Source organism: Gossypium hirsutum, chromosome A07, assembly GCF_007990345.1.
Source record: "Gossypium hirsutum isolate 1008001.06 chromosome A07, Gossypium_hirsutum_v2.1, whole genome shotgun sequence".
Classification (NCBI taxonomy): Eukaryota; Viridiplantae; Streptophyta; class Magnoliopsida; order Malvales; family Malvaceae; genus Gossypium; species Gossypium hirsutum.
This window is the reverse complement of record NC_053430.1, coordinates 89,519,279-89,591,367: the sequence shown is the minus strand read 5'-3', so window position 1 is coordinate 89,591,367 and position 72,089 is coordinate 89,519,279. Positions and strand designations below refer to the sequence as shown.

The 72,089-nt window shown below is 35.0% G+C and overlaps 2 protein-coding genes across 3 annotated transcripts; both read right to left on the bottom strand.

Annotated features, from left to right (window-relative positions):
- Window positions 1-40,984: 40,984 nt before the first annotated feature.
- On the bottom strand, window positions 40,985-52,285 carry LOC107956422 (uncharacterized). Its single transcript, XM_016892100.2, has 3 exons — window positions 51,981-52,285; window positions 51,116-51,245; window positions 40,985-41,305 (listed from the first exon to the last, which is right to left on the bottom strand). The coding sequence occupies exons 1-3, from the start codon at window positions 52,283-52,285 to the stop codon at window positions 40,985-40,987; spliced, it is 756 nt and encodes a 251-aa protein (XP_016747589.2).
- A 10,676-nt stretch (window positions 52,286-62,961) lies between these two features.
- LOC121231802 (probable lipid-A-disaccharide synthase, mitochondrial) lies at window positions 62,962-67,473 on the bottom strand. Of its 2 annotated transcripts, XM_041116553.1 has the most exons (9): window positions 67,051-67,417; window positions 66,618-66,717; window positions 66,253-66,358; window positions 65,925-66,148; window positions 65,614-65,692; window positions 64,825-65,063; window positions 64,136-64,362; window positions 63,709-63,943; window positions 62,962-63,231 (listed from the first exon to the last, which is right to left on the bottom strand). In XM_041116553.1, exons 1-8 carry the CDS (start codon window positions 67,287-67,289, stop codon window positions 63,757-63,759), a joined length of 1,401 nt encoding a protein of 466 aa, XP_040972487.1. In that variant the 5' UTR covers window positions 67,290-67,417; the 3' UTR covers window positions 62,962-63,231; window positions 63,709-63,756. The 2 variants fall into 2 exon arrangements, with proteins under 2 accessions (XP_040972487.1, XP_040972488.1); XM_041116554.1 differs by having other exon boundaries at window positions 62,962-63,943; window positions 67,051-67,473.
- Window positions 67,474-72,089: the final 4,616 nt, after the last annotated feature.

The window sequence follows — 72,089 nt, the reverse complement described above, 5'->3', positions numbered from 1 at the left end:
CTATATTAAATATCGCCCAGAATATGAATTACCTGTTTTGACTTTTTATCTATTTGCACCATAACTTTTTGAATTTCAGATATATACAACTCAATTAGCTTTCAACGAATAATTTGTTCTGACCGGAATAAAAATGAATCGTTTTCATTAGTCTAAGAATAATAATCCTAATCGATTCTCCCTTTCTCAACATCAAAGATAGTCCAGATATAGAATCCATCAACTCGCCTTCTTATCCATAAAAAATTATAACAAACCGTAACAACTCAGACAAAACTTGATATTCAACTTTGACATACTAGATATCTCGGTACAAACTCTAAAATTTCACTAAAACACGTAATGTCCTTAACTATTTATGAACATTGTGTTCAGCACATCCAAATCTTTATCCCATAACTGATAATAGCCAGATCAAAGATCTATCTTTGAAAACACTATAACACCTTTCAGATGATCGAATAAGGCATCAATAGAAAACAACAGATATTTATTCTTTATCGTGACTTTGTTCAACTACCAATAATATATACACAAACCAATTGACCTGTCTTCCTTTTTCACAAACAGAATAGGTACGTCTCAGAGTGATACACCCAATCGAATAAAATCTCTGTCGATTAATTCTTGCAGCTAAGATTTTAATTCCTTTAACTTGGTTGAAGTCATTCTGTACAAAATGATAAAAATTGGAGTAGTACTGGACACGAATTCTATAGCAAGTTCGGCCTCTCAATCTAATAGTAAACTTGACAATTTCTTCAAATAAACATCTGTAAACTCGCAAACTATTGGTAACTGCTCAGCTTTCATTTCAAATACTCTATAATTCAAAAATTGTGAGCTAAAACTACATTATAACCTTTTTGGATAAATTATTGTGCAGATAACGCCGAAATTATATTTAAAATAAATTAAACTTAATATATTCAATAAAAATCAGTACTCTATTCTAGCATCTAAAATCAATCCATTCCAACTACAATTCCCTACTTCATCATGAACAATCAGCTAATCCGTTCCTAAGATAACGTCAAATTCAATAAATAGGCAGTAATATCAAATCAACAAGGAAAGTTGTAACCTTAAATTCTCAATGGACATTATTTGTAAACCTATTCAACTGTGACACTTTACTTAAAGATTCATTATTTTGGTAACATAGTCAATCAACTCAACCCATAAAATCTTTCTATACCAACGTAATATATATAATTGTGTCGACTAGAATCAATTAATGCATATACTATAACATCAAAGATAGAAAAGGTACCAGTAATAACATTAGGGGATAAGGCCTCTTCACGTGCACGGATCGCTTAAGCTTTGGCGAGAGCTCAAGCTTCAAATCGAACGAGTGTATCTTAGGTCTCATATACTGACTCCAAAGGTGCCACTATTTCCTGGTTGTTTGTTTCTAGTAGAAGTAGAAACAAGCTTTACATTCTAATATTTGCTCAATTTAGCTCAACTTGTACAATCTTTCTTGAAGTGATTGGAAGATCCACAATTAAAGCAAGATCTGTCTTTCATTCTTTACACACAAGAGTGACTCTGGCAACAATAGCTACATTAAGATCTAATTACATTTCTAACACTACCTGCACTGGTTACTGAAATTATCGGTGGTCTTACATTACCCTGTTTTATTCTATCTTTGACGTAAAATGCTGATGGCATACAAAATGGCTACTCGGTTCTTTCATTTTCTTTTACGAGGAAGTAGAAAACTTTCTGAATACATTTCTTTTATTGAAGTCTCAAACTTTTTTCTCACTCTGTTTCTTGTTATTACAACTTATTTCATTTTCTAAGCTCGTTCTGATAAAATTACGAAGTCTCAAAATTTAATTGTATCCATAAGCATTTTGATGACATCATTGAATCTATCTTCGAACAAGTACATAATTCCCCTTTAATCAGTATCATCTCAGAAGCATATTCACTGAGCTGAACAATCTATCGCCTGTACTCCGCAACTAATTTGTTTCCCAGCTTCAACTCAAGAAATTCCTTTTTCTTCTTGCTTAAATATCGTTTGCTGACATAATTTGTTTTTTAGAAATCAATTTAGAATAAATACCATTTAATTCATTCTTTCAATGCCAAATTAGTTAAATTCGATTACCAATGAAAAACCTTTTTTCTTTCAACAGTGACACGACACATCTTAGTAAATCTTCGGGAAGACATAACATTTCAACTAAAACTCTCTACGTATTTTCTAACCAGTACTCAGCTCTGGCTGAATCATTACTCGTTTTACTGCTAAACTCTTTGGCTCTAATGATCTTGTGGATATTCTATTGTTTATGACTTTGGGGACGAAGGGGTGGAGATCGTAGAGCCATAAAATTGATCATTATATACACATTAAACATATTATTATTTATTAAAAAAAAGTATTGTGAACCTCTTCTCTAGACTTCTTGAATTTCAATTCATTATGACTAGCTCCTTGATCAAAGGCTTAAGCATTGCACTCAACTTCATCAGAATTAGCTCGGATGGAAGACATCTTTTATCTATTTGAAAAAAAATCCACTTAAGTCAGGAGACATCACACTATCACAGGTTATAAAAGGGAATATATTTCTAAACTCTATGCATGATACATTTAGCCCGAGAACCGACTAAACCATAGCTATGATACAACTAATTGTAACACCTTTAACACATCACCGTCACCAGATTAGGGTTACAGGGTATTACTGTAAAAATGAGAACATTTAACTTCAAACCAGAAACAATTACATAACTTAATGTAATCATAGTAAAAATACTCTTACAGGATTTAACCCGAGCTTTTAGGGCTCTAAAAATAACTTAGGAATAATAGGGGATCAATTTGAAACAAAATAGAAAATTTTGAAAAAGAAACTTGAAAACATGGAGACATGGGTCACACAGCCATTGGCCAAGTCGTGTGACATGTCCCAGACCATATGGACATTTGAACTTTGGACACACGGCCATGTCCCAACCCATGTGGGTATTCAAAATGTTGCAAGTCGTGTCTCAAACCGTGTGTGCATTCGATGTTGAGTCACACGGTTGTGTCACAAGCCGTGTCTTACACCGTGTAACGTACTGACTTGAAACACATGACCATGTGGGGTGACTCTGTTTGGCACACGGCGCATGTCCTAGACCGTGTGTAGCATAATTTCCCCCTAAAACAAGCCAAAACATTAACCTTTTCTTGTACAATAAACAATACTACTTCCAATCATTTTCACATGACCAAAACACTTTACAACATACCAAAATCAACCAACTCAGGTGCCTAACCAGTACATCTTCTACTGACACCACAATATAACACATCAACTTCACTCAATTCAACATTTCAAGTTCACTAATTAAGCATAAATAATATATACCATATAATTGTTTCAAAGCATATCATTCAACCATATTTTACCTACTTTCACATGAACATATATAAATGTCACATATCATATATTTTCACTTTCATTTGCAATTCATTAACTAAGGACATTAAGATAAATATAAGCTTGATACAAACTCAAAACAAATCAAATTATCAAATCAACATTCAAGCCCTATTAAATGATAAAACAAACCTATGTCATTTAATCTAAATATCTATCCAATGGACCCTCATTGGTACCACAAGTCAACATCCAAATCAACTCAAAATCAATGCCATAAATTCATATTTTAAACTTACATCACACATATACCATTTAATCACTTCATTCACATTTTAATGAACCAAAAACCATCTAAATCACAAGGCATTCACAAACGACTAAAACCGATACTTACATATACATTTATAAGCCAACATCAAGGCAAATAAACTTAAACCGCATTACATTGGTAAATAGCATGAAATAAACTCATATTACATGCCATTTATAACTGTTAACCAAAACTACCAATATGACAAATGGACACTATGATGGTACTCCAATGAGATTCCAAACGATTGAGCTTTCTGATGATAAAAAATACAAAGAAAAATAACTATGTAATCAACTAATGCTTAGTATGCTCGTATAAAGGAAACTTAAACTTACCGAAAAATTTAAGTTAAAAAACCGAAATAATTTCATTATGTCATAAGCCAACTTTCCTTTCCTTTACACACCACCTCACAAGGTTAGTTAATGTAACATTGCATATATAAATCCAATCAAAGCATGGCATAAAAACATATCTAACATTTCACTTTCATAATTAATTACTCATACATATACTCTAAACCATCTTTACCTTTACATGTTTCATCATAATCCATGGCTCATTTCATGTAATCACTTACCCTTTAAAGCTTTATTCACGTTGAACCAAATAGAATATCACCAGATATTCGAAAAAATACTTATATAACCATTTAATTCTCAAAGCACACCACAACATAACTAAACATATTTATAGACATATGAAACATATATTTACACCATGACGTTAATATTCATTATTAAACTATACTAATCAAAACATTCATCTCATATTCATACTTATGATATATATCTCACCTTAAACATATTACCTAAATAGCGAACGGTTGAAGGATGAGATATCGACCTTTTCATTGTTATCATTTTCAACCTTTTCATTGATATCCTTTTCGGATAACATCCTTCAACCTTTTCATATGATATCCTTTTCGGATAACATCCTTTTCAACCTTTTCATTGATACATTTTTTCGGATAACATCCTTTTCAACCTTTTCATCGATTCAGAAATGCCTAATAAAATGCCATGGTGTCTTTCAACCATGGTCTTTTCCTTTTTGAGTATAATACCATGATGTATTTCAATCACAATTCTTTCCTTTTTTCAAATCAAATAATCATCAATATATAAAAACATATATAAAGATATCAGTTAATCTTATAAATTCAAATGTAATATTTTAAAATGAAATATGAACTTACCTCGACAAAAACCGTTGTAAAAATGAAGCCGATAACTAACCCAATACTTGAGCTTTTCCACGATTTAAAACCAATTGGCCCGTTTCTTGATCTAAATAATAATTTCATTCAATTAATACAATTTCAGCACCTAAATAAGTAGTTTTATGCAATTAAGTCCTTTCATCATCATTTTACAAGATTACCCCAACATTTTACCTTTTTTGCAATTTAGTCCCTAAACCCGAAACTTACAAATTAAGCACAATTAAAGAAAACCCATACTAGTCGATTTTTACCTAATCCCTACTCAACCCACTTGTATCAAAATTTCACTAAAATTCCATGAAGTTTTACAATTTTCAAAAATAAATCCTTAAACATTAAAATTACCAAAAATCACTTTACAAAATACTTCTATTTAACAACTAAACTTAATAATCTATCAAATAAGCCAAAAAACATTCAATTCATTCATGGCAAGTCATTACAATTTTTAACAGTTTCACAAATTAACCTCTGGGTTAGTTAGATTAAGCTACAACGATATTAAAAACATAAAAATCACTAAAAATGGACTTAAATATCATACAATGCAAGAGGAAATGGCTTGGCCAAACCTTGGTGTTCTTCAACCATGGTGTTTCAGTGGTAGATAAACAAGAAAGAAGAAGACAAAAATAATTCATGCTTATTTCCATGTTTTAACATTTTTATTTTAATAAAATAACTTAATTTTTAATACACAATTCATTAAACCCCACTACAAACCGTCCATCATCAATAATTATGGCATATTTTCCATTTAAAACCATCAAATTATTCATTTATACTTATTTAGCCCATATAAACTAATAGCAATTAACTTTTACAACTTTTATGATTTAGTCCTTTTTCTTTAATTAACTATCTAAACATTAAAATTTCTTAACCAAATTTTAATATGACTCTTTTAACACTCTGTAAATATTTAATAAAATATTCACAGGCTTGATTTATAGAAATGAGGTCTTGATACATCATTTTCTAAAACTACTTGACTTTAAGGACATAACACTTGAACCTAATTATTCATTTAATTAACATGAATCATTAAATCAAATTTCAATGTAATTATATAATTGACTCATAAATATTAAATAATATTTTTATGGACTCACTTCTCGGATTTGTGGCCCCAAAATCACCCTTTCCGACATCGCTATCAAATGGATTGTTACAAGGTATGTTTGGGATCTCACTGAACTAATTTTGTCCTATATTCTTAATTTATTAACCAACCCATCTAATACCATTGTTTTTGTTTGTATTTAGGGATATATTATGGAGATAGCTGAGTTGTTGCCAAGGGTGGAGCACAAAGTTTGTGCATGGCATTTATATGCCAATTGGAGGAAATAAAACCCAAGAGGAAACTTGCAACAAACTTTTTGGGGAGCATGCAAACTATACATAACTACTGAATTTGAAGATAAAATCAGTAAGAATGATCATATTAAACATGATGCCAAGGTAAGTCTAGTTAGGACTAATCCTGAGCAATGATTAAAGGCTTTTTTTTTTCTGGTAGGTCTATATATAATGCAACTGATAACAATTTTGTTGAGTCTTTTAATGTAGCAATTGTAGGAGCTAGGTCCATGCCTATCATTTCCATGTTACAAGAAATTAGGTAATATGTAATAGGGAAGATTGTAAACAATTTGGCAAAAAGTAAAAATTGGAATGAACAATTTTGTCTTAAGATATGTGCCAAGTTACACAAGAGTATCCAAATGAGTTTATACTATCATGTTAAATGGAATGGAATAGAAACGTTTGAAGTGGCAATCTTTGGTGATGTTGTAGTTGTCAACTTAAGTGAGTGGTCATGTAGTTGTAGGAGATAGAACCTTACTAGCATCCCAGGTCTACATGCTGTAATAGCCCAAATTTGACTGGGCTGGAAATAGAATAAAAGAATTAAATAAATAAGTGTTTATTTAAAATGTCCATTAAAGTCCATTTACAAATAAACAGACCTCAAAGCCTGATAAGCCCAAAGCCCGTTACACCTGTAACCCAATTAGCCCAAAAACCATTTACCCGGTTACTACTCAGCAGACCTAAATTAGACCTAAACAACAGTGGCCCAACTGGCCCAAACCATTATACCGAGGCATGAAACCCTAGGGTTTCTGCCTCTCTTTCCCCTCGCGCCGCAACAGGTTTTGGAAGGTTCGGGGAGCGTCTGTCCAGCTCCCCAATCAAAGCCGTCACTCAAGGCTCTGCCTCCGTAATCAGCACCTCACCGACACCACCACTAGACTTCAGGCCTCCATCAACGCTAGTGACCCTTCCATCACTGGATTTCTCGCGAGACATCTGCAAAATGAAAAAACCACAACAGAAAACAGGGGCAAAATATAGAAAGAAATCAAAAGATTTCTTTCCCAGATTGTAAATCACTTACAAAGGGTTATAAAAACCCATCTTTTTCTGATTTGTAAGACACGATTTTCCAGAGAGAAATATACATACAGATTCAACAGAGCACAGTATTACTAACTTACAGTACCTGTAGCTACTTGAGTGTAAAGGTGAATATTTTTAATATATATTACAAATAGTAAAAAGGGAAAGGGATTACCTGGTTTTCGCTGAAAATGGTGAAGGTTTTTTGACCCTCCGACCACCGTGTGTGGTGGCGCGTGAGCACGTGAGGAAACCCCTGGACGGAGGTTCAACAGCATCGGGATCGGCCCTCGAGTCCTCTTTCAGAGGATTTCATTTATTTTTTTTAAAACCGAATGTTAAAATGATTTTTAGGTGCAAAATTTGGCTTATATAGCCCCTGTAATACGACGTCGTTTGGCTTAATTCAATAAGCACTTAAACGGCGTCATTTCAACGGAGGATCCGCGCGTTGACCCGATCACCCGGGGAGGATCAGCACGTTTTTGCAAAATGGATTAATTATCCAATTAGTCCTCTCAACTTTTAATTTCTCATAATTTCATTTTAATTATTTTTTAATATAACCTCAGTATTCTAATTTTAATTCAATTTAGTCCCAAAAGATTTTCGAGGTATATTCAGGAAACGAAGTCGTTTTTAGGATTAGGGTTTAATTACCCAATGAGTCCCTCGACTTTCAATGAACGTTTTAATCAAATCCAAATATTTTTTTATTTTACAAATTAACCCCAGATTTCTTAATTAAATCCAATTTAGTCCTTTTGTTTTAAATACCTTATATATTACTTTTTAAATATCAATCATAAAATATTATTTTTATCATCTAATATATTTTATGTATATATTATTTATTTTGTATTATATTATATCTTTATTTACTATATTTTATATTATTGTTATATATTCTAAATATTATACTATCATATTATATATTTTATTATATACTGCTATTTATATTATGTTATTATATGTTTTTATTTATAAATATTATGAGTTTTCCTATATGTATTAACCATTTTACTATGTTTTAGTATGAAAATACCTATTAAATTATTATTATATATTCTTTACATTATATCAAATATTTTATTACGCATATTATTATTGCTATGTGCTATATTATTATATATTTTTATTTATAGATCATATTATACATTATATTTTATCATAGTTCCTATATTACCTTACAAAATATATATTATTACTTATTAATACATTCTTCATTTCTTTTAAAAAATATATAGTAATATCTAGTACATTATTTTTTCTTATATACTAAGTTATTATGCTTTAAATATAATCTTTACATATGCATTCTTTGTTTTAAAAAAGGGGTTCACTTTATCATTTTTATATTATTTTTAAATAGCCATTTTATATTTTTACGTTTAATAGCTTATTTTCAGATTCACTTTTATTTGATATTGTATAATATGTTAAATTTTATACATCATTTTGTTCTTGCTTTTTATATTCACATAAAATTAGTTAATTATTATAATTTAGATATTTATTTGCATAAAATATTGTTATGTGTGCGGTATACAATTTATATTATTGAATTCATTATATTCTACATTGTATTGTATATGTAATGATACTATTTATGATCATGCATGAAATAATAGCATATTAGGTAATTTATATCCTTGTTCGTCACCTTTATTATATTTGCATGAAATGATAAAGCATATATATATTGTATTTAATTTCATATAATATGTGAAACATATCATTATTTTTGAAACCAATAGTCATTAAAAGGAACTTTTAGAAAATGAACGAGGCAATGTTTTGGATGTTTAGCAGTTTCAGAAATAGTGCTCTAACAAGCTGGGTTGCAATTTCCCGTTTATCTAAATATCTAAAATATCCTTTTTAAGCAAGTTTTATAAATCATGAGATGATTTTAGCTACGAAAGTTTAAAGGTATCGTGTCCAATTATGCTGGATGTGATATTTATGATTCCTTCAAAGCGAATGAATCTCAATTCTCTTAATTTGAATTATTACGAAAATAAGGAAACCTTATTTTTTTAAAATATTTTCAAAATTCTGATATTGAGACAAAAATTATCTAATTTGGTACCAATTTTGGGTGTTACGAGGGTGCTAATCCTTCCTCGAATGTAACTGACTCCTGAACCTGTTTTCTCACAATTTCGTAGACCAAAACGTTTTGTATAGTGATCCAATCACACTTTAAAAGATTGGTGGCGACTCCCATTTTTGTTTTTCAAACCTCGATCCCCGTTTTTCAAACCTCTTTAAAAAATGGTTTCGACAGCTTGGCGACTCCACTGGGGAATCAAGAGAGTCAAGCCAAGAAATTGAGTATTTTTGACTTAATGTCAGAAGTTTGGAACACTTAAATCTTTTTACATGTGTTTGCTGCATATGTTTGTTACTTTATTGCTATACATTACATTTTCACGACCGTTGTGGTCATACCCTTAAGTGGGAGCGAGAAGCTACGCTTTCGTAAGGTTTTCACCTTCGTACGAGCTAGTGGATTGCTTCTGGGATACTCTACCTATGTCTTCGTGAGATTTTCATCTTCGCATGGTCATAGGGAAAAGTGTCCCCCTGAACTGAACTTGGTCTATATGAGCCTATAGTGGGTGAGGACCGAGGAGTCTGCTGGTTCAGGTACCTTTGCTTTAGAACAAAAACTCATATAGTGAACTTTTAAGTGCTTATCCTAGGGATAATAGTGATAACCTTTAGAAAATTGCCCTTATAAGGATTTGTTTATCATTTTCCTATATATATGATACTGACTTACTGTTTTTGTTTTGTTGTCATTGCATGTCATTCCGCATTTAAAGGTGTCGATTCAAGGCTCGATTTCTAGATTAAAAAGTTTTGTAATGAGGAACGAATACCTTAATAAAGTGGAGGACAATGCTTCTGTATGTACCTGGTCAGAGAAAACCCAGTTAGAGAAAAGAGATAATGTCACCGAGGGGTATACGTCAGAGTTACGGGACTTCACTCGTGTTAATTCGACGCAGAATGAGTTGCATGAGCTGAGAAACATTTGGGCTCAGTGGGATGATGATGCTAAGCAGCTTTTCTATCAGAGTTATGGAGACCTTCCATATTTGCTAGACGTCAAGGTAGATAGACACTTGTTTCGAGCTATGGTACAGTTCTGGAACCCTGCTTATAGTTGCTTTACATTTGGTGATGTTGATCTTGTACCTACTTTAGAGGAGTATATGAATTTACTGTGTTGTTCAAAGATTCATGGTTACAAGGCTTATGTTAGGCCTGCTAGCCTTCCAACTTTTGCGAAGAAATTGGTGATGATTACTGGGATGAGTGAGCAGTGGGCTGTAGCTCGTGTGCATCAAAAGGGCGATAGTAAGTGCATTGCGTAGGCCGTTTTGAGGGATTTGATATTGACACATCCAGATGTGAAGAAAAAGGTCGATGTCTTGACTTTGAGCATTTATGGCATGGTGATCTTCCCGAAGGCGTTGGGGCACATAGATGAGTCGGTCGCAGATTTATTTGATCGACTTAGTAAACAGAATACGCCTGTGCCTGCGATCCTAGCTGAGACGATAAGATCCTTGAGCGCATGTCGAAGAGCTGGTGAAGGAAGATTCATTGGATGTGCACAGTTGTTGTTAGTTTGGTTTCATAGTCACTTCTGGAAGCTCGATAGGGTTCCTTGCCGAGTTTTCTTTAAGGGTTATTCTCCCTTAAAGGAAGCAGTGGACATACCTAGGAGAGATGACATTTCAGAGGAGAGATGGTTAGACATTCTTCAGAATCTTCGAGAGGAAGATATTATGTGGAAGGCTCCTTGGTTAGTTCCTAGTGAAGTCCTTTACTGATGCGGTAGTTTTGATTGGGTCCCTTTGCCAGGAATTTGGGGAGTTGTTGGATATACACCGTTGCTTGTTTTAAGGTAATATCGAGCAAGGCAGTTCATACCGGCTACACAGGGTCTAGCTCAAAGTGATTTCTCTTACAAAGGAGATCACTATAAGAAGAGGATGCGAGAGATTTCTGAGACTTGGAAGAAGCCTTTATGTATGAAGATTTTGACTGAAGGTTCGACGTCAACCCTCGAGTATAAGGGCTGGTTTAGTAAGAGATTCAACGATAATATCCCTAGGCCGATTTTGGGAGAGGCTCGATCATTAGAGGAGAACTTACGAGTGATCCTATCGGAGTTGGAGGTTATGAAGCAAGAGTTCGAGAGAAAGAATTCAGAACTAGAAAAGAGGATTGAGAAGCTCGAAGAGGAGAAAATGTGCTTAAGTCTCGATGTTGACATTCAAAAGATGGAAGTCGAGAAGATAAAAAAGGAAAAGAGAAAGGTCAAGGAATATCGAGATGACCTAAAGACACATTATAAGAAAGCTCAAATGACACTGAAAAGGGTAGACTAGGGAGATCTTCAGAGCAATGGCAACAAGAGATTCAAGAAGAACGAGCCAAGGCCGAGTATTGGGAGAAGAAGTTCCAAGAGATGCAGTCGCGTAATCAGGCCCTAGAGAAGGAAAATCAAGGATTAAAAACTAAGGTGGCTGAACTTGGACGATCTCTTCATCATCACCGAAGTCGTAACCTTGCAATCGAGTTATAGGCAAGCTTGAATAAGATCGAGGAAATGAAACATGATATCGGAAGGTTGGAAGAAACACTACAGGGCTATGAGCTATGGATTGAGCAGCTCATGTTATGATGCCAGAGTTTGAAAAATACAACGGGACTACTTGCCCAGTGGCTCATGTTATGATGTTCTGTAGAAGAATGTCCGGGTACGTAAACAATGATCAGCTGTTGATCCATTGTTTCCAAGACAGTTTAGTAGGAGCGATAGCCAGGTGGTACAATCAGTTGAGCCGGGCTAGAATAAGTTTATGGAAGGATCTTGCACAAGCCTTCATGCAGCAGTACAATCATGTGACTGACATGATCCCTGATAGGATCACCCTGCAAAACATGGAAAAAAAGCCTAATGAAAATTTCAGGCAATACGCACAGAGATGGAGAAAGGTGGCAATGCAGGTTCAACCACCACTGTTGGAGAAAGAAACCATCATGTTGTTCATCAACACTTTAAAAGCTCCATTCATTACTCACATGATTGGAAACACTACCAAAAGTTTTGCAGACATAGTCATGGCAGAAGAAATGATTGAGAATGCCATAAGGGGTGGCAAAATTGAGGGGGAAGTAGCCAAAATATCGGCCCCAAGAAGAAAAGACAATGAGGTGAACAACACAAGTAGCTTCAATTCGAAGGCAGTCACAGTACGGGTGGGCAGCAAAGTACTCAAATACAGGAATCAGGATCAAGACTGAATTCAGAGAGGATACAATTCACACCTATCCCTGTGACGTTAGTGAGCTTTATCAAAGCTTATACGATGCACACGCCATTGCTCCATTTCACTTGAAACCGCTACACCTACCATACCCCAAGTGGTATGATGCAAATGCTAAATGCGAATATCATGTGGGAATACCGGGGCATTCAATTGAAAATTGCACTGGATTCAAGAAGGTCGTGGAGAGGCTTATCAAGATGGGGGTTGTGAGATTCAACAGTACCCCTAACGTTGAAAATCCATTACCAGATCATGGCAATCAAGGAGTGAATGCCATCGATGAAACTAGGGAAGGAATAATCAGGGAAAATGTTGCTGAGGTGAGAATGCCTTTGAGGGTAATTTGGAAAGAGATGGTGAAGAGAGGGATGATAACCTCTGAGAAAGAAAGAGAAGAACTGAGGAACTACTATGAGTTCCATGGAAAAGAGGGTCATGAGACCCAAAATTGTGAAAAATTCAAAGCCTTGGTGCAAGGCTTCATTGATAATAAAGAGCTGCAAGTTTTTGAAGGTAGCTCTTATAAAAGAGAAATAAATACATTGAAAGATAAACAACAAGGAACCAGCCGGCCAAGAATTATTATTTCCTTGCGGGGGAATAATGAAGTAGGGGCGTAAACTAGGCCCAAGGTCGTAATCCATAAACCTGTATCCTTTCCTTATAAGGATAACAAAAGGGTACCATGGAGTTATAATTGCCATGTGTCATTACCGGAGAAAGAAGATGTAGCCAGTTCCTCCAAGGATGTACAAATTGAGGGTTCTCATACACGGAGTGGGAAGCGGTATGATACGGTAAGCATCAGAGATGAGTCCACAAAAACAAGGAATGCTAGTGTGGAGAAGGAAAAAGAAGTTGAAATGCCCGTCAATGAGCCGGTAAAGGAGGAGGAGGCTAAGGAATTTCTGAAGTTCCTTAAGCATAGCGAGTATAGTGTAGTCGAGCAGTTGCGCAAGCAGCCGGCTCGCATATCAGTATTGGCTCTACTTCTGAGTTCTGAGGTGCACAGGGAAGCATTAATGAAGGTGCTTAATGAGACATATGTCACCCATGACATATCCGTTAACAAGCTGGACCGATTGGTGAATAATATTAGCGCGGACAATTTCATTTACTTCAATGATGATGAAATCCCACCTGGGGGCATAGGATCAACCAAGGCCTTGCACATCACTACTCGGTGCAAGGGATACACGCTTCCAAGTGTACTCATTAACAATGGGTCAGCTTTGAACGTCCTTCCATTATCTACATTGAATAGATTACCCATTGATAGTTCGCATATGAAAACATGTTGCAATGTGGTAAGAGCCTTCGATGGAACCGAGAAAAAAGTGATGGGACGAATTGACATCCCTTTCGAAATTAGGCCAAATACATATGAAGTTGATTTCTTGGTGATGGATATCAAGACCTCTTATAATTGTTTATTGGGGAGGCCATGGATACACTCGGCAGGAGCGGTGCCTTCCTCATTGCAGCAAAAATTGAAGTTAGTGACAGATGGACGGTTAATAACCATCAATACGGAGGAGGACATTATAGCAGCAATCACTAGCAAGGCCCCTTATGTCGAGACGAATGAAGAATCTATTGAGTGTTCCTTTCGCTCTTTAGAGTTTGTAAATGCCACCTTCATTTCAGAAGGAAGTGAGTTACTAGTGCCAAGGATGGCAAAAGCTACAAGGATGGCTCTACAAATGATGGCAGGAAGGGGAGCCTTACCAGGAAGAGGATTAGGAAAGTATCTGCAAGGAGGGATTCAAATCCCAAAGATGATTGAGAAAAAGGACCGCTTTGGTTTGGGCTTCAAACCAGACTATAAGCAAAGGAGGAAGGACATTGAGAAGCGCCAAGAAAGGAGAAGGGCGCGTTTAGATGGAAGAGAAGTGGGGTGGGAATTGATGACATTCCCTTCTATATCTAAAACCTTCATATCAAGAGGATTACTTGAAGAGAAGAGTCATCAAATTAATGCTGTGCATGACGAAGGACCAGAGCAAAGAAACCTTGAGGGCATTCGCCCTTACGAATCGGGAAGCTCTCTGAACAATTGGACTGCGGAAGAACTTCCTGTAGTTTTTAGGAATTTTTCAGAGTAATTCTCAAACATTCTTGTTATTATAAAGCCTAGGAGTAATAAGATTGCATTTGTGAAATAGGCTTATGATCATTTATCATCTTTTTTATAAGACATAGCTTTTTATTTATTCAAACGAGTATTGCTTCATTTTTATCAATCAATATTCCATCAAATTTTGACAATTCTTATTCTTTCATTCATAGTACATAAATAATTATTCTTAAATTCATTGATTCTTTTTATATTCTTTATACTTCTCAGATCTCTAAATATCAATGATATGAGCATTGATACTACAACTCCTGATTTCTCTTGCGAGCAAGACATGTGTTTAGAGGAACCTCAGGATTTTGAAGATGTTCAAGATTATGACGTATCTCTTGATCTGTTAAGAATGGTAAAGCAAGAGGAGAAACAAATCATGCCTCATGAGAAAGATGTAACACCCCGAACCCGAGACCGTCACCGGAGTCGAACACGAGGTGTTAACAGACTTTTAAAAAAAATTTCCCTGACATTGCCAATCTGCATACTAGTCGCTTTAAAAATCATATCTTGAGTTCAGAAACTTGGAATCCAGTTCTGTAAATTTTCCCTAAAACTAGACTCATATGCCCATCTACATATTTTTTTCTAGAATTTTTGGTTGGGCCAATTAGTACAGTTTATTAGTCAAAGTCTCCCATGTTACAGGGATCGACTACACTGACCTTTGCGCATTACGACTTGGATATCTCCCTGTACAGGGCTTCAATACTGATGCCGTTTGTTTCTATAGAAACTAGACTCATATAGGAATCTATAAATATATGGCTTGATTCCTAATTGTCTCTGGTTAATTTATAATGAATTTCCAAAGTCGGAACAGGAAATCCAGAAACCGTTCTAGCCATGTCTCACGAGAACCTGAATATCTCTTAACATACTGTCCGTATGATTGTTTCGTTACTTTCCTATGAAAATAGATTCATCAAGGTTCATTTAAATAATTTATTCACTATTTAATTCCATTCCTACTATTTTTAGTGAATTTCCAAATCTACATCACTGCTACTGTCAGCATCTGCCTTTAAGGTAGACTTTACCTATTTCATAGTTTCCATGATTCAACTAGCCCTTTTTGCATAAGTAGCACAATTTATGATAGTGATTAACCATTCCCATGGCCAATCCTTGTCAAGCATATCCATACCAAATGATTATAACATTATACTCAACATATATATAAGCCATTTTCGCATGGCTATCCAAAATTATACAAGTCCAAAGGGTCCATGACCCACAACAAACGGGTAGTCCTATACATGCCATTTCGAAGTTCAACCAAAATTGTACCAAAAAGGGGGGGCTTTGATAGTGTGGGTGACTTCGACTTCAAAATCCCGAGTCCGATAGCTGGAGAACCAAAATTTATAAAACAGAGGATCAAAGAAACAGAGTAAGCAATTTATGCTTAGTAAGTTTTGAGCAAGGAATTCCAGCACAACAAAAGTATAGCATTCGTGTAGCTAAACGGATAATTTCATATGCACAATTTTTCAATATCATACTTGCTTCACATTACCAACCCTTATGTACATACACAAAATATCAACTTAGCCAAAGGCCGGTAGCTCGTTTATCAACTGAGCGAATACTTATTTGTAAGGGCTCAACTAAATTCAAGCACATACGAAACATACCTCAATGTTGGGATGTTTCTAGAGTATTTACTGAAATTTTTACAGCAAGATCATTCATTCCCAAATCACGTACCTTCGAAATTTAACCGGATATAGCTACTCGTTCAAATGCCTTCGGGACATAGCCCGGTTATAGTAACTCGCACAATTGCCTTCGGGACTTAACCCGGATTTAGTAATTCGCACAAATGCCTTCGGGCTTAGCCCGGAATTAGTATCTCGCACAAATGCCTTCGGATCATAGTCCGGATATGGTCGCTTAGCACAAAGCCTTCGGGACTTAGCCCGGACATCATTCAAATAACCATGCACATTTAACAATAAATCATGGCACATTCGTATTTCGTTCTCGTTAGCAAAACTCAAACACAAGACATTTATCATTCTTGCAATTTCGGCTCAATAGCCACACAAAGAGCATGATTTTAATTTGCTTAAAACATGATCTAATCAAATCATAATTTAAGCTCTTTTACTCAAGAACTTACCTCGGATGTTGTCGAACGATTCCGATAGCTATTCGACCACTTTTTCCTTCCCTTTATCGGATTTAGTTCCCCTTTGCTCTTGAGCTTAATTAAACAAATAAATTGATTTAATCATTTGAGCATCGAAAAGAGGAACACAAGGCACTTAGCCCATATTTATACATTAGACATTAAAGTCACATATGTACGGAATCATGAATCAAACTCAACATTTTAGCTAATTTTCCCCCTTGGCCGAATTTTCTAAGCCAAGACAAAAGCATCAATATGCTTGCCTCTAACCGAATACATGCAACACCAATCTTCTTCCTATGGCCGAATATGCATGTCTATGTTGAGGCCGATTATATACTTAATACCACACATAAATGACATACATTTTACTAACTAATGCATTGCATATTATACTCAATACGCATCCATCATTTAATCCATAACCGAAGCACCATCATGTGCAATCATATATATATATGTGCAAGAGCCGAATCCCAAATTTTGATTATAACCAAATTTAAACATATATCCAAAACATAAATCTTACCTACCATGCAATAAGCATAAATCACACTCATGGATATACCATGGCCGATACTTCCAACAACACCAAATAAAAATATACTTCATGGATCTAAGGTAGAACCAAGAAAGAAACTCATAATCATCAAGATGTAAGTAACTACCATTTTTCATCTAGATTTAGCATGAAACACAACCATCACCCTTATTAATCTCCATAGCCGAAAACCTTACTTATTCCAAAAATTCAAATCTCAACTTGGTCACGAAAATAACTTGGTATCTCACCGACACAACATCAACACCAAGCAAGAATGATGCATCCATGGCCGAGTGTCATTTCCATCACATAGCAAGATTTAGACCATGGGCTAGGTAGAACTCAAGCTAACAACTAAAACATGCATGCATCTCATGGAACATCATCAAACATACCTTAGCCTAGTTACATGCATGGCCGAACCTCTTCAACCTTTCTTCTTCCTTCCTCCTTAAAATTTTTGGCCAAAGATGAACCAAAGGATGAGCACTTTTTTTTTGTTTTTCTTTCTAGTTTCGGCAAAATGGGGGGGGGGGAGACAACCACACACTTTTTTTGTTTCCATCATATTCCCTTTCATTATTTTATGCCCATGCTCCTTATTTTATTTTTTTCCACCCATGATGCACCAACACAACATGTCTATGACATGTCTTGCCCATCACACTTGGTCTACCATGCTTGTCATGGCCGGCCACTACTAATTAGGGGGGGAAATTTGACATGCAAGTCCCCCCTTTTTATTTCATGCACTAATAGGTCCTTATGCTTCGACCTATCACATTTCAAAAATGTCGCACATAAGTCCTATTGACTAAATTCACATGCAATCGACTAAATCGAAGCTTGAAATTTTCACACATTCATAATTACATATTCTAGACAATAAATATCACATTCAAACATTTCGGCGACTCGGTTTAGCGGTCCCGAAACCACTTCCCGACTAGGGTCAATTTTGGGCTGTCACAAAAGAGGCAATAGAGAATATAGCCCTAGAGGAAGGGAAGGAGTTAAAAATTGGAACACTGATTACCGAGGACACAAGGCATGGTCTAGTTGAGTTGCTTCGAGAATTCAAGGATATCTTCGCCTGGTCATATCAGGATATGCCCGGATTGAGTACTGACATTGTAGTACATCGTCTTCCGATAAGACAGGATTGTAAGCCACTCCAACAGAAGTTGCGCAGAATGAGGCCAGATATTGTTCTGAAAATAAAGGATGAAGTCAAGAGGCAGTTCGATGTAGGATTCTTGCAAGAAGTGAAATACTCTGAATTGGTAGCTAATATTGTACCAGTTCCTAAGAAAGACGGGAAGGTACGAATGTGTGTTGATTATAGAGATTTAAATAAAGCTAGCCCTAAAGATAATTTCCCTCTGCCACACATAGACACTTTGGTGGACAACATAGCAGGATATTCGTTGTTTTCCTTCATGGATGGTTTTTCAGGATACAATCAGATAAAGATGCATCCAGAGGATATGGATAAAACCACCTTCATAACTTTATGGGGTACCTTTTGCTACAAAGTAATGCCGTTTGGACTGAAGAACGCAGGGGCAACATACCAACGGGCCATGGTAAAATTATTCCACGACATGATGCATAAGGATATTGAAGTATACGTTGATTATATGATTGCCAAGTTGCATACAGAAAAAGAACACATTGAGGTCTTGAGAAGATTGTTCTTGAGGTTGAGGAAATTTCGGTTGAAGCTCAATCCAGCAAAGTGTACCTTTGGAGCCAGATCAGGAAAGTTATTAGGCTTCGTAGTCAGTGAAAAGGGAATTGAAGTCGACTCAGACAAGGTCAGAGCCATACGAGAGTTACCTCTACAATGTACTCAGAAGGAAGTTCGAGGATTCCTAGGAAGGTTGAATTACATCGCTCGGTTCATTTCACAACTAACTAAGAAATGTGATCCTATCTTTCGCCTCCTCAGAAAGCACAATCAAGGTACTTGGGATGAGGAATGCCAGAATGCTTTTGAAAAGGTCAAGCAGTATTTTTTGAATGCTCCAATATTGTCTCCACCTAGCCCAGATAAACCATTAATACTGTACTTGTCAGTGGTCAGTAATTCTATGGGATGTGTGCTTGGCCAGCATGACGAGTCAGGGAAAAAGGAGAAGGTAATTTATTATCTCAGTAAGAAATTCACTGACTGTGAGATGAGATATTCACCTATTGAAAAGTTGTGCTGTACACTGATTTGGACAACTCGGAGATTAAGACAGTACATGCTATACCATACCACTTGGCTCATCTCAAAGCTTGATCCATTGAAATACATGATGGAGTCAACGGCTCTGAATGGAAGGATGGCGAGATGGCAAATTTTGCTTTCAGAGTTGGATATAGTCTACATAAGTCAGAAAGCTATAAAAGGAAGTGTGGTAGCAGATTTCTTGGCCAGTAGGGCTTTAGAGGATTATGAGCCATTGAACTTTGATTTTCCAAATAAGGAGTTGATGTGTATAGCAACAACTGAAGACTCTTCTTGGAAGCTCAATTTTGATAGGGCTTCTAATGCAGCCAGAAATGGAATTGGGGCAGTCTTGGTATCCCCGAATGACAATTATTATCCTTTCACGTGCAAGTTGAACTTTGATTGCACAAACAATATGACTGAGTATGAAGCATGCATTATGGGACTTCAAGCAGCTATAGAGCGAGGTATAACAACCTTAAAAGTATATGGAGATTCTGCGTTGGTAATTTATCAGCTTAGAGGTGAATGAGAGACAAGGGACCCTAAATTGATTAATTATCGAAAGGTGGTTTTAGGGTTACTTTAGGAGTTTGATGACATCACCTTCAATTATCTCCCACGAGATGAAAATCAAATGGCAGATGCTTTAGCAACCTTGGCCTCAATGGTTAAGGCAAATAAAGAAGAAGAGATGAGACCAATTCAAATGAGTGTCTACGAGGCTCCCGCTCATTGTTGCAACATTGAAAAGGAAGAAAAGGATGATAACCCTTGGTACCAGGATATATTACGATATGTGAGGGATTGTAAATACCCTGAACAGGCCAATGAAAATGACAAACGAACTTTGAAAAGGTTAGCTTGCGACTATGTCTTGGACGGGGATATCATGTACAAGAGAAGGAAAGACCAAGTACTTTTGAGATGTGTCGATATTGTAGAAGCTAAGCTAATTTTAGAAGAAGTTCATGAAGGTGTATGTGGGACGTATGCAAATGGGTTTACAATGGCAAGGCAAATCATGAGGTTTGGCTATTATTGGGCCACCATGGAAGGGGACTGTATCAACTATACCAAGGAATGCTATAAGTGTCAGATTTATGGAGACAAAATTCATGTACCACCTTCACCTTTACATGTTATGACTTCTCCATGGCCCTTCTCCATGCGGGGCATGGATGTTATTGGAGTAATATCACCGAAAGCTTCGAATGGACATCGGTTTATATTCGTGGTAATTGACTACTTTACAAAATGGGTAGAGGCCGCCTCTTATGCTAATGTTACTAAGTCAGTAGTGAGTCGATTCTTGAAGAAAGAGATCAATTGTCGGTATTGAATGCCTGAGAAGATCATATCCGACAATGCATTGAACTTGAACAACAAAACGATAGCGGAGGTTTGCGACTAGTTCAAAATCAAGCATTATAATTCTTCCCATTATCGTCCAAAAATGAATGGGGCAGTAGAGGCTGCCAACAAGAACATTAAGAAAATAGTGGGGAAGATGACTGAGACCTATAGAGATTGGCATGAGAAGTTACCGTTTGCACTCCTGGCCTATCAAACATCTGTTAGAACCTCTACTGGGGCAACCTCATTCTCGTTAGTTTATGGGATGGAAGCAGTGTTACCTATTGAAGTAGAAATACCTTCTCTTCGAGTTTTGACAGAGATAAGGTTAGATGAAGCTGAATGGGTTCAGTCCTGACATGACCAGTTGAACTTGATTGAGGAAAAAAGGCTAAGAGCCATTCGACATGGTCAGATGTATCAGAAGCGAATGATGCAAGCTTACAACAAGAAAGTTCGACCCAGAGAGTTCCACGAGGGAGACCTTGTACTAAAAAAGATTCTTCCCATTCAAAAGGACTTTAAGGGGAAATGGATGTCGAATTGGGAGGGGCCGTATGTTGTGAAGAAAGCTTTCTCTGGCGGTGCATTGATCTTAACAGAAATGGATGGGAAAAGTTTACCCAGCCCAGTGAACCCAGACTCAGAGAAAAAATACTTTGTCTAAAGGAGAAGAGAATCCAAGGTGAAAACCCGCAAAGGGCGCCTTGAGATTTAAAAAAATGAATGATGGAGAGGCCAAGGTGAAAACCCACAAAGGGCACCTTGTGACCAAATGGGTTTTGAGTTGAAAACCCGAAAGGGCAGCTCAAATATTGAAGGGCATATGGTGATCTTGCTATATCAAATACAACAAAGAGCGAAGAATGCTGCAAACTGGGGCATCGTCAGAGTACTTTGGATTTTTTAAACACATGTTGAACTCGAGAAAGATTTCATGGAGCTAGTGTATAGACGCTCAAGCGGCGATATTTAGAGCATCTAACTTTTATCCTGTTTTCTATCTTTAGATTCTATTTCTTCTCAAAGATATGCTATCAGATTTATTTCCTTTGTACGTATTTTTTGACAATTCATTCAAATCCAATTATTCTTAAAGATTTATTCATTTTCTATTATTCTTTAAGTATGTTGCATTGAAATAATGATAGATGAACTAAAATATGTTCACAAACGAAGTTTTGCGCATTACTCTGGAAATTTCTAGATAATACAAGAAACTAAAACAGGACAATTGTTCGAGAAATTCACGTAAGTAAAGGATGAAGGAACTTGAGGAATTTCTTTCTTCCAGTCTAAAAGGAAAATGAACAAAACCAACGATTCAGTTTTAAGGAAAGATTGTTTTACAGACATCCTCAGTGGAGCATAGTATTGGAGGAAGGGTACAGGCCTACAGGCTGAGCAAGAATAATGCTTTAAAAAGACAAATGAAGGAATGAGTGGTGACGTCTAGGATAGGGGTCATGTTCACAACATTCTGCATCATAACATGTTTAATTGGGAACATTCGACTCACTTCGATCATAGCATCCTAGTTATCAGGCATAATCGTTCTACAGGTTATCAAAGATGGCGCGCCTTAATACCCTAAACAGTAGGGTAATAGGCCGCAGCATAACAGATCTAGCTGAAATAGATCCAAGATGATTTGGCATTCTTGTGTTTACAAGGAACAAATCGAGGACATAGCAGATTTGACTCTCAGATGTTCTCAAAAAAATCCAAGATGATTTAGTATCCCTGTGTTTACAAGGAACAAATCGAAACCATAGCTGATTTGGCTTTCACGTGTTTACATTAAAGCAAGTCTAAGATGATTTGGCATCTCTGTATTGTCAGAGAACAAATCAAAGTTTGGCGTCTCCATATTCGACGAAAGGAAGACACATAGCAGATCTAACTGTCAGATGCTTATACTAAAGCAGATTTAAGATGATTTGACATTCTTGTGTTTACAAGGAACAAATCAAGGACATAGCAGATTTGACTCTCAGATGTTCTCAAATAGACCCAAGATGATTTGGTATCCTTGTGCTTACAAGGAGTAAATCGAAGACATAGCTGATTTGGCTTTCACGTGTTTACGCTGAAGCAAATCTAAGATGATTTGTCGCCTCTGGTTTTTTGTCAGAGAACAAATCGAAGTCTGGCATTTTCACTTTGATGGAAGGCAGACATATAGCAGATCTCACCTTCAGATGTTTATGCTGAAGCAGATCCAAGATGGTTTGGTGTCCTTGTACTTACAAGGAACAAATCGAAGACGTAGCTGATTTGGCTTTCATGTGTTTACGTTGAAGCAAATCTAAGATAATTTGGCATCTCTGTACTGTCAGAGAACAAATCAAAGAAGCAGATTTAGCATCTCTGTGTTCGGCAAAGAGTAGATCAAAGATATCAACGTGACAGTCATAAGTTGGCAAAAAGCAGATTGAAGACCATGATTTGATAAGACCGGTCAAATTTGATCTTTCTAAATCTTTGCTCGATTCTCGTTACACAGCAATGAGCAAAGAGGGGCAGCTGTAATAGCCCAAATTTGACCGGGCTGGAAATAGAATAAAAGAATTAAATAAATAAGTGTTTATTTAAAATGTCCATTAAAGTCCATTTACAAATAAACAGGCCTCAAAGCCTGATAAGCCCAAAGCCTGTTACACCTATAACCCAATTAGCCCAAAAACCATTTACCCGGTTACTACTCAGCAGACCTAACTTAGACCTAAACAACAGTGGCCCAACTGGCCCAAACCATTATACCAAGGCATGAAACCCTAGGGTTTCTGCCTCTCTTTCCCCTCGCGCCGCAACAGGTTTTGGAAGGTTCGGGGAGCGTCTGTCCAGCTCCCCAATCAAAGCCATCACTCAAGGCTCTGCCTCCGTAATCAGCACCTCACCGACACCACCACCAGACTTCAGGCCTCCATCAACGCTAGTGACCCTTCCATCACTGGATTTCTCGCGAGACATCTGCAAAATGAAAAAACCACAATAGAAAACAGGGGCAAAATATAGAAAGAAATCAAAAGATTTCTTTCCCAGATTGTAAATCACTTACAAAGGGTTATAAAAACCCATCTTTTTCTGATTTGTAAGACACGATTTTCCAGAGAGAAATATACATACAGATTCAACAGAGCACAGTATTACTAACTTACAGTACCTGGAGCTACTTGAGTGTAAAGGTGAATATTTTTAATATATATTACAAATAGTAAAAAGGGAAAGGGATTACCTGGTTTTCGCTGAAAATGGTGAAGGTTTTTTGACCCTCTGACCACCGTGTGTGGTGGCGCGTGAGCACGTGAGGAAACCCCTGGACGGAGGTTCAACAGCATCGGGATCGGCCCTCGAGTCCTCTTTCAGAGGATTTCGTTTATTTTTTTTAAAACCGAATGTTAAAATGATTTTTAGGTGCAAAATTTGGCTTATATAGCCCCTGTAATACGACGTCGTTTGGCTTAATTCAATAAGCACTTAAACGGCGTCATTTCAACGGAGGATCCGCGCGTTGACCCGATCACCCGGGGAGGATCAGCACGTTTTTGCAAAATGGATTAATTATCCAATCAGTCCTCTCAACTTTTAATTTCTCATAATTTCATTTTAATTATTTTTAATATAACCTCAGTATTCTAATTTTAATTCAATTTAGTCCCAATAGATTTTCGAGGTATATTCAGGAAACGAAGTCGTTTTTAGGATTAGGGTTTAATTACCCAATGAGTCCCTCGACTTTCAATGAACGTTTTAATCAAATCCAAATATTTTTTTATTTTACAAATTAACCCCAGATTTCTTAATTAAATCCAATTTAGTCCTTTTGTTTTAAATACCTTATATATTACTTTTTAAATATCAATCATAAAATATTATTTTTATCATCTAATATATTTTATGTATATATTATTTATTTTGTATTATATTATATCTTTATTTACTATATTTTATATTATTGTTATATATTCTAAATATTAAACTATCATATTATATATTTTATTATATACTGCTATTTATATTATGTTATTATATGTTTTTATTTATAAATATTATGAGTTTTCCTATATGTATTAACCATTTTACTATGTTTTAGTATGAAAATACCTATTAAATTATTATTATATATTCTTTACATTATATCAAATATTTTATTACGCATATTATTATTGCTATGTGCTATATTATTATATATTTTTATTTATAGATCATATTATACATTATATTTTATCATAGTTCCTATATTACCTTACAAAATATATATTATTACTTATTAATACATTCTTCATTTCTTTTAAAAATATATAGTAATATCTAGTACATTATTTTTTCTTATATACTAAATTATTATGCTTTAAATATAATCTTTACATATGCATTCTTCGTTTTAAAAAAAGGGGTTCACTTTATCATTTTTATATTATTTTTAAATAGCCATTTTATATTTTTTTACGTTTAATAGCTTATTTTCAGACTCACTTTTATTTGATATTGTATATGTTAGAATTGTGTGACCCAAATTCTAAGAGATTGCTTGCAAGTCAAGTTAAACAAAAATATATTTTCTTTCTAGAAGATTTAGTATTTATTAGTATAATATATTTAGCATTTATTAGTATAGTTTATTTGACTTACTAATTTAGCCTATAAATAGGCTCATTTACTATCTTAGAATTAAGAGACACCCATTAGATTAGAACTCATAACACATTCAGAGAATTTTGTGTTTACGTTTGAGGGTTCTTTGTTTTTCGGGTTTTCGGGGTTTAGTTTTTATCTCCATCTTTTGTACTCTTCATTCTTTTGCCATTATAGTAAAATTATCTTTGCCCGTGGTTTTTTATCCTCTTTTGAGGGGTTTTTCCACGTTAAATTTGTGTGTTCATCTTCTCAATTTCTTCTACTATTTTTACTTGTTCGTTGCTTAATCGGGACGATCCTAACAAGTGGTATCAGAGCTAGTTTAACTTTCATAGATCAGCCCGTTCAGAGATGGCAGTAACAAGGTTTGAAATTGAGAAGTTCGATGGTGAGACAAATTTCAATCTGTGGCAAGTTCGGATGATGGCAATTCTAGTTCAAAATGGCTTGAAAAAGGTTGTTACAGGGAAAAAGCCTGAGAATCTAAATCAAACAGAATGGGAAGAGCTTGATGAAAAGGCCTTGTCTGCAATCCAGTTGTGCCTCGCGAATACAGTATTGCAGGAGGTATTGATGGAGAAGACCTCATTCGCCTTGTGGAAAAGGTTAGAAACTCTTTATGCGACTAAGTCTCTGGCTAACCGTTTAGTGTTGAAACAACGTCTATTTACGTTTCGCATGAACGAAGGTGAGCTTCTTAAAGATCACATCAGTCAATTCATTACTCTTTTAAATGATTTAAAGAATGTTGAGGTTCATATTGACGATGAAGATCAAGCTATGCTATTATTGTGCTCTTTACCCTCTTCATACAAGTCTTTCAGGGAGACCCTGATTTATGGCAGAGACAAACTCTCGTTCGAAGATGTGAAGGGTCATTTGTTGAGTAGAGACAAACTCGACAATGAGTTTGATTTGAATAGCAAAGCAGATAGACAAGCTTCCGTTTTGGTAGCATCAAAGAAACGAGACAAAAGGTGTCGCTATTGCAAAAAGTTAGGTCACGTCAAAGCAGATTGTTATAAACTGCAAAATAAAAGAGCTGCTGAGAGTAACGAGGAAGATGTAGCTGGTGCTAATTTGGTCGATGAAGGCGGTGATGATTTCTTGTTAGTGTCAACGAGCGATAACTCCAAGCTTACGTCTGAGTGGATCCTAGATTCAGGATGTTCTTTCCACATGTGTCCCAATAGAGAATGGTTCTCCACATACAGTTCAGTTGAAGGTGGAGTTGTGCACATGGGGAACGATTCATCTAGTAAAATAATCGGTATTGGTACTGTTAAAATTAGGATACACGATGGGACAATTAGGACACTCTCAGATGTCAGGTATGTACCTGATTTACGAAAGAATCTCATCTTCTTGAGTATTTTAGACTTGAAAGGATGCAGAATCAACATCGAGTCGAGCGACATTAAAGTATCTCGTGGAGCTCTCATTTTGTTAAAAGGTAAAAGAACCGGCATTCTTTATATTCTGGAAGGTTCTACAGTGACCGGTGAAATCGGACGTCCCTCGTCCATTACGGAGTCAAAGTCAACTCATTTGAAGCGGAGACAACTTGGTCATAGGAGGGAAAAAGGTATGACCGTTTCGTTGAAGAGAGGTTCTCTTTTGGATGCAGGTTTTGAAAAGTTAGGGCACTGTATTCGTAAAAATCAGACCCGGGTTAGTTTTGATTTGGCAGTGCACAAGTCGAAGGCTAGAAGTCTTCCAGCTTCTAAGCATAGATTCGACTCAGTTAATTCCCTGCATAGTTCAAGATAGGCCCGTGGCGGGTTTTGGCAAAGATGGCATTGAAAGAATTCGTGTCAAGGTGGAGATTGTTAGAATTGTGTGACCCAAATTCTAAGAGATTGCTTGCAAGTCAAGTTAAACAAAAATATATTTTCTTTCTAGAAGATTTAGTATTTATTAGTATAATATATTTAGCATTTATTAGTATAGTTTATTTGACTTACTAATTTAGCCTATAAATAGGCTCCTTTACAATCTTAGAATTAAGAGACACCCATTAGATTAGAACTCATAACACATTTAGAGAATTTTGTGTTTACGTTTGAGGGTTCTTTGTTTTTCAGGTTTTCGGGGTTTAGTTTTTATCTCCATCTTTTGTACTCTTCATTCTTTTGCCATTATAGTAAAATTATCTTTGCCCGTGGTTTTTTATCCTCTTTTGAGGGGTTTTTCCACGTTAAATTTGTGTGTTCATCTTCTCAATTTCTTCTACTATTTTTACTTGTTCGTTGCTTAATCGGGACGATCTTAACAGTATAATATGTTAAATTTTATACATCATTTTGTTCTTGCTTTTTATATTCACATAAAATTAGTTATTATAATTTAGATATTTATTTGCATAAAATATTGTTATGTGTGCGGTATACAATTTATATTATTGAATTCATTATATTCTATGTTGTATTGTATATGTAATGATACTATTTATGATCATGCATGAAATAATAGCATATTAGGTAATTTAGATCCTTGTTCGTCACCTTTATTATATTTGTATGAAATGATAAAGCATATATATATTGTATTTAATTTCTTATAATATGTGAAACATATCATTACTTTTGAAACCAAAAGTCATTAAAAGGAACTTTTAGAAAATGAACGAGGCAATGTTTTGGATGTTTAGAAATTTGAGAAATAGTGCCCTAACATGCTGGGTTGCAATTTCCCGTTTATCTAAATATCTAAAATATCCTTTTTAAGCAAGTTTTATAAATCATGAGATGATTTTAGCTACGAAAGTTTAAAGGTATCGTGTCCAATTATGCTGGATGTGATATTTATGATTCCTTCAAAGCGAATGAATCTCAATTCTCTTAATTTGAATTATTACGAAAATAAGGAAACCTCATTTTTTTAAATATTTTCAAAATTCTGACATTGAGAAAAAAATTATCGAATTTGGTACCAATTTTGGGCGTTACGAGGGTGCTAATCATTCCTCGAATGTAACCGACTCTCGAACCTGTTTTCTCACAATTTCGTAGACCAAAACGTTTTGTATAGTGATCTAATCACACTTTAAAAGATTGGTGGCGACTCTCGTTTTTGTTTCTCAAAAGTCGATCCCCATTTTTCAAACCTCTTTAAAAAAATGGTTTCGACACATGCTGTTGTAGCTATTTTGCAAAAAAAAAAGTTGATATTTTTTTTATTTTATCTATATGAGGTTTAAAAAAGATATGTTTCAAATGTTGTATGCCTTTGTATTGCCTGTCGTCCCTATTTAAAAAGTTATGTATAAAACTAATATGGGACCAATTGACCCCCCATCCCATGGAAATGCTTGGGAGAGCAAAAAAGAACAGAGTAAGAGAATAGGGAGAGAGAAGTAGGAGTAAATTGTCTAGAAGAGGGAAAAAATAAAGTGTCACAAGTTTTTTATGGTTGGACACAACTCCATAAGTTGTCAAACTTCATCTACTATAAGTTTTTTCGTGACAAAAAATTTTAATGCAATTGTTGGCTAATTTGAGAACTCCTAACATGTGAATTTTGTAGAGTACACCTCCTCCAACTCCTACTCAAACAATTGCATCCAAAGCATCTGCATCTTCACCTTTGACTCCAACAACATCACCTTCATTTGTATCAAGACTAACAATACCACCTTGTTCAGCTCCTAATCATGCTACAACTACATCTTCTGTGGTAATATTTTTCAATACTTTCATTAATTTTTCTTTTATAGTATTAGACTAATGTTACAACGTCTACTGCAGCCATTATCGACTCCTTCAACACAACTGACTCCTCTCAGCCTGCCAACCTCTTCAACAGAGCAAATACTTACAAGACTTTGTAGCAGGGGAAAACAAATTGTGCAAGAGATTGGGTTATACATTGATGAGAGGCAGGAATGCAAATTTTGAATGTAAGTTACCAATTGTTGAACTGTATAGACTGTATAGCATTTTTTGTTAAAAAAAAAGTTAAATTAGCCAATGACACACTATCACCTACCAATAAAAGTAAAAACTCTTAAATATTAAAAAATATGTCAGAAAATTTTAAAAATATTATAAAAATACGGGGAAAAACTTTAAAAAAATTTAAAAATTAAAAAAAAATCATAATCTATATATTTTAAATATTATTTTACATTGTAATGATTTTTTTAATATTTTTAAGGAATTACGTGTATTTTTTGTAAAAGAAACCATAAAATTCTTTAAAAAGAAGGTTAAGAGACCCACTCAATAAAAGAATGCCTAAGAATTTTTTAGACATTTTGGAAGTTATTTGACTTGATCTATGAGAATATGAATCTATTATTTTTCTTCTTTCTGACATTCTAATTCCTTATATTATAATTTCATGCATAAACATAATTTTTACTTAATCATTTTTTCTTGAGACGTATGAGGAGAAAACTTCATAAAATATTTCCTTATATTATAATTTCATGCATAAACATAATTTTTACTTAATCATTTTTTCTTGAGACGTATGAGTAGAAAACTTCATAAAATATATAGAAATTTATGATATTTTTTAACTAAAAATCTCAAAATTCCTTTAAATATAAAAATTCATTAAAATGCCAAAAAACTTTTAAAATTTTTAAAAAATATCATAAAATTTTAATATTTTCTAAATAAAGCTAGAATTCCAATGATTTTTTTTATTTTATGAAAAATAAAATTAAATATTATTTTTAAAGTTCCATACTTATAATTTTAAAAATATTTTTCTTATTATTTTCAAAAAATTGATTATGGTTTTTTAATTCGTTAATTTTCTAAATTTTAAGATTTTTTTTGTATAGATTTTTAATGGTTTTTTTATTTTTATTTTATATATTTTTAACAAATTTAAGATTGTTTTACTTTAATTGACACGTGACAGCGTGTCATTGGTTGTGTAACGATTTGATTTTCGTCGATGTCAAAAAAGTCAGTTTTGATATTGAAATTGTTAAGTCCAGTCATCTAAAAAGGTAAACCGGAAAGTTCACAAGTCGATTCATCCGTCTAATGTGTATTAATGATTGTTGGTAATGAATAATGCCCTATTAACAGTATCAGATAGAGTTATGGGTATAGTTGGCATGCCATAAGGTTCTTTTATAGGTGGGAGATTTAGCATTGAACGCATATTGTCGAAACCATTTTTTAAAGGGATGTTTGAAAAATGGGGATCGACTTTTGAAAAACGAAAACGGGAGTCGCCACCAACCTTTTTAGGTGTGATTGAATCACCTTATAAAATGTTTTGGTCTACGAAAATTAAGAAAACAGGTTCGGGAGTCGGTTACGTACGAGGAAGGATTAGCACCCTCGCAACGCCCAAAATTGGTACCAAATTGAATAGTTTTCTATCTTAATATAAAAAATTTGAAAGGATTTAAAAATGGGATCCCTTTTTTAAAACCGAAATTATTTATGTTGAAGAATCGAGATTCCTTAGCTCCGAAAGAATACAAACATCACATCCAGCATGATAGGACACGATATTCTTAAACTCTCATAGCTGAAATCATCTCGTGATTTACAAAATCTATTTAGAAGGATACTTTAGGCATTTAGACAAACGGGAAATTGCAACCCAGCATGTTAGGGCACTATTTCTCGAATTCCTAAATACGAAAAACATTGCCTCATTTTAGAAAAAATTTTGGATAAAATATGACAATTAAATGAAATATATATTTTTTAAAACAATGATTTGAGTAAAATTTAAAAAAATAATTTACTAAGAGTAATACTAAAAAAAATTATTAAAAAATGAAAGAGTTTGATATGATACTAAAATTATTAAAAAATTAAAATATATAAAAAATTAGGGAAACATGGATTAAATCAAAATAAAAGGGTTGAAAAACGAAGATGAACAAAGAATAAAATAAGAACGTAAGAGGGAGAGAAATTTGAGTGAAAGCTCTTAAAAATTTTTATTGTTTCCCAAAACTCCAGTGTGTTTACAATGAAGGGAGAGGCCTCTATTTATAGTTGAACCTCCTCAAATCCAACGGTACAGATCAATTACATCAACAGTTAAGATTAAAAGGTATCTACAAATTAAATCTTTAAGATTATAAAATCATATCTTCTAAGATTGCATATCATATCTAAGATTGCAATCATATCTAAGATTGTATCATATCTAAGATAGTATATCATTGAAGATTATATTTCCATATGAGTCAAGCTTGTAGATGGACCTTAAATCTTTTCAAGTAATGGCCCATTCCGATCGGGCCAAATTATATTTGTAATTCTGGACTGAACTTGGACTTTGTTTTTCTTTTTTGGGTTTATTATTTTTGTTTTTGGACTTATTTCTGGGCTCGGGCAAAATTGATTGTCTACAGCTGCCCCTCTTTGCTCATTGCTGTGTAACAGGAATAGAGCAAAGACTATAAAAGGATCAATTTTTCCCAGGCTCGCCGAGTCTTGAGTTCTTGATCTTTGATCTTCTTTAAATAGCCTCTTGACGACTTCAATCTACTTCACTGCAACTCAGGAAGGCAATATCTGCTATCTTTGATCTGCTCCCCGTCTAATACAGAGACGCCAAATCTGTTATCTTCGATCTGCTCCCCGTCTAATACAGAGACACCAAACCTGCTTCTTCAATCTGCTCCCCGTCTAATACAGAGATGCCAAATCTGTTATCTCCGATTTGCTCCCCGTCTAATACAGAGATGCCAAATCTGTCATCTTGGATCTGCTTTGATGTAAACACATGAAGGTCAGATCTGCTATATCTTCAATCTGCTTCCCGTCTAATACAGAGATGCCAAATCATCTTGGATATACTTCAATGAAGGTCCAATCTATTATGTCTTTGATCGGCTCCCCGTCTAATATAGAGATGCCAAATCATCTTGGATCTACTTCAATGAAGGTCAGATCTGCTATGTCTTTGATCTACTCCCCGTCTAATACAGAGATGCCAAATCATCTTGGATCTGCTTCAATGAAGGTCAGATCTGTATGTCTTCGATCTGCTCTCCGTCGAATATGGAGATGCCAAATCTGTTTCTTCGATTTGTTCTCTGACAGTACAGAGATGCCAAATCATCTTAGATCTGCTTCAGCGTAAACATGTGAAAGCCAAATCTGCTATGTCTTCGATCTGTTCCTTGTAAATGCAAGGATGCCAAATCATCTTGGATCTACTTCGATGTGAAAACATCCGAAGGTTAGATCTGCTATGTCTTCGATCTGCTCTCCGTCGAATATGGAGATGCCAAATCTGTTTCTTAGATTTGTTCTCTGACAATACAGAGATGCTAAATCATCTTGGATCTACTTCAGCGTAAACACCTGAAAGTCAAATCTGCTATGCTTTAGCCTGTTACCCTACTGCTTAGGGGGTTAAGGCGTATCAATCTTCATTGTCCCTTGAAGGACATAACCTGTATAATGTGTATGAGTTCATGCCTAATGATTAGGATGCTATGATCGAAGTGAGTCAAATGCTCCTAATTGAACCTGTTATAATGCAAAATGTTTATGAATATAACCCCTATTCCAGACATCACCACTCATTCTTTCGTCAAAGTTTATCCTTATTTCTCTTGAAGTATCATTCCTACTCAGCCTATGGGTTTGTACCATTCTTCAAATGCTATGACCCACCAAAAATGTCTGTAAGATGATCCTCTCTTAGGATCGAATCGTTTGATTTGTCCAATCATCATTTTGGACTAAAGAAAGAATTTCCTCGAGTTCTTTCAAACCTCACTTACGTGAATTCTTCGAACAATTGTTCTGTTTTAGTTTCTTGTATTATCTAGAAATTTCTAGAGTAATGAGCAAAACTTCATTTGTGAAAATTATTTAGTTCATCTATCATTATTTTAATGCAACATACTTTAAGAATAATGGAAGATGAATTTAATCTTGAGAATAATTAGATTTGAATAAATTTATCAAAAATACAAAGGAAATTAATTTGAAAGCCTATCTTTGAGAAGAAAATGAATCTAAAGATAGCGAACAAGACAAAAGTTAGATGCCCTAGATATCGCCGCTTGAGCATTTATATGCCAGCTCCATGAAGACTTTCTTGAATTCAACATGTGTTTAAAAGATCCAAAGTACTTTGTTGATGCCCCGATATGCAACGCGCTTCACTCTTCGTTGAATCAGATATAGCAAGATTACCGTGTGCTCTTCAAAATTTGAGCTGCCCTTTTGGGTTTTCAACTCAAGACCCCTTTGGTCACGAGGCGCCCTTTGCGGGTTTTCACCTTGGCCTCTCCATTTTGTTTTTCGAAAACTCAAGGCGCCCTTTGCGGGTTTTCACCCTGAATTCTTCTCTCCTTTAGACAAAGTACTTTTTGACTGAGTCTGAATTCACTGGATTGGGCAAACTCTTCCCATCCATTTCCGTTAAGATCAATGCACCCTCAGAGAAGGCCTTCTTCACGACATACTGCCCTTCCCAATTTGGCATCCATTTTCCTCTAAAGTCATTCTGAATAGGGAAGATCTTTTTTAGCACAAGATCCCCCTCATGGAATTCTCTTGGTCGCACTTTCTTGCCGTAAGCTCGTATCATTCGCTTCTGATACATCTGACCATGACGAATGGCCTTTAGCCTCTTTTCCTCAATCAAGTTCAACTGATCATACCGCGATTGTATCCATTCAGCTTCATTCAACTTTATCTTTGACAAGACTCGAAGAGATGGTATTTCCACTTCAATGGGTAACACTGCTTCCATCCCATAAGCCAACGAGAAAGGAGTTGCCCCGGTAGAAGTTCTGACAGACGTTCGGTAAGCTAAGAGTGAAAATGGTAACTTCTCATGCCAGTCTCTGTAGGTTTCAGTCATTTTCCCCACTATCTTCTTGATGTTTTTATTAGCAGCTGCCACTGCCCCATTCATCTTTGGGTGATACGGCGAAGAGTTATGATGCTTAATCCTGAACTGACTGCAAACTTCTACTATCGTTTTGTTGTTCAAGTTCAATGTATTGTCTGATATGATCCTTTCAAGCATCCCATACCGACAAATAATCTCTTTCTTCAAGAATCGACTTATAGTCGACTTAGTAACATTCGCATAAGAAGCAGCCTCTATCCACTTTGTGAAGTAATCAATGACCACAAAAATAAAGCGATGCCCATTTGAAGTGTTTGGTGATATTGGCCCAATGACATCCATGCCCCACATAGAAAAAGGTCATGGAGAAGTCATAACGTGTAGAGGTGAAGGTGGTACATGAATCTTGTCTCCATAAATCTGAAATTTATGGCATTTTTTGGCGTAGTTGATACAATCCTCTTCTAAAGTAGACCAATAATATCCAAACCTTATGATTTGTCTAGCCATCGCGAAACCATTAGCGTGCGTCCCACAAACACCCTCGTGAACTTCTTCCAAGATTAACTTAGCTTCCACGGCGTCAACACATCTCAACAGTACTTGGTCCTTTCTTTTTTTGTACAAGATGTCCCCATCCAAAACGTAGTCGCAGGCTAATCTCCTTAAAGTTCGCTTATCATTTTCAGTTGCCTATTTTGGGTATTTACGATCTCTCACATATCGCAATATATCCTGATACCAAGGTTTATCATTCTTTTCTTCTTCCTTAATGTTACAACAGTGAGCTGGAGCCTCAAAGATACTCATCTAAATGGGTCTCATCTCCTCCTCTTTATTCACTTTAATCATTGAAGCCAAGGTTGCTAGAGCATCTGCCATCTGGTTTTCGTCTCGTGGGATATAATTGAAAGTGATGTCATCGAACTCCTCAAGTAACCCCAAAACTACCTTTCGATAATTGATCAATTTAGGATCCCTTGTCTTCCATTCACCTTTAAGCTGGTAAATTACCAACGCGGAGTCTCTATAAACTTCCAAGGTTCTTATTTTTCACTCTATAGCCGCTCAGAGTCCTATGATGCACGCTTCATACTCAGCCATATTGTTTGTGCAATCAAAATCCAACTTGCACGTGAATGGATAATAATCACCATTTGGGGATACCAAGACTGCCCCAATTCCATTTCCCACTGCATTGGATGCCTCATCAAAGCTCAACTTCCAAGGATAATCCTCTGTAGCTGCTACACACATCAACTCCTCATTTGAGAAATCAAAATTCATGGCTCATAGTCTTCTAGAGCTCTACTAGCCAAAAATTCCGCTATCGCACTTCCTTTTATAGCCTTCTGGCTCACATAAACTATGTCAAACTCTGAAAGCAGAATTTGCAACCTCGCCATTTTTCAATTCAAAGCTGTTGACTCTATCATATACTTCAGAGGATCAAGTTTTGAAATAAGCCAAGTAGTATGATACAACATATATTACCTCAACCTTCGAGTCATCCAAATTAAAACACAGCACAATTTCTCAATTGGCGAATATCTCATCTCACACTCTGTGAATTTCTTGCTCAGGTAGTATATCGCCTTCTCCTTTCTTCCCGAATCGTCATGTTGGCCAAGCACACATCCCATAGAATTGCTAAACACTGATAAGTACAGAATTAATGGTCTACCTGGATTAGGTGGAGATAACATAGGAACATTTAACAAGTATTGCTTAACCTTATCGAAAGCACTATGGCATTCCTCATCCCAAGTACCTTGGTTGTGTTTTCTAAGGAGGCGAAATATAGGGTCACATTTCTCAGTTAATTGTGAAATAAACCGAGCAATATAATTCAACCTTCCAAGAAAACCCCGAACTTCTTTCTGAGTACGCGGTGAAGGCAAATCTTGTATGGCTCTAACTTTGTCTGAATCAGCTTCTATTCCTTTTTCGCTAACCACAAAACCTAGTAACTTCCCTGACCTGGCTCCGAAAGTGCATTTTGCCGGATTAAGTTTTAACTGAAACTTCCTTAATCTCAAGAATAGTTTCTTTAAAACCTCAATATGTTCCTCCTCTGTTCGAGATTTGGCAATCATATCATCAACATACACCTCAATTTCCTTGTGAATCATATTGTGAAATAAGGTCACTATATCCTTTTAGTATGTTGCCCCTGCATTCTTTAGCCCAAAGGGCATTACCTTGTAACAGAAAGTCCCCCACAAGGTTATGAAGGTGGTTTTGTCCATGTCTTCAGGATGCATCTTTATCTGATTGTACCCTGAAAAACCATCCATGAAGGAGAACAACGAATATCCCGCTGTGTTGTCTACCAAAGTGTCTATGTGAGGCAGAGGGAAATTATCTTTTGGCCTAGCTTTGTTCAGATCCCTGTAATCAACACACATTCGTACCTTCCCATCCTTCTTAGGAACTGGTACAATGTTAGCTACCCATTCAGAATACTTCACCTCTTGTAAGAATCCTACATCGAACTGTTTCTTGACTTCATCCCTTATTTTTAATACGATATCTGGTCTCATTCTTTGTAACTTCTGTTGAACTGGTTTACAATCCTGTCTTATTGGAAGACGATGCACCACAATATCAGTATTTAACCCTGGCATATCTTGATAGGACCATGCGAAGATATCCTTGAACTCACGTAACAACTCAATCAATCCTTACCTTATATCATCAGCAATATGCGTGCCAATTTTCACCTCTTTCCCTTCCTCTAGGGCTACATTCTCTACTGCCTCTTTCTTATGTGGCATGATTTGTTTCTCCTCATGTTTTACCATCCTTAAAAGATCTAGAGACACATCACAATCCTGGACATCTTCAAAATCCTGTGATTCCTCTAAACACATGTCTTGCTCACGAGAGAAATCAGGATTTGTAATATCAATGCTCATGTCATTGATATCTAGGGATCTGTGAAGTATAAAGAATGAATGAATTTAAGAATGATTATTTATGTGCTATGAATGAAAGAATAAGAATTGCCAAAATTTAATGGAATATTGGTTGATAAAAATGAAACAATACTCGTTCAAATTGATAAAAGTTATGCTTTATTAAAAAATAATAAATGATTGTAAGCCCATTTCACAAATGAAATCCTATTACTCCTAGGCCTAGAGTAACAAGAATGTTTCGAGAATTACTCTGAAAAATTCCTAAAGACTACAGGAAGTTCCTCCACAGTCCAATTGTTCAGAGAGCTTCCCAGTTCGTACTTGCTCCGATCCTTTGTCGTGTATAGCATTAATCTGATGACCTTATTCTAAAAGTAATCCTCCTGATATAAAAGTTTGGGATATTGGAGGGAATGTCATCGGCTCCCACTCCACTTCTCTTCTATTAAGGCGCACCCTTCTTCCCTCTTGGCGCTTCTCAACTTCCTTCCTCCTTTGCTTATAGTCTGGCTTGAAGCCCAGACTAAAGCGATCTCTCTTCTCTTTTAGTTCTGGGATTTGAGTCCCTCCTTGCAGGTATTTTCCTAACCCCCTTCTTGGCAAGGCTCCCTTTCCCACTATCATTTGTAGAGCCACCCTCGTGGCTCTTGCTATCTTTGGCGTTGGTGGCTCGCTCCCTTCTAAAATGAAGGTTGCATTCACAAATTCTAAAGAGCGAAAGGAACACTCAATAGAATCTTCATTCATCTCGACATAAGGGGCCTTGCTAGTGGCTGCGGCTATAATATCCTCCTTCGCATTGATGGTTACTAACCGTCCATCCGTCACTAACTTTAATTTTTGGTGCAACGATGAGGGCACCACTCCCGCTGAATGTACCCATGGCCTCCCTAATAAGCAATTGTAGGAGGGCTTGATATCCATCACCAAGAAGTCTACTTTGTATATACTCGGCCCAATTTCCAAGGGGATGTCAATCCTTCCCATCACCTTCCTTTCTGTACCGTCAAAGGCTCTTACCATATTTTGACATGTCTAACATGATAATCTCTAAAGAGAGGAATGAAGGAGCAAGGGACTATTGTGAGTTCCATGCCGAAGAGGGCCTATCCGGAGTCATGTTAGTCACATGATTGTACTGCTGCATGAAAGCCTGTACAAGATCCCTCCATGAACTTATTCTGGCCCGGCTCAGTTGATAATACCACTTGACTGCTGCTCCAATTAAACTGTCTTGTAAATAGTGAATCAACAATTGATCATTATTCACATACCCAGTCATCCTCCTACAGAACATCGTAATGTGGGCTTCTAGGCAAGTAGTCCCATTGTACTTCTCAAATTCTGGCATCTTGAATTTGTGAGGAAGCACCAAGTCTGGGACCAAGCTTAGATCTTTGGCATCAACCCTATGATACCCATCAGCATTCTCTAAAGCCTTGAACTTTTCCTCCAACCATTTGCAGCGATCTTCCAACTATCTTGCAGCCTCAGTTCTTAGATCCTCTTTTTCAGCCATGTCTAAGTCAGGAATGACAAGATTTGCAGGATTGTCACCCAAATTGAATCCTGAACCAGTTGGGAAATTCATGGGGATCCCAGTATCGACCGACCCTTGTTGGGGCCTTATAGTGACAGATGGCCTCCTAGGAAGTGCCTCGGTTTGTGTGTAGGCACGTGGGGTGGGGTGAAACTTGGAGCATGATCCTCACCTCCTCACCAGTAATTGCCATGCGAGCCTTTCCCTTCTCAGTGGCCCTCAGAAGTTGGGCCATCTCAGCCATCATGTTCCTTTGTGCCTCTAGCATTTCCTCCCTCATGTCGTTTTGCATCTTTGCCAATTGCTCTTGCAATTGGTCCTGCATGTCCTTCTGTAACTGTTCAAATCTTTGGTCCATGTTCTTAGTTTTTGCACGAGTTCTGTAGTGATGTGTTGCTTCCAGATTTTCTTTCTCTTACTCTCTTTCTCCCTATTAATTTTAACTAAATGGTCTTTCTATAAACTTGAATGCATATGATACAATGAGATGCTATGAAATGCAAATGCATGAATGCAAAAAGATGTCAATTCTGATTCAATTTCATTTTAGAAAACGTTATTTAAGGAACAAAAATCTTTTCATAAAACGGATTACAAATACGCTTTCGCCCGTAGGCCTAGAGTCTTAACCCTATCTAATAACAATGTTAACTCTCGTCCTCTGTCTGATGATGACTCATACATTATACTCAGCGTTCTAGCTTGTACTGCCAAATCTTGCAAGTGTTCAGCAACCTCTCGAATCTGAACTAAGGCTTCTCCCATGAGATAATCCCTATTTCTAACTTGATCCTGAAGATGGTGAAGTTCTCCCTTCCACTGTTCTTCTCTTGCCTCGAGCTGCTCAATCCATAGCTCATAGCCCTGTAGTGTTGCTTCCAACCTTCCGATATCATGTTTCATTTCCTCGATCTTATTCAAGCTTGCCTTTAACTCAATTGCAAGGTTACGACTTCGGTGATGATGAAGAGATCGTCCAAGTTCAGCCACCTTAATTTTTAATCATTGATTTTTCTTCTCTAGGGCCTGATTACGCGACTGCATCTCTTGGAACTTCTTCTCCCAATACTCGGCTTTGGCTCTTTCTTCCTGAATCTCTTGCTGCCACTGCTCTGGAGATCTCCCTAATCTGACCCTTTTCAACGTTACCTGGGCCTTTTTGTAGTGCGTCTTTAAATCATCTCGATCTTCCTCGATCTTTCTCTTTTCCTTTTTCACCTTCTCAACTTCCATCTTTTGAACATCGACGTTGAGACTTAAGCATATTTTTTCCTCTTCGAGCTTCTCAATCCTCTTTTCAATCTCTGAATTCTTTCTCTCGAACTCTTGCTTCATAACCTCCAACTCTGATGGAATCACTCATAAACTCTCTTCTAATGATCGAGCCACTCCCAAAATTGGCCTAGGGACATTATCGTTGACTCTCCTACTAAACCACCCTTTATACTCAAGGATTAACCTCGAGCCTTCAGTCAAGATCTTCATACAGAAAGGCTTCTTCCAAGCCTTAGAAATCTCTCGCATCTTCTTCTTATAGTGATCTCCTTTATAAGAGAAATCACTTTGAGCTAGACCCTGTGTAACCGGTATGAACTGCCTCGCTCTATATTGCCTTAGAACAAGCAATGGTGCATATCCAACAACTCCCCAAATTCCTGGGAAAGAGACCCAGTCAAAATTTCCACAACGGTAAAGGACTTCACTAAGAACCAACCAAGGAGCCTTCCACATAACATTTTCCTCTCGAAGATTCTGAAGAATGTCTATCCACCTCTCCTCTGAAATGTCATCTCTCCTTGACATGCCTACTGCTTCTTTTAAGGGAGAATAACCCTCAAAGAATACTCGGCAAGGAACCTTATCAAGCTTCCAAAAATGACTGTGGAACCAAACAAACAGCAACTGTGCACATCCAATGAATCTACCTTCGCTGGCTCTCGGACATGCACTCAAAGATCTAAATGTCTCAGCTAGGATTGCTGGTACAGGTGTATTCTACTTATCAACGCGATCGAACAAATCCGCAACTGCCTCATCTATGTGCCCCAACGCCTTTGGGAAAATCACCATGCCGTAAATACTCAAAGCCAGGACGTCAACCCTTTTCTTTACGTCTGGATGTGTCGATATCAAATCCCTCAAAACGGCCCATGGAACACACTTACTATCACCCTTTTGTTGTATACGAGCTACAACCCACTGCTCACTCATCCCAGTAATCATCACCAACTTCTTTGCAAAAGTTGAAAGACTAGCAGGCCTAACATAAGCCTTGTAACCCTGAATCCTCGAGCAATGTAGTAAAGTCGTATACTCCTCCAAAGTAGGTGAAAGATCAACATCACCAAATGTAAAGCAACTATAAGCAGGGTTCCAGAACTGTACCATTGCTCGAAACAAGTGCCTATCTACTTTGACGTCTAGCAAATAGGGAAGGTCTCCATAATTCTGATAGAAAAGCTACTTAGCCTCGTCATCCCATTGGGCTCAAATGTTTCTCAGCTCCTGAAACTCATTCTGCGTTGAATTAATACGGGTGAAGTCCCATAACTCTGACGTATATCCCTCAGTGACACTATCTCCTTTCTCTAACTGGGTTTTCTCTGACCAGGTACAGACAGAAGCATTGTCCTCACTCTATCAAGATATTCATTCCTTATTACAAAACTTTCTAATCTAGAAATCGAGCTGTGAATCGACACCTTTAAATTCCAAATGACATGCAATGACAGCAAAATAAAAATAGGTCAGTATCATAAAAAAATGATAAACAAGTACTTACAAGGGTAGCTTACTAAAGGCTATCACTATCTTTCCTAAACTCTTTAAAGTTCACTATATGAGTTTTAGCTCTAAAGCCAGGGTACCTGAACCAGCAGATTCCTTGGTCTTCACCCATTATAGGTTCATATAGACCAAGTTTAGTTTAGGGGGACACATTTCCCTATGGCCATACGGAGATGAAAATCTCACGAAAACATAGGTACAGTATCCCGGAAGCAATCCACTAGCTCATACGAAGGTGAAAACCTTATGAAAGCGTAGCTTCTCACTTCCACTTAAGGGTGTGACCACAACGGTCATGCAAATGCAATGTACAGCAATAAGGTAACAAACATATGCAACAAACACATGTAAAAAGGATCCAATTTTAAATTTAAAAAACTTCCGACATTAAGATAGAAAATACTCAATTTCTTGGTTTGACTCTCTTAAGTCCCCAGTGGAGTCGCCAAGCTGTCGAAACCATTTTCTAAAGGGATGTTTGAAAAATGGGGATCGACTTTTGAAAAACGAAAATGGGAGTCGCCACCAACCTTTTTAGGTGTGATTGGATCACCTTATAAAACGTTTTGGTCTACGAAAATTAAGAAAACAGGTTCTGGAGTCGGTTACGTACGAGGAAGGATTAGCACCCTCGCAACGCCCAAAATTGGTACCAAATTGAATAGTTTTCTGTCTTAATATCAAAAATTTGAAAGGATTTAAAAATAGGATCCCTTTTTTAAAACAGGAATTATTTAAGTTGAAAAATCGAGATTCCCTAGCTCCGAAAGAATACAAACATCACATCCAGCATGATAGGACACGATATTCTTAAACTCTCGTAACTGAAATCATCTCGTGATTTACAAAATCTATTTAGCAGGATACTTTAGGCATTTACACAAATGGGAAATCGCAACCCAGCATGTTAGGGCACTATTTCTCGAATTCCTAAATACGAAAAATATTACCTCATTTTAGAAAAACTTTTGGATAAAATATGACAATTAAATGAAATATATTTTTTTAAAATAATGATTTGAGTAAAATTTTAAAAAAATGATTTACTAAGAGTAATACTAAAAAATTATTAAAAAATAAAAGAGTTTGATATGATACTAAAATTATTAAAAAATTAAAATATAGAAAAAAAATCAGGGAAACATGGATTAAATCAAAATAAAAAGGGTTGAAAAACGAAGATGAACAAAGAATAAAATAAGAACGTAAAAGGGAGAGAAATTAGAGTGAAAGCTCTCAAAAATTTTTATTATTTTCCAAAACTCCAGTGTGTTTACAATGAAGGGAGAGGCCTCTATTTATAGTTGAACCTCCTCAAATCCAACCGTATAGATCAATTACATCAACAGTTAAGATTAAAAGGTATCTACAAATTAAATCTCTAAGATTACAAAATCATATCTTCTAAGATTGCATATCATATCTAAGATTGCAATCATATCTAAGATTGTATCATATCTAAGATTGCATATCATTGAAGATTATATTTCCATATGAGTCAAGCTTGTAGATGGACCTTAAATCTTTTCAAGTAATGGGCCATTTCGATCGGGCCAAATTATATTTGTAATTCTGGACTGAACTTGGACTTTATTTTTTTTTTAGGTTTATTATTTTTGTTTTTGGACTTATTTCTGGGCCCGGGCAAAATTGAGTGTTTACACATATTATTATGTGATAGTTCTCTAATACACCAAGGGTTGAGAATGTATCACTAGCTCAAATACCCTAGGGGTATGAGTGTATTCTAATGTTGTGGAGGAATTGATGCATTTATGCTCGATTGGCACTTATGTACATATTCTTGTGTGTTGGTGGATTGATCCGTATATCCATCCTCGAACTTGAGTTGATTAATATAGGTAAAAAGAATAAAACAAATGTGAATTATAAATGATAATGGATTATGTTTAAAGTATTGATATTGAGATCGATTTATGTTATATGAAACAAGACAATAATATCTTGAGGGCGCGTCGACATTTTTTATATTTGATAATGTAATACAAATACCTTGAGTGATGTGAGCATCAAGGCCCAATTTCAAGAACATGAACATGATGGGTTAGCTTTCTCAAGGCCCAATTACTCATTCTTAGTCCAAACTGATTAGAGCCCAATTTAATGTATTGGTCCAAGAGTTTGTGACAAGAGGCCTTCAAAGAAGTGTTTTTGAGAGGTTAAACATTTAAGACTCCATTTTGAGGCAAACTTGACCCATGGATGCAAACTTGAAAGTTGAACTTGATTGGACGATATTTCTAAGCTTGAAAGAGTTAAAGTATTAAAGTGAGCAACTCAAATGCATACTCCTTTTAATGTTAGACCATTTGAAGCTCATTTGGATCACTTGAAGATTTTGTTGCTTTGTTTTTTCTGCCTAATCTGTCAATTGTCCAAATAGAAAGTTTATTTTTAAGCCTAAATTAATTTACTTTCTTATAAATTTGGTCCATGCATAACTCCCATAAAGCTGATCAGATTCATTTAATCTTTTCTTCATTCTTTAAGTTTCTTAGGACGAAAGAGTTACATTTCATAGTTGTCTACATTTTTAGGCTCCATTCCATGGATTTGGTTTTTTCTTATCCATCGACATATTTTTAGGCTAGTTTTTGGGGATCTATTTTTTTTCAACTCCCTTTTTGTATAAAAGGAGGTAGTTACCCACCATAGAGGGACACAACTTTAATTTGAATAAAAGTACTCTTTGAGTTCTTCTCATGTTGTAAGAAATATATTCTTGTTCTTTTAGAAGAGTTTTCAACTTAATCTACTTCAGGATTATTGGTAGGAGTGTTTTACCCTTTGGCTTGTCAAGTTATCTAACTTGAAGGTTTGATTAAAGCCATTTGTGGAGTTTATTGAAGCTTGTTCTTCATGGGATTCCATTGGATATCTTTCTTCCTCATCTCATCATCATCTTTTTTATCACCCTTCAATTTTCCATCTTTCTTAATTTCTTCTTAATTTTTTATTCGTGAATAGTTCCTAATTTATTTATCTTTTAATTTTAGATTCAAGAATTTAGATGCAACATCATCTTTTTGGAGAACAAGATTCAACTTTTCTCTTTCCAAAATCCATCAAATTAAGGTAAAATTTATCTCCTCTTGTTTCAATCCCTTTCTTTTCAAATATGTTTTATTTTCATTCTTTCTAATTGTTTGTTTGTGTAATTTTTAGATTCAAATTCTAAACATTTTCAGCAACTTGAAATCAATCCATCTGTTGCCTTTTATCATTTGGTATCAGATTTTGGGACGTTCTTGATATCATTGCTATGCTAAAATTGCATTCTTACTAGACATTACTTAGGTGCCTCTCAAATAAGTTGTTTTATATTGAAATTTGGACCGTTTTGTTCCAAAGGTGGGTAAACTTGTTCTTTTTTACCCCCAAACTTTTTTCTTGGTAGTTTTCAATTGTATTTCATTGAAGAAAAATATTTGCACACACAAAAAAAAAGATAAAAAAATCATCCTACACATTTTGCACCCAAAATTTTTGGATTTGGTTGTCACCATTTGATGAGGCATATCATAATTTGTTTGTAATTTTAGCACATTGGAACACTTCAAACAAAAATTTTAAGTTGTTTCATAATTTTAGGGTTTCGAGGTTAAATTTGATTTTCTTTGACTCTTAGTATTAAGTTTTCATTTTCTTTAGCTTTCATTTGCTTCTATTACATTACCTAACATTTTTCTTATTTCTTGTGTTAGTAGGTATGATGTTATTTCTTCCTCCATGCAACTTCAAATCTTTAGTGTCGAGCTTTTTCTTCGTCTCCTAGTGCCTTAAGATTTCATTGTTAGTGAATTAACACCAATTTATCTTTTTGGAAGTTTATTTTTGAATTCACTTTAAAATTTACAAAATTTGATTTCTTAATTTTTTTTCTTTGCTTCCAAAAGTGTTATTTTTTGTGAGTGTTAACAGTGAGGTTTTTTTATTTAATATTTTCTTTGTTAAGTGTTTGTGGCTTTCAGATTCTTAAATGGAGAGACCTACATGTGCCACTTATGATAATCCCACATTCAAAAAGTGTCTGCAATGTAAATCAATTTCTTATTGCTCATCCAATTGTCAAACGGTACATTAGAAAGCTGGGCATATGATCAAGTGCTAGTTAAAGAATAGATGCTTACAAGAAAAGGAGAGTAAGAATGTTGTCATACCTATTTTTAAATGCTTTTGGTGTGTTAACAAAGGTTGTAGAAGTTTCAAATGTTTGATTCGATACCTACCCAAAGAAGAAAGCAAGTGTGACTTCATGTCTATTGTTGAATCTTGTTCTAGCGATAAAGTTATTTGTGATAGTGATATTTGTGAATTGAAAGAAATTGATAGTGAGAATTGTTTCCTAGAGTCCACGAATTTAGATAAGTTACAAACGCCATGTCCTTCTAAATATTTTTATTGTGATGAATTAAATATTCAAAACTTTTGTAAGAGGGAAATGGGAAGTGAGAATGATATTTTGTAAAAAGAATGAGAGCAAAGAGACATTGAGTAATAAAAGTCTAATTGTAGGTCCAACTTTGGTGAGTGGAAATATTCATGAGGTAAAACTCAAGAGATATGAAAAAGAGATGAGAGGTCATTTTCAACTACCCTGAAATGGAGTTTTCTAAGAAATATATTTCCTTTTGTAACACCCCAAACCCAGCCTAGACATTATGGCCTAATCTGAGGATATTATGAAGAAAAGTTACAAACCCGACCTTTTCATTTTCAAACCTTCGTGTAACTTGTTACTAAAAGAGTCCACTTTTTTAAAAACATATTGTTATATTTATGAGTTAAAACCATCAATTGTTTACATTTTCAAATAAATCAGATAATTTGTAGCGGAGTTTCTTAAAACATATATATTGGTAAATCAATTTTGTTTCCTTGAAAATCGTTATTTTCAGAAAAAAAATTGTCGTTTTATCAATCGTTATGCTAGAATGCCAAAATAAAAATATGAAACCAAAAATAGTCCCAAAAGTCTGGAGAGTCCAAATTATACAAAACTCTCAAAACATAAAATTTAAGTAAGCCAAATTAAAGCAAAAGTAGTTTTACGATAACGTGGACACAACCAAGCTCCCGTCGCACTGATCCGCCTAAGTCTGAGGGCTACCTAAAGTTATCAGACAGACAGAGAGTGAGTTTTGATAACTCAGTGTATAACACATGCATACACATAAATTCAGTTTCAATCTCATGGCAGAACAAATACAGACGTAAATCTTTTTGCAGAATTAGAATTATAACATAATCACATAGGTACAGATATGCAAAATCCTACCCCCATCCTCTACCCACCAACTCCGACCAACATAGCACACCACATAGGGTATAAAACACCCACCCAGCCCTACACACTACATAATGTTCATACGACACTTTTCAGATTAGTCACAACATTGCTGCCAATATATTGGCGAGATATCACCTTACACAGAATATTTCCTCCTCATAATATATAACCCGCCCCACAACCAGATACAGACAGAACATCAGATGAAACAAAATAACAGATACCAGAACGTATATCACATGCATGCTCGTATAATAAATACTAAACATGCTCATACAGAACAAAACAGATCATACATATCATATTACGCAATACTAATGTAAATTTTATTTACGTTAATTTCAATCTCACAGAGTGATAGATTTCATGCTTTAAGGCTTATTCCTCACATATGGACCTACGTAAGGCCCACAGTCGATCGGGACGACATGTACGACCCTACGGAAAAATTTTGAAATTTGGGCCCATACGCCTTTGTGGCTCACACGGCTCAAAATGTCACACACGGCCTCGCACACGGCCTACCACATGGCCGTGTGGCGTCGACAAGCCCCAATTTCAGCTTTTGCTAATAACTTTTTTTTAAGTTTTTTGTTACACACTTGGCTCGATTTTGATGCAAATGTTCCCGCGAGATAACCAAAACCTGAAAATCGGTAATAGAACATCTAGAATCAATATTAATTCCACAATTTTAATCGAGTAACCTCTCGATTATAACGCAACCAAATTCAATTTTAACTCAAAATTTCACCTATAACCATTTCAAAACTTACTCATGTCCATGGTAGCCCCTAAGCTTTAATTCGTAACAAGAGAATTTCATATTTCTTGAATATCACTTAGCAATGATAATACACGGAGTCAACTTACACTTCAAACCTAATAAAGAAATATTAACAAAACTCCTACCAAAACAATATAAACCATTACTTACGGACACTTAGGGAATATTAGTTGCCCAAAAGAGAGTAGAACCAAAACCCAAGTGTTGATTCACATGGGGCAATTTGGGTAGGAAATCAAGTGAAAAAGAAAAAAAAACAAAGAAAAAGATGGAGAAAGAAGAAAGTGGGAAGTAGGGGAGGAACGTGCAATTTGGGAAGGGAATTTTGGGAAAAAGGAAATTAAAATAAAAATAAAATAACAATTAACTAATCTCATATCCCCTCAACCCTTATAATTTAGCCACTAATTCAAATTTAAATCGACTCCACTACCCAGTAACCCCCAAATCCCATCCATATCCACACCTTTCCAAGAGTTACATTTTAACTCAATCTCCTCTATCATAAAAGCACAAAAATACCCAAAATATCCTAATCGGAATAGTAGTTTTGAGACCACAAATTTGAGTCAGAAAAATATTTTATAATTATTTTTGGTGTCTATAGTATGTGAATTGATATGTGTGAAAGTTTCGTGTGAAAATTTTATCGTTTGTGTGCTTGATTAAATAAAAGGACTTAATCGTGTAAAATGTAAAAGTTATGGTTTAATTGATTATGTGTTGAATTGATGTGTTCTTTTAATATGGGGTCCTTATGTTGATAATATACTATTGAAATTATAGACGGACATAAAAACCTAAGGTTAGTGAATTTTAAATGAAACTAAAAAGGCTAATTTAGTAATTATGAAAATAAATGATAATATAATAAAACATAAAATTAAAACCATGCATGTTCATCTTATTCATGGCCGAATATTGACAGAAAAAGAAGCCATGGTTGTATAAACATTTCAAAACCTTTCGTTTTCCACGGTCCACCTCCGAAACTGGTTTATCGGGGTCTATATCAGCGAAAATAGATTATCAATACCTCACATTGTTCATTTCCGGACTAAAACTTATCCTACGGCAAAATGATCATTTTTCCCCTAACCTTTCACACTTTTTACAATTTAGTCCTAAGGCTTGTATAATGAAATGCATGTAATTTCTTGGCTACCAAAGCCTAGCCGAATATTTTTCATACTTATGGCAGCCCACATTTTCCTTCATTTCACCTTTTTACGTTTTTGAGATGGTTGCTTCGAATACTAGCTAGCCCATGCTTGAATTTTTGAATTGGTTGTGGATTTTTTGATTTGCCATTGACGAGTGGTGATGAAAAATAAATTTTTGTTGTTAGATTATTAAGTTTACTTAAGTGCTTTTTGGTAAAAATGTGTATTAAGGATTAAATTGAGAAATTTGTAAATTGAAGGGTAAAAATGTGAAATGGTTATGAAGTATGATTCGCCTAGGTGTTAAGTGGCTAGTGAAACATGACTAGTTTTGGTTGGTTATGTAATTAATATGTGCAAATTTTGATTTATATGATTGAACTAATGATTGCTATTCGAGTTTCAAAATTCTTGGAAATAAACTGATATATATATATAGATATTGTACTTGTAAATGTATTATATGAACGTGTTGAGTTGTGTTTCGTTCGGTAATGCCTTGTAACCTTAATCTGGCGACGGATACAGGTTAGGGGTGTTACAAAAGCAGTCACCCACTAGGATAGGTCACCTTACTTGAAACCATTTAAAAAAACAAAATAAAAACATAAGCAAAAATTAGGGTGCTACAACTCTCTCCCCTTAAAAGAAATTTCGACCTTGAAATTTACCTAACTCAAACATATGTGGATATTGCTATTGAATCGAGTCTTCAGGTTCTCATGTGGCTTCCTCTATGCCATGTACCGCCACAAGACCTTCACTAAATGAATAGATTTCCTCATTAAAACTTTAATGTCTCGATCCAAAATCTGGACCGGCTCCTCATTAACAGAAACAACATGAAATGGGTCTGACTGATACCACCTCAACATAGAGACATGAAACACATCATGGATATGGTCTAATTCCGAGGGTAGCTCTAACTGATAAGCAACTGGTCTCATACACTTCAAAATTCGATATGGCCCAATGAACCTAGGGCTCAACATACCATTACGTCCAAATTACAGAACCTTCTTCCATGGCGATACCTTGAGAAACACATAATCCTCCAAAGAATACTCGATGTCCCTCCTTTTCAAATTTGCATAAGACTTTTGTCGGTTAGATGCCGCTTTAAGATGATCCCGAATCAGTCTGACTGTGCCTTCAGTCTCAGAAACCAACTCTGGGCCCAAAACCCATCGCTCACCCAACTCAGTCCAACACAACGAAGTACAACACTTACGACCATAAAGAGCCTCGTAAGGTGCCATCTGAGTACTGGACTAGAAGCTATTATTGTAGGAAAACTCGGCTAATGGTAGAAAATCCTCCCAACTACCTTGAAAATTAATCACAGAACTCTGAAGCATATCCTTCAGTATCTGAATCACCCTCTCAGATTGATCATTTGTCTGAGGATGGAACACAGTAGTGAAATCCAATCTCGAACCCAGAGCCTCATGAAGTTTCCTCCAAAAATAAGAATTAAAGTGAAGATCTCTATCTAAAATAATCGAAATTGGTACCCCATGAAGTTTCACAATCTCAAAAATGTATATTTTGGCCAACTTCTGAAAAGAATAATCTACTCGAACAGGAATGAAATGGGTGGACTTGATCAACCGATCCACGATGACCTATACAGAATCCTTCTTAGTAGGTGTTAAGGGCAACCCACTAACGAAGTCCATAGTCACACGTTTTCATTTCCACATGGGAATCTCAATAGGTTGAAGCAAACCCGAAGGCAATTGATGCTCAGCCTTAACTTGCTGGCATGTCAGGTAATGAGAAACAAAGTCTGTCACTTCCTGTTTCAAACCAGGCCACCAGTATAGTTCACGAAGATCTCGATACATCTTATTTCCACCGGGATGCATAACATAAGGGCTACTATGTGCTTCCCATAGAATAAACTATCTTAAACTAGAATCATTTTATACACAAACTCGTCCTCAGAAACACAAGACCCCAGAGTTATTCAGCCCAAAGTCAGACGTAATACCATCCTTTACCTGATGGAAATGCAAAACCAGATAATCATCCCCCAACTGTTTATCCTAAATCTGATCAATCCAAGTCGGCTTAACTTGCAACTTGACTAGCAAACTCCCATCATCAAATAGACTTAGGCGAGCAAACATCGTCCCCAAATCAGACATTACTTTACGACTAAGAGCGTCGGCCACCACATTGGCCTTACCGGGATGATACTCTATACTGCAATTGTAATCTTTGAGTAGTTCAATCCATCTATGCTACCTAAGTTCAACTCCTTTTGGGTAAAGAGGTACTTAAGGCTTTTATGATCAGTGTAGATGATACACCTCTCACCATACAGATAGTGCTTCCAAATCTTTAAAGTAAAAACCACGGCAGCTAACTCGAGATCATGTGTCAGATAATTCCTCTCATGTGATTTAAGTTATCGAAACACATAACCAAAACCTCACCCACTTGCATCGAAACACATCCCAAACCGACATGCGATTCATCACTATAAACTACAAACTCCTTACCAGATTTAGGTTCTATTAGAACAGGAGTCTGAGTCAAAATAGATTTGAGCTTCTCAAAGCTTGATTGCTACTCATCAGTCTAGACAAAAGGAGCGTTCTTACATAATAGCTTAGTCATAGGAGCTACAATTACCAAGAACCCTTCGACAAACCTCCAATAATAGCCCGCAAGACCCAGAAAATAGTGGATCACAAAAACATTCTTAGGTTGTTTCCAATCAAGTACAACCTCAATCTTTTTAGGATCAATTTGGATCCCCTCTACAGAAACTACATGTCCCAAAAAAGTTACTTCCTTTAACCAGAATTCACACTTGCTCAACTTAGCGTAGAGTAGTTTCTTTCGTAGAATCTAAAGAACTACTCTAAGATGCTCATCATGATCATTTTTGATCTTAGAGTATACCAAAATGTCATTGATAAGACTACAACAAACAGATCTAAATATGGCTGGAAAACTCGATTCATCAGTTCCATTAATGCAGTTGGAGCATTCGTCAAACCAAAGGGTATGACTAGGAACTTGTAGTGCCCATAACGAGTCCTAAAAGTAATCTTGTGAACATCAACTTCCTTAACCCTAAGCTGATGATACCCAGAACGGAGATCTATTTTAGAAAACACAAAAGCCCCACGACACTGATCAAACAGGTCATTGATCCTTGGAAGTGGATACTTGTTCCTCACCATTAACTTGTTCAACTGACGGTAATCGATACATATTCTCATGGTACCATCCATTTTTTTTTACAAACAAAACTGGTGCCCTCCATAGAGACACACTAGGATGGATGAATCCATAGTCCAAGAGCTCCTAAAGCTGAGCCTTTAGCTCCATAAGCTCCTTCTGCTCCATACAATAAGGAGCGATGGACACTGGAGCTATACCCGGTAGAAGCTCAATACCTAACTCAACTTCTCAATTCGGAGGTAAATCTGATAATTCATCGGGAAAAACATTCAAAAATTCCTTAATTGTTCAAATGTTCCCAACAGAAGAGTCCACAGAAACTGAATCACTTACAAAAGCCAGATACGCTTTACACACTTTCTGAACTGGTTTTTCGGCCATAAGAGCGGAGATCATATTTGATAAGTAATCTCGACGCTCACTGATCATAACCACCTCCACATCATTTTTAGATCTCAGAACTACCCTCTTGGTAGCATAATCCAAACTGACTCGATGCTTAACAAGCCAGTCCATTCCCAGAATCAAATCAAATTCTCAGACTGGTAGCTCCATCAAATTAGTTAAAAACACAACCCCTTGTACCTCTAACAGCACATTCCTATACAGTCTATTCACCAGAACATATTCACCCAACGGACTCAATATATAAATCTCACTAGAAGTGCTTTCAACAGGAATCCCCAAGTTTAAAGTAAAAGAACTATATCATAGGAATGTGTTGACCCTATGTCTATCAGTGCAAAATAAGGGGCATTAAATATAAAGAATGTACCCGTAATCACATTAACGACATCCTCACGATGTCAAGTAGCATAAACCAATACAAACTACATCACCTTAGTCTGATTAGCACATTTGTCTCTATCCTCTACCAATACCATTACCACATTTGGCTGGACTACGACCCCTAGGCGGTTGCTAAACTTCCTGCTAAGGCTAAACAAAACCCAAAGCTAGAGCTTGCATCTGATTAGAACGTTATTCGTAATCTCTAATACAGTGCTCCCTCGACTCACATCCCAGGCACGCTCCCAACCTCCTCCAACACTCGCCCAGATAGCGTATACTACAATCACTACACGGTTGAGCCATAGTAGGAGCAACTAGAACTCTAACATTAGAAGACCCATCAGATTTGGCTCGCTTCTTAGGCCTCTAAATAGAACTAAAGGGCTCTAAATCCCTCTTATTCTTACCTTTCTCACGGTCTCTATTCTGACGTTCAACGCACTAAACCTCTTTGGTGATCTTTACATTGTCCACCAAAATGGTGAACTCTCACTCTTTCTGTAGAGCTATCAGGACTCTTAGATTATCCCTTAGACCATCCTCAAAACAGACACATTTCTCATACTCAGACGCCTCCATCTCACGAGCTTAACGACTCAATCTTAGAAATTCGGTCTCATACCTGGCCACTATCTTATACCTCTGAGTGAGGTTCATGAACTAGCGTCTGCAAGTATCCACATAACTCGCCCCCACATATTTCCTCTAGAATGCAGTCTTAAAATATTCCTATTTAACCCGATCTAGCTAAGTACCCTCCTCAACTGTTAACCACCACAATATGCCTCATCGCAAAGCAGAGATACTGTACCCTTCAATTTTTACTTAGGGGTGCAGTCATTATAATTCATTATCCTCTTGGTGGCCTCTAACTAGTATTCGACCGCAATTGGGGAGACTCCAGTGACACCCTTAAACAGCTCAGCACCATTAGACCGGAGTTATTTAGTTACCAACCCATGGCTCCTAGAACTAGAATAGGACTCAACGACCCTCTCCAACACTCTTAGTATGGCTTGGGACAATGCATTGTCCCCAGCCGAACGACTATGAGACTCGGTCTCAACAGTAGGTGTAGTCGGTGTCTCGCTTGTATCCACATTAGGCATACTGCCTATCGAGGATGACTCAGCTCGAGTCCCTCTACGGTGCCCGCCACGTCTACAAGTACGACGACCATGCATTCCACGAGTACTCATCTTATTCAAAGTTTTATCTACATTATGAAGTTTTATGAATCAGTTTCAGTATTTATTAGCAATGTTTTATGCTCCAATTAATTATCAGAAGTACTTTCAGAAAGTTCAGAAATTTTAGTTTTTAACTAACTATATGCAGTTTTAGACATTTCAGAGATTTCTAACTACAATATTTCTAAGTTAAAAGTACTTACAGGATTGGCACCAGAGACTTAGTGTGTCACATACTTACTTTCAGATTAAAAATAAACTTTACTCAAAAAAATAGTTTTTACAAACAAAATTTTTAACCCAAAATTTCACAACTCGAGTTTTGCAACCTGACTCTGATACCACTAAATGTAACATCCCAAAACTGACCTAGATATTATGGCCGAATCTGGGAATATTACAAAGAAAAGTTATAAATTTGACATTTTCATTTTCAAACCTTCATGTAACTTGTTTCTAAAAGAATGCACTTATTTAAAAACGTGTTGTTACAGTTATAAGTTAAAACTGTCAATTGTTTACATTTTCAAATAAATCAGATAATTTGTAGTGGAGTTTCTTAAAATGTTATATTTTGGTAAATCGATTTTGTTTCCTGTTATTTTCAGAAAAATTGTCGTTTTCATAGAAGTTGTTTTATCAATTGTTATGATAGAATACCAAAATAAAAATCTGAAACCAAAAACAGTTCGAAAAGTCCAGAGAGTCCAAATTATACAAAACTCTCAAAACATAAAATTTAAGTAAGCCAAATTTAAGAAAAACTAGTTTTATGACAACGGAGAAACAACTGAGCTCTCATCTCACCGACCCGCCTAAGTCAGAGGGTTACCTGAAATTATTAGATAGACAGAGAGTGAGTTTTGATAACTCAGTGTGTAATGAAAAACGGAGATCAGTAAAAGCCAAAATTAGGGACTTTCGACGCCATATGGTTGTGTACCTGGCCATCTGGTAGGTCGTGTGAAACACATAACTGTGTGACAGGCCGTGTACGAGGTCGTGTGGGCCACACGATCAAGGCCTTTTTGGGCATATGGGCCCAAATTTTAAAATTTTCCCCTAGAGTCATACATGTCGTCTCGATCGACTGTGGGCCTTTCATAGGATCGGTATGTGTGGTATAAGCCTTAAAGCATAAAACCTGCTACTTTGTTCAATTGAAATTGACGTAAATAACATTTATATGAGTATTATGGAACACGGTATGTATGATCTATTCTGTTATGTATAAGCATGTGTAATATTTGTTATACAAGCATGCATAATATGTTAACTCTAGTATTTGTTAATCTGTTTTATCTGATATTATGTCTGTATTTGATGATGGCGTGGGATTTGTATTATGAGGAGGAGGTGTTCTGTGTGAGGCAATATCTCACCTATATACTGGTAGCACTGTTGTGATTATTCTGAAAAGTGTTGTATAGACACTGTGCGGTGTGTAGGGCTGGATGGGTGTTTTATACCCCACGTGGTGTGTTAGGATGGTTAGAGTTGGTGTGTAGAGGATGAGGGTAGGATTAGACATGTCTGTATCTGTATAATTTTGATTCTGCAAAAGATTGAATTTGAATTCTGTTTACATAAATGCGTTACACACTGAGTTGTCAAAAACTCATTCTCTATTTGTCTATTATGTTTAGGTAACCTTCAGACTTAGGCAGGTTGGTGCGACGAAAGCTCAGTTGTGACCACTATTCTGTAAACTTCATTTTCATAAAATTTACCTAACTTTATGATTTTTGAGAGTTTTGTAATTTTGGGACTCTCCAAACTTTTTGGATTGTTTTTAGGTTTAAACTTTAATTTTGGTTTCTAGCATAGTGACTGATAAAACGGTAATTTTGAAGGCAACGGTTTTTCCAAAAATAACGGTTTCCAAAGAAACACCGCTGTAAGACATTTGATTGAATTTGAAAGACGTAAACGAACAACAATTTTAAACTAAATAATTATATCAATATGTTTTCCAAACAATTCAGACTTATTAAGTAACAACAGTTTAGGATGATTTACAAACAACAAGGAAGTCGTTTTATAAATTTTCTTCGTAACACTTACAGATTCGGCCATAATGTTTGCGCCGAGTTTGGGGTGTTACACCTTTGTTTTAGGAATTTGTTAATCCACTTAAAGAGCTCAACTAAATTACTCCAATATGATAAAGAATATTTCTTGTTTGACCAAAAACAAGATTCGATGACGAATCTTTTTTAGGAAAGAGGGAATGATGCCAGCATCAAGGCCCAATTTCAGACACATAAACATGATGGGCTTAACTTTACTCAAGGCCCAATTAACCGTTCTAAGTCTAAATAGATTAGAGCCAAATTAAATGTATTGGTCCAAGAGTCCATGACAAGAGGCCCTCAAGGAAGTGGTTTTGAGGGGTTAAACATTTAAGACTCCATTTTAAGGCAAACTTGGCCTATCGATGCAAACCTAAAAGTTGAACTTGTTTGGAAGATATTTTTAAGCTTGAAAGAGTTAAAGTATTAAAATGAGCAGTCCAAATGCACACTCTTTTGAATATCAACTCATTTGAAACTCATCTGGATCACCTGAATACTTAGTTGCTTTGTTTTTTTGGCCTAATCTATCAATGGCTCAATTAGGAAATTTATTTTTAAACCCAAGTTAATTTTTTTTCTTGTAAATTTGGTCTATGACAACTCCCATAAATTCATTTAGTCTTTTATTTCCTCTTTAAGTTTCTTAGGAAGAAAGAGTTACTTTCATAGTTGTCCACAATTTTAGGCTACATTCCAAGTATTTTTTTTTCTTAGCCATTCATATTCTCTAAGCTAGTTTTTAGGGATTTGTTTCTTTTTTTTTCAACTCCCTTCTTGTATAAATGATTGTGCCACGGCGTACAAACACTGAGAAAATAATTAGCACAAAATATATAGATTTAAAAGCAGCTTTTAATACAAGTGTGACAGGTTAGTTATAATATTTATATGTGTTACAATAGAAAGCACGAAGTATTCCAATGATCAAACCTAAGGGATTGTCAAATTGGTAAATGTGTTTTTCAAATTAATTACAAGTTAAGAAATTACTAATCTAGTTGAGTTGGAAATTATTAGTGCAACCAAATAAGATAATATTTAAGATAATTCTAAATTAATAAATAAAAATATTAAACTAAATTTATTGCTTTCTACTAGAAACAATGCAAATGGATTGAAATGAAGGTTGAATAATTCATGGATTACTAACCAAGCTAATAAACCTATGATGATTATATCGTTTGCCACTCTTAGCTGGGAATATTCTCTTGGTCTTATCCTAAACTAAAAGATATCACCTAAACTCTCTTCTCAGTCTCACTTAGGCATATAGATCTTTTCTTGATCTCACTATTCTGCACAAATATATCAAAGTTCTACATGATAGAGTCTCATCTTGGTCTCGTCTACCTAGATCTTCCACTAGAGGTGTCAATCTAGTGTAACATGCAATTTAATACACTTGAACAAATAACTAATCTAGGCATAGATAATAACTTATTTAAGTAACCTACTCATCAACCAACCAATAAAATGATTCAACATATGATTAAACTCGGATTCCATACAAGCATTTTAACAAACACATGGTAGGCATAAACTATAAAAGAGAAGCTTTTGAGAAAATGCTCATTAATAGATTGAAATCTGATGAAGCCCAAGAGTTTAATCTCTTTTCATCCACAAGGTTCCAACAAAAGTGAAGAAACAAAATTTCTACAACAAAAAGAAAAGAAAAAGAAAAGAAAAATGAAAACCTAAACTAAGAAAAGAAGAGTAAAGATTGTCTAATTTCTAACCTAATTTCTTACACTAGTCTAGCCACTTAAATAGTTGATATAACATGGTATTTATAGGCAAAAAGTGTTTAACCTAATATTGACAATTATGCCCTTAAATGAAAAGCGACTTAAGTTTGTTTGGACACAAAATTGCCTTACAATTCTTTTCACCCATCAAGCTTCGGTGTCGCGACACCCAACCTTTGGTATTGTAACACCCTCATTAGTTGGCTTCAAGGCTTGTTTGGGAGCTTCAATATTATTATTAGGACCTTCTAGTGTCGCGAACTTGGCAGTCAGGCGACCTAACTTCCTCACTTTGGTGTCTGGCCTTGAGGTTGTGACTTTGGTGATTTAGCATCACTACCATGGAGGTAGGTGTCATGAAATCACTCCCTTGATGTAGCGACTTCAAAGGCAAGCCACTTGAATTGCACTTTGCTGAAGTCCAACTCCTTGAGTAGTGATGGATGGATTGGTGTCACAACACCAAGACTATGGTATCACGACCTTAGCTACAGTGGAGATTTTTCTTCACATTTTTGCCTCAACCACATTCCTACACAAGCTCATTTCAACCATTAAATAGCCAATAACATAAATTTTTCATTTTGAGTTCCAACAAGTAAAAGAAATGCAATAAAACTAACTTCTAATATGAAATTTAATAAGAAACGAAGATTAACAAATAGTTTCATAAAACACTTGAGAACAATCTTTTTAAGTGTCAAAAAAACTTAATTTGGTGTATAGAAATACAAAAAATCAATAACAAGGGGTAGTCACCCACAATGAAGGGACCCAACTTTGATTTGGATAAAATTACTCTTTGAGTTTTTCTCTTTTTGCAAGAAATCTTTTCTTGTTTTTTTAGAAGATTTTTCAACTTGATCTTCTTCAAAACTATTGGTGGGAGTTCTTCACCCTTCGATTTTCAAGTTATCTAGCTTCGAGGGTCAATTAAGACATTAGTGGAGTTTATTGAAGCTTTTTCTTCAAGGGGTTTCATTGGATATCTTTCTTCCTCATCTCATCATCATTTTTTATCATCCTTCCATTTCCATCTCTTTTTATTTATTCGTGAATTGTTCCTAACTTATTTTTCTTTTAATTTTGGATTCAAGAATTCAAATACAACATCATCTTCTTGGAGAACAAGATTCAACTTTTCTCCTTCCAAAATCCATCAATCATTAACTAAAATTTATCTCTTGTTTCATTTTCTTTCTTTTCAAATCTATTTTATTTTCATTCTTTCTAATAATTTTTTTGTTTAATAAATGAATAATGTGGATTTTTATATGTCGAATAATGTTAATGTTCAAGTTGTTATCTTGTGTCATGACACATTGTAAATATGTTCTTTAGTATAATTTCATTTTATATACATATATATTGATTCCAAATTATGTTAGCATCATTGAGTAAACATTACTCGGAACACAGATTTGTTTGTTTCAATGCACAGATCTTGATCAATTTTTATAGTAGCTTGAAGGTTTGCAAAGCATCCAAGAGTCAATAGCTCGAATCGGATTAAGTTTGTGCCTATTTGTCTATAGATATAATTAATGGCGTGTACCCAAGTTAAGTTTTTTTTGGTTAAATGTTATTTTGATTGTTTTAATATTATTTGGATAGTAATAGACCTACAAGGTGTGATTTGATTTGTAACACCTCTCGCCTGACCCGATCACTGGGTTTAAGTTACGGGATGCTACAGTCATTGTAATTATATCATTTAAACAAACATCCATGTCATAAATACATTTATAATATGATATATAATTAAATTTGAGCCTTAATCAAGCTTAGAAAGCTCTTTTATAGACCCCGAGCGTGAAATAGGACCAAATTGCAAAGTTTTGAAAATTCAGGACTAATGTCATGATGTCACCTTCTCCACATTGTGACATCATCAAATAGTTTGTCATGTCAAGACATCAAGCCACTTGACATCGCGACGTCACATACTATCAGCCAGCGTTGCAATGAGAAGATGTGGTTGTTGAGAGAAGCACTCTATTTTTGGTATAAATTAGGCCATTTAGTACATATTTCATGTTGACCTTTCAATTAACTCAATTGGTGCTTATTTGCATCACATTTCTTTCATAAAAACATACAATAACATACTATAACAATGCATTAATCCATTACCTAATCAACCATTTCAAGATAGCTTTAATTGAAACATCAAAACATGCCAACTTAACTTATTCAAATTCAACTTATCAACCATACCATTAGCCATTCAATATCATCATTTTACCTATATCATTCCTACTCAAACATACTATTCGCATAGCTTACACATTACCAAACAATCAAATACAAGTAAGCATTAACCTTATTAGGAACCAAATATTATAAAGGATTCAAACTAGAACTATCATTCAAAGTAAACACAATCGGACTAAAACAATCAAAAGACAACCGAGTCTATCGTAGGATATTGTGGTCTTCGAGTTGATCTGATCGACAGGTTTCGCAATTCAACAATATATAAGGAGAATGAAAAGCAATGGGTAAGCGTAACGAATTTTCAGCAAGTCCATATGAAATTTACTTAACTTACTTGAACATTTCAACAATTAGGCAAATAAAACACATTGGAGTTAAGCATAAAACCCCTTTGGCATCTTATACTTCTATATACAACTCCACAAATACATTAATAGGTTAGTTTTAATTTTCAAATCATGGGCTTATATTACAATCATACAAATATAACTTTCCATATATGTATAAACTAATTCATACTCAAATAGAAAACATTTATAGTTCTAATTCACATACGTTCATTTCAACCATTTTGTACTTGTTTAACATGTTTTCATTTCTGTTTTCGCCTAGAAAACCCTAGTAAATTGAACTCGAATACATGGGATTGATTTGCTAACACAAGTTGACATATTTGGGTTGCTCACACGAGCTTCGGACTAGGGTTGCTTAAACGAGCTTCAGAGAATCCGCAACACATGTTGGATCTCAAGCCAACGTACAAATCCTGATCAAACACTTGTTTTCCTTTTTTGGACCCTAATGGCATGTCATTTGTATCCTAATGATTTACCAAGTTCACTTGGGCACTGTTATCATTTCCATATCATTTCAAACCATGTAACATCATCAAATACATATCATTCAATCATATAACAATTTCACATCCATTTAGTACATCATTTCTATATGTAATAACCATATTTCTCATACGTTACGATTTAGTCCTTTAGATGCCAGAATCTTCAAATTTACGATTAACTTAAACTAATAGACATTATAAAATAATTCAAACAGCAACAAACAAGACGTCGAGGACTAATCCACAATTTTGCCTTTTCCTCGATTATCCTCTGATTGATTCAAATCTCGATCTATACGATAATTCATTTCAATTTATTAATTCCAAATACTTTATGTCATCTTATTATATGCATATGCATATGTCAATTCAATTTCATTTTTAGAATGTTTACTACAATTTTGCATTTTATTCAATTTAGTCCCTAAAATTGAAATTATAACTTTCAAATTTGAGCCTCGATTTTGAAATCTATCTCAATTACATCCTTCTAAGACTCTACTATCCATAATTACAAAAATTTTATAGCAATCTCAGAATATTTACACCTTAGCCCATATGTTCAAAAACTAGCAACTAAACTTTATAAACTAGTCCTTTTTCACTTTTAAGCTTAAAATCTAACAATTTAGTATCAAAAACTTCAAGAAATCAACCATGAAAACTTCTAAAAACTTTAACAGTTTTACAAATTGGTACATAGGTTAGCTAAATAAAGCTCCGGAACCTCAAAAACATAAAAATTACAGGTAAAAGACTAAATTGAGCATACTTATGAATGGCCGAAAGTTTTGAAGCATGAAACCCTAAATTTTCTTTTCTTGTCCGTGAGATGAAGAAGATGATAAGAAATTGTTTTATTTTCTTTTAATTTTGGTTTATATACTTTGCTTAATAATTGATTAATCTTAATTAATTAACTAAATTTTATTTAACCTAATTTTAATCTTAATTAACAAACTTAGTGAATGTCAATTCAATATCACTACCGTTTGTTGACTTTACAAAGGTTGAACTGCTCAATTGGTATTTTGGATAATTAAAAATCTATAGCGATTAATTTTTACCACTTTTACAATTAAGTCATTGTACCTTAATTAACTATCCAATTAAGAAAATCAAAGGACCAAACTTCAATTAAACTTTGTACTAAACATCGTAAATATTTTACAAACTTAATCATCGAAAATGGGATTCCAACACTATCATTTTAAACACCACTAAAAAACAAAGCAGTTAGTGATTAATTTTAATGCTTCAGATATGATCAATGTGCTTGTTGATAAGTGTTAGGTTACTTATTTAACTTTGTTAGATTGGGATGCATTGATTACCATGTCATGAGAATGTTTGATCATGTTTTTGCTTGTCAATTTGATGCATTTGAGATTTGTGTAAATTTTATTATGTTTTGTATGTTAACTGCTGTTTAGAACTTGAAATTTTAATGCCATAAGCCATGGAAATGAATTGGTATTGCTTAAGGTCAAGATAGGTGCATTCTTGGTGCTTTCGAAGTCAAACAATTAAGTTTCATTGCGACGTACTCTTATCTCGAGGCCACGACTTTCTTGTCCAACATCGCAACTAGGCCTTTTCATGCTGTGACCTAGCCAAGCACGTAGGGACGCTATGATATCCCCTGTTTACACATCACTTCACCTATTGTTTTAGCATTAAGTCCCTAATCATTTCTAAAGATTCACAAATGCCTTCGTGGGGCATGAACTAAACCGAGACATGTCCAATTAATGTATTCTAATTATCGGTATTGTGTTTATTCATGATTTTAGTTATTGTTGGTGATTTTGATGTTCGACTAAGTTAAGGTATTTAGTGAAATGAATGAAATAGTTTGGGTTGCTTTGACAATGTAATGTAATATCATACATTCAAATCTAATAACTAAATCGAGTGTGGGGTGTCATAGGCTAATTTAACTTTTTTAATGGAAAATATATGGATGAGTAACGAGGTATACAAATTGAAAATACAGAGACCAAACTAATAGAAAAAATAATATAAATACCAAAATGATCATTTAACTATAGCTCAGGGGCCAAAAGAGGTTACATTTCTTTCATCACTTGAGCTTCATCCATTAACTTCATTCCGTCATAATTATTACGGAACCTTAACATGACAATAAAAAATCATATGTTAAATATTTCAACAAAATCCATCAATTGAAATGAAAAAATAATTCCATCAATTTATGAGCAATTAGAGTTTAGAATTTAGTTTAAAACACATCAGGATTCAGTGATAACTCTCATGAAACTGAAATAATAGGATCAAATCTCTAATTAATTTGAGAATCCTTAATTAAACTGCTTTTTGATGTTTCTTGTAACAAAATGAGTTTAAAATTCTGTACTGGATTTTATTTGGTACATCAGTTTCTAACAGGAGACAATCTTGTCACATTTCCTGAATCTTCTATGTAACTTTCCTCAACGCCGATTAGTTCTCATCAAAATTTCAGACATTTCGCAACAGATTTTGCTGTTTCGACTCTTCATTTTTCTAATTTTATGGTACAGGGTACAATCATCCTAATGTAAAGAAATATTTAGAAAAAGATAAAGCATACAAGAGTCGGAAACATACCCATATAGGATACTCATCTCCAGAAATGAGTAACATAGGTGCTAACCTTCATCTCTGCTTGTAGCTAAGTATGGTGGATGCTGCAATCATGCTTGGACTATAACTGGGAGGGCTCGGCTTCATACCCTGCTGTTCTGTGTTGTTCAGTGTTCTGTTCGGAGGGCATAGAAGTTCCATAACTTTCTCAGCAGCTGCAATTTGTTGCTGTTGGAGTACTGCATTGTTCATCAATTCCCTACAAAGACTCAAATCTTCAATTCACATTTTACCAAGTTAAGAATCATGAGACACGGAACTCCATTTTTATTGACACAGTAAATATAGAGAAAAGCATCAAATGCCATCACTAAAACAAAAGTTTCAAAACCTTGCTCAATGAAAATTTTACAAAGGACGATCTGTGTTTGTATTATAAAAAATATCTTACTTGAGCAAGAATGCTACTTTTGCAGGTGTGCAAGCTTGAAATAAAGCTTCAGGAATAACAGGAGAATCCAAGAGGATGTTGGGAAGTGAGATGTATGGTATCTTTGCTTTGTAGCGAACGAACCACTCAGTAAGGAGATGAGCTCTATAAGTAACTAAACAAGGTAACCTGGCAAGCTGCAACTCCATAGCAACAGTTCCTGAAGTGCATAAGGCAACAAGGCTTGCCTGCAAAAATTTAATCAAAATATAATAGCGCTCAAGTCCATGAAATTTAAATTACTGGGTGCAAATGCTTTACTCGTACATGAGTAACATAGAAGATTAACTAATATGGAAAAACTAAGTTCCAAGAAAACATGAATTTTTTCATAAGCTTCCCCAGCAACTTTTACATCAAACATTTCGGAAATACTTTTGATTCATGGTCAATCAAACAAACAGTTCAATTACTACAATTTCCTCAAATCAGAATCTGGAGTTTATCAGAAGAAAGTATTCTAAGGAAAAAAAAAAGTTCAATTTTCTAGTCAATTGAACGAAGAACTCCTCAATGCAATTGAATATATTATAAAACTGAATATCTGTGAATTTCTTTAATCCCTTAAGTTGACTGTAGCTGTGATCTGTGAATATCTCACTGAAATCACAATCAATGATAACATATCCTATGAGCACTGAAGGACTTACATTGAATGCATCGTATTTCAGCTGTGGGGTTCCTCCTGGAATTAATATAGCAGGCACAGGCCACTTATGAACAGCTTTAGCAATATAGTTGTCCACTAGTTGATTGGGAGCCACATGGATGACCGTTACCAGCTCAGGGAAAGAGTCTTTTAACAGTTTCATTGTGTTTGAAAAGATGGGAAGCATTCTAGTGACCTCTTGTAATCTGCTTCCAGGTAGCAAGGTAATTACCGTTGCTCCTTTATAAATTTCAAGTAATTATTTAAAATTTAAGAACAGAAATAGATTATAGTTAAGCAAGTGTGACTCAGAGCCGTACACACTACAAATAAGCAAACAAATATACACATGCACACAAAAAGAAATGAACAAAAACAGTTTCTAAATTCTAATACATTCATTGATTTAAAAAAAAAATTGCAGGTTTTGATTGATCCCAACAACTTCAAGAAAAGAACTACCATAGAATGATTATCAGAAAAAGAGAAGGAAAAAGAAAAAAGAATAGCCGGAAAGTTGGACCATAGATGTTATAAACATTAAACTGATTAAGGGTAAAAGACAACATACAGAAACCAAAAGTCCAGAGTAAAGGGCTCATACTGATGATAAATATAAAGCAGAAAACAACTTGAACTTGTAAGAGTGAATCTTAAATAATGGAGCAATCTCCACTCTTAGAGGTACTGAAAATTTCTCTAATTATAGACTTAAGGTTAAACTATAAAAGAGGAAAAAAAAAAAAAACTGCTGACTTCCTAGAACTTTACTAGGTTATCTCCACATTACCTGAAGCTATGGCATATTTTTTTCGAAAATCTCCACCATTTCCGATTATCTTCCACTCATGCAATGCAGTTTCCTTTCCCTAAGCATACATTTTTCTCATTTGTTAATGCTAAAATAACCATACATACACATGCCAATAGGAACATATGTACTCTTGCAAAAAACTATTTGGAGAAAGCAAAATCGTAAGTATTGAAACTTGAACTCCCTATTAAGTTTTAGGAAACAGAACAATCCCATACTGTAACAATTTATACAAGAAGATAAAATGATACCAATATATACCAGGACAGCAGAATGTGAATTCATACCATGTTCAGTTCTAAAACATCTTCCAGAATGGGGTGACCAACAAAAGTTGCATTCAATCCATTTAATTTACAACCTACTTCCTCATTGGGAAGTATACAGAACACATGATCCACAAATTTAGATAGCCCTTTGAGTCTTGCTTCACCTCCTTTCCATGCCCAGAATGATGGTGCTACATAATGAAAGTGTACTGGTCTATCTAACCTTTGTTGATTGTATCTAGCTGCAAAAAATAAACATTCCTTATGTTCCGGCACATAATATCGCACAGACAATATGCAAATACACAAAAAATTGATCCTAACTCCAACACATTGGTGATATTACCCCGTAACTGCTTAAGTAGACGAAAAGAAAATCCCTTCGAGTCCACTGTCACAACCACGTGAGGCTGGAACTGTAATGCAGCCTCCACAGTTTCCTTCAATTTTACCTGACATTTCAGCAAATACAAATGGTCCATCAGTAGTTTAGTGCAAAGTTTTTTTTTTTTCAAGGAATCCTCCAGGTTCATTTAATGGTCCACGAAGACTAATCTTTTCAGGATTCATGGCTGCCCCTCCCAACAAAGTCGTCTCCAAGATTCGAACCTGAGTTCTCCCCTTGGAACTGCAATGTGCCTTAACCAACAGTTGTTGGTAGTGCAAACTTTTATGGTAAAGGTTCAATCACCTTGGTTCCAAACTACTCACTCTGAAATTATAGAAGTGTGGTAATAATTCCCAGATTCCCATTACTGCAATATTCTCCATTGGGAACAAGGATTTCAGGCCTTGATTGGACATCCTGGACCTTATTTATATACACAGAGAAAACACTTTAGAAAGAACCCCATGAGAGTTCAGATAACTAACATCAAATTGATTCTGCCAAGTTGCCTAGTTGCAACACATATGGACATAAATCTCCCCCCCCAACCCTGGGCCACCTTTTTTTAATCTACTGAAACAGATAGAAATGATATAAACAATGGAAATAGCTTTCCTGAGTTCTTTCACGTCTGCCCTTTCCTTTTTACTTATTTTTATTACTCTTTTTCAGAAAAAATAAATCAAACCCATACTCAAAATTCACCTAGCTAATGCTAAAAATACAAAGGCAATGATATATAGTTAAAAAGCATACCCGCCTACACCCGAGAAGCGGATAGGAAGAGGGGAAATCTTGTTTAAGGAAGCCATAAGACGACAGGCAATGGAATCTCCACTAACCTCTCCTGCAACAATGAACACTCTTAACTCCCCTTCACTGGCGGCTCTGTCCATTAAGGATTTGCTTGAAACCCATAAATATCTCCTCAATGGTGTCTTCAAACAAATGCTATTCTTAAATATATTCACACATTGAATCGCTGCCAACCACATCGATATCTTCGGTATAGTATTTCTATGAGAACAGTTGAAAAGGAAATGTGATGGAAGCAAGAGTAGTCTAGTGCAGTTGCCGCAACACTCTTCCGCGGTTTAGTTTGCAGTTCGAAGAAAACTAGAGAGCAATGTAAAGGACCCAACAGTTTCGAGACAACAAAGGCCCATGTCTGATGCAAACATGGACTCACATCCATGGCCTGGTTAATATATATTAATTCCATATCTTCTATTTTTACTAGGAATATCAGTGGTTTAAGTTTCTATTTTTTAAAATTATTTTTTAATCAAATGATTTCTAATTAATTTTATATTTTAATCAATACTTACAAATAATTTATTTAATTTTTAATCATTTAATAAATTACATAAAATAATAATAATAAAGCTTTGACTAAATTAGTTTATGGTTATGAAGATGGATGTTGATTCTCATAAGCTTCATTTTGAAAGCACCATTTGCATTTCTTTACTAACATGTTTTCTTCTACATGAACCAAAAAGATAACATATGGCAAGAAAAGAAAACAGATAACATATATAAATTTTACAATAAATTTTACAATAAATTTTCCTATCAAGGATTAACTTTTGCCTTTTTGCCTTTCTCCTTTCTGCTTATTTTTTTTATAAACTTTTTTAATTTTATTTTTTCTATAATATACTTTTAAATTTAATTAAATTTTATGAATATTATTAAAATGTTAAAATTTTATTCTATCCTCTTTACTTAAAAGTAGAAGCTAAAATATTATATATAGTGTAACGCCTCATACTTGACCCAATCGTCGGGTCTGAACTACAATATGTCACATTCGTTGCCAGAGCAACTACAATCAAATATAATCAATTTATACCAATGCACATTTAATTACGAGCTATTCATGAATATAATGTGATTTACAAACCTTTCTGAGTCTTTAAGCTTACGAAAGCTCTAATGTTAACCTAAGATTGAATTAGGACCAAATCATAAATATTTCAAAATCTCAGGTTGACATTGTGATGTCGAGGATTCCTTGTCACGACGCAACATATTGAGTAGGTCTCATCATGACCTCGAGTACACATTGTCGCAACATGAATCTTGAGCTGCTTCTTGTTGCGACGTAATATACTGTTTCCATAAAAATCAATATGGTATAAGTTTGAGAGACCTATAATAATACTTTACATTTCAGTTACAACAAAAACAATAATATGCCAACTACATTCAAGCTAAAATATGCCAAAATGATACTTCAAAACAACATCAAGCAACCAAGATTTAAATTCAACCATTTCGATACAAAACCTGCTTAAACACTAGGTACATATCATATACTAATCAAAAGAGAACTTTAAAAATTTTGCTGAGTTGTGGATCGCTAGCTAGATGCTAGATCAACTGCTCAATCTATCTAGAATCTACTATACCTACGTATAGAGAAAAAAAATCGTACACTGAGCAATTACGCTCAGTGGTAATTTTCATATTTCAAGTCACAACATGAGCATAATCAATATAAGAATTCAATCCAAATATGCAACAATTCAATTAAAACAATTTGCATATTCAATATAAAAATATCATTCTCCTACAACATTCCATTTGATAGTGAAACTAACATTTATATCATCCATTCTATTAACAAAGATGTAACATATCTAATTCAATTACTTACATATACATTTATGTACCAATTAGATATTTAATCTCATTTTCATTTATATTTTATACAACTTCATCAATTCACATTGTCATTTATAAGCACATATGATTATTCATTTGCTATGATCATCATTTCATATCACATTTCTATCATTTTCGAGCTTATAAGCTCATTTAACACAATCAGTCCCCAGGGCACACATTTAGCCATTCCATATGGTCTCTCACATGCTATCTATAACAACCCATTTTTCAGTAGTTTTGGGCCTCAAGTCCGACGAGTGAGCCCATATTATTATTTAATATTTATGAGTCAATTATAATATTATATTGAGTTCTGGTTTAATAATTTTTATAAATGAACGAATAGATAAGTATAAATGGTTCAGTCTAGAAGTCAAGTAGTTTTTGAAAATGAGGTATTAGGACCTCATTTTCGTAATTTAAGACCGTAAAACTTTTTATTAAATATTTATAGAGTCGTATTATATGTGAATTGAATTTTGGTCCAATAATTTTAATGATTGATTGTTTAATTAATGTAAAAGGATTAAATTGTAAAAGAGGTAAAAGTTACCTATTATAGATTTTAAAATACCAAAGGGATTAACATAGCAATTAGAACATAGCCAAAAGTCCAAGCGATGGTGGATGTCAATCATTCCACTAACTTTTGGGTTATTGATTCATTAGGTCCTAATACTTTAAGGTTAAATTGAAATAAAGTTTAATTAAATTAATAATTAAAAAAGTAATTGAAGGACCAGTTGTGTACTTGGACCTTTCTTAAATAGCCAAATGGTAGGAATGGTGTGGAATTCTAGTTTTGTGGTTAATTACTATTAGATCCTTATTAATTAGTAGTTAAAGTAAAAATGACTAAATCGTAAAAGCTGTAAAAGTTCGGTTAATAGAGGGTTTTTAAAGGAAAATTAGACTTTTTGATTCATGTTGGATGGTTTTGGACTTGAAATTGTTGAAATTTGAGTGAAATTAAAAAAAATGGTAATTTAGTAAATTAGGAAATAAGTAATTTATCAACAAAACAAATTAAGGAAACATTTTCATCATCTTTGTTCACTTGAATATCCTAGAAGAAACTAGAGAAAGCTTCGGTCAAGCTTTGGTTCTTCGATTTGGTGAGTAAACTTTGTTCATTTTTAGTGGTTTTTATGTTTCCAAGCTCGCATTAGATTAATCTAGCTAACTCGAAACTAATTTGTCAAATTTTAAAGTGTTATGGATTATTTCATTGATGATTTTCGATTGTTCTTGAGATTTTATGGTATAATATTAAGCTTGATTGTTAAATAGGACCAATTTGTAATGTAGTTTTTGATGATTTTAATGTTCAAGGACTAAAATGTTAAAATGATAAAATTACAAGGAATTGATGTGAAATAAAAACAAGTATGGGATGTAGAGAAATATATTGTAATTCAGTTGAACTTAGTTTTGCTAGAAATAGGTTAAATTGCAAGTTTTGGACTTAAGAACTAAATTGCATAAAAGTAAAATATTGGGGGTAATTTTGTAAAAAGGAATAAAAGGACTTAATAGCATAAAATGAGTTAATCTTTCTGTTGGAATCATTTAATTGAATGAAATTATTAGCTTAGATCAAGAACGGGTTGAAAATCGAGGAAAAGAAAAAAATCACTAAATAGTCCCTGAACTTTCGTTATTGCTGCAGATTAGTTTGGTAAGTTCGTTCGGTTTAATTTAATACATATTAAATGCTTATTGGATGGAAATTTAATTGTTGAATGTTGGTTATATATATTTGATGCTATCTAAATGAGAACTGAAATAATGGATTGTTTATAGTAGTGATTATTGATGATATCTCCTAAGCCGGATAAACATAAGATAGAGTACGATTGGCATGCCAATAGGTTATAATGCGCGCGGTACGGGATTTGATATGAGATGTGACGATGATTCCTATATATCTTCTATTCACTGAATATACCGAGGTCTTGCATTTGTTGCGTACTATCGTGTTATATTATAGTGTTATTCTGGTGTGTTATGGGGGTGAATGTTGGCCTACGGGCTAGGCACTTAACGCCAAGGTATGTTATCGGTTGGATTGGCTCGTATGAGCGTTTGGTGTATTTTCGGATGGTTAACCATGTACTCTTATCCGTATATCATTCATCGGGCTATGTTCTAGTGAGAATGGATTATTATTGAATTGTAAAAAGTTTGCTCATAAACTTCTGATAGTTCTATGAATCGATAATGAATAATCGTATCCTTGTTTGAGTATACTCACCTATCTTGGACTTTAGTTGGCAGGAATTTTGTTTAGTAATCTTGTTGTTTGGTTTATTATGTTTAATTCGATAAGCTTTATCGTTTAATCGACGAACTTACTAAGCTTTATAAATGCTTACTCGTGCTTTGTTGTGCTTTCTTGTAGATAACGTTTATGGATAATCGGGCGATCAGATCAACTCGAGGAATCACACTATCCGAGGATCTTGGTAGATTTTTGAATGCAACCTTAGCTTATATGGCACGTAATAGGAAAATTGTGTATGTTTTGTAATACCCATACACTTAGTTTGTAAAGCTTGATGTGCTTGCAATGTTGTTGTTTTAAGTAGCCTTTGATACATGTATGCTCAGTACAAGTTAAAGCATGAGCGGATGTTATGGAATGAGTATGAAATGGTAAGTTTTGTTACTAGTAGTACATACTTATGACTTGAAAGTCTGGCTATGATAGTGACTTGTTATGTGATTGAAATATGGTGTTAATGGTGACACATTGGTTAGGCGCATAGTTAATTTTGTTTACACATTTTGGGTGTCTAAAATGCATTTTGAAGTCTTGTGAATGTGTGTGATATCCCGAATTACGGCCTAATCAGAATAGTAGTTTCGGGACCACAAATCTGAGATAAAAAAATAATTATTTTATAATTATTTTGAGGTCTATGATATGATTGCATGATTGTGTAAAAGTTTCATGAAGAAATTCTATGCATAAAGTGCTTAATTTGAAATTTGGGACTAAATTGAATAAGTTGTAAAAATTGCATTCTAGAAGTTTCTAGTATGAAATTGCTTTGGAATATTAATTAAGAGGCCTTAAATAGCAATTTGACCAATTTCTAAGTTTTTGGACAAAAACTGGA

Coding starts and splice junctions, on each gene's coding strand:
- LOC121231802 (XM_041116554.1), bottom strand. CDS start 67,289: ATGTGGTTGGCAGCGATTCAATGTGTGAATATATTTAAGAATAGCATT. Junction 65,693..65,924: donor ATGTTTTAGAACTGAACATG/GTATGAATTCAC, acceptor ATGTATGCTTAG/GGAAAGGAAACTGCATTGCA. Junction 64,363..64,824: donor TGAAATACGATGCATTCAAT/GTAAGTCCTTCA, acceptor AAATTTTTGCAG/GCAAGCCTTGTTGCCTTATG.
- LOC107956422 (XM_016892100.2), bottom strand. CDS start 52,285: ATGGATGGTACCATGAGAATATGTATCGATTACCGTCAGTTGAACAAG. Junction 51,246..51,980: donor TTCCAGCCATATTTAGATCT/GTTTGTTGTAGT, acceptor TTACAATTGCAG/TATAGAGTATCATCCCGGTA. Junction 41,306..51,115: donor GTTTGCTAGTCAAGTTGCAA/GTTAAGCCGACT, acceptor CCTACTTTGGAG/GAGTATACGACTTTACTACA.